The sequence below is a fragment of the Bufo bufo genome, chromosome 4 (genome assembly GCF_905171765.1).
Source record: "Bufo bufo chromosome 4, aBufBuf1.1, whole genome shotgun sequence".
NCBI lineage: Eukaryota > Metazoa > Chordata > Amphibia > Anura > Bufonidae > Bufo > Bufo bufo.
The window spans coordinates 34,146,423-34,207,370 of NC_053392.1; the positions used below are offsets into that span (position 1 = coordinate 34,146,423).

The following is a 60,948-nucleotide window of genomic DNA, read 5'->3' on the forward strand; positions in this document are numbered from 1 at the left end:
GGATAACGGAGAAAAACTAAAATTCTAAAAGACTGGAATCAACATGTTAACAGCATGTATGTGAGTATTTCAGGGTCAAATCTGGGTTCCTGGGGCCCACCAGGGGAAATTATTCTTAAGGCCTAACCCCTCAAATAAAGTTATCTCATCAATTAAATTTAATAGGTTTTGAATCTGAATCAAAGAAATAGACCCTAGTGGCAAGTGACTGGCACCAAAGGCAGCTCCAAATGTGTATTTATTTCTCCTTGATCATTGGAGCCCATTTTTGTATCAAAGCTTTAGCTCACTGGAAGATCCTCTCGTACTCTGGTGGGCCAGAGTCTGAGCCTGCAATATACAGTGTGTGTGTATGTATATATATATATATATATATATATATATATATATACAGTACAGACCAAAAGTTTGGACACACCTTCTCATTCAAAGAGTTTTCTTTATTTTCATGACTATGAAAATTGTAGATTCACACTAAAGGCATCAAAACTATGAAATAACACATGTGGAATTATATACATAACAAACAAGTGTGAAACAACTGAAAATATGTCATATGTCATATTCTAGGTTCTTCAAAGTAGCCACCTTTTGCTTTGATTACTGCTTTGCACACTCTTGGCATTCTCTTGATGAGCTTCAAGAGGTAGTCCCCTGAAATGGTTTTTACTTCACAGGTGTGCCCTGTCAGGTTTAATAAGTGGGATTTATTGCCTTATAAATGGGGTTGGGACCATCAGTTGCGTTGAGGAGAAGTCAGGTGGATACACAGCTGATAGTCCTACTGAATAGACTGTTAGAATTTGTATTATGGCAAGAAAAAAGCAGCTAAGTAAAGAAAAACGAGTGGCCATCATTACTTTAAGAAATGAAGGTCAGTCAGTCAGCCAAAAAATTGGGAAAACTTTGAAAGTAAGGGCTATTTGACCATGAAGGAGAGTGATGGGGTGCTGCGCCAGATGACCTGGCCTCCAAAGTCACCGGACCGGAACCCAATCGAGATGGTTTGGGGTGAGCTAGACCGCAGAGTGAAGGCAAAAGGGCCAACAAGTGCTAAGCATCTCTGGGAACTCCTTCAAGACTGTTGGAAGACCATTTCAGGGGACTACCTCTTGACGCTCATCAAGAGAATGCCAAGAGTGTGCAAATCAGTAATCAAAGCAAAAGGTGGCTACTTTGAAGAACCTAGAATATGACATATTTTCAGTTGTTTCACACTTGTTTGTTATGTATATAATTCCACATGTGTTAATTCATAGTTTTTATGCCTTCATAGTCATGAAAATAAAGAAAACTCTTTGAATGAGAAGGTGTGTCCAAACTTTTGGTCTGTACTGTATATATATATTTTTTTTTTTGAAAAATGGGTGGATGGCTTTCTGAATAACATTTTGGGAATCATTCCATCTATACTTGTTCCTGTCGAGAATCTTTAACTTACTCTTTTTCTGGACTGCACGCCCCTTTCCTTCTAAGTCACTTCTCTTCGGTGGATTTTGCTTTTTGCCTTCATAAATCCAGTATATCCAAAATGAGATGTGCCAAATCACACCAGAATTTCGGGACAACCACAATAATGAATGTGGGCCATTGAGATTTAGAAAAAAATTCCCAGGCTAAGACTGACTCTCAGGGGAACAGGTGAATCCCCCACTGTGCCCCTGAGCAAGGCGGCCCCTAGTCATCCATTATAGACGCACTGGGAGTCTGAGATGACTTCTAGGTACAGAAGCAGGCCAGTATCCTCTTTTCCGAGGGACCCACCTTCTCAAAGTCACCGCAGGGACCTCCATAATCATCTTTTATTGTCTTGCTGCTGTATCAGCAGTTAATATTTGCATATAGCTGTACATTGGGTCCCAAAATTTATTTTACGGGTGCGCCCTAAGCACCCCAGTCCAACACTAAAAATAAAACCTTCCGTATGGGAGCGTCTTATTACTAAAAAAAATAAATAGATAAACCATCAGCAACACCCTAACTTTACACAAAAATTTCTTCCTGAACATCTTCAGGAGCTTCTTTGATGTACTTGTGAGCTATATTGAACAATGCTTGGAAAGTGTTAGCTTTTTCTGTGAAAAAAATTACATTAAAGTATATGAAAACAATGAAAAATATAAAATAATTATAATAATTATCCTTTATCTATACGTTTTCTCTATTATTTCTTTCGTTTCTGGCTCAATTAACCATTGGATTGCAATTGTACCTGTTGTTTTTGTATGTAATTTTATCACGTCACATCCGTGGGAGTGAGATACTTGCTGACGTCGTCGGCCGTCCCCCACCCATTCCGCATAAAGCGCACGTATGCGCAATGACGTAATCAGTGGCCTGAGGAAGCGCGTCCTAGCGCGCGAAACGGCCGTCGCTGCTTGCAACTATGTGTCCGCCCCGGATCCTTTTTGCTACCTGCTAAGGAAGCCACAATAAAAGAACACCCTTGATACACTTCGGTGAGTGCCGCAACTTTGTTTTCATTTCCTCTCCTTAAGTTGCTATTCGTCTACTACATATTACTCTCTGCAGAGCACCACGTGGAGAAGTGTCTTCTACTGCACCTGGCTCGGTCTAAACACGGCGTAATCAGTGTACGCAGTGCCGCCTGACCATTTTCCACGTCTCCCTCTATTTAAAATTATAATAATTTAATAAAGGAACCAGAAGAAGAAGATTTGTTATCCTTTGTTACTAGAGATGAGGTCTGATGCGCACTAACTGGTCGTCAGATTTCATTCGGGTCAGAATAAACTTTGAGTTACTTTGACCCAAATTGAAAGTGCTTTGATTGCCCTGAAAAGTTGTATACAACACTCTGAGATCTCCTAGGACTAAATCAAACCACTCTCTGCAGTACCCCAGTGCAAGAGAGTATCTGCTGTAGGTTTGTACTGTTGTATTGTTTTGTGATGCTAATGTAATGTACTGTGTAACGGACCGTTTCCGCAGACAAGGGGTTAAAATCCGTTTAGGCGATAAGCCCCTTTCTGAGAGACAGGCACAGCTACTGCAGGATACACCAACTCCCGAACTGGATACAAAATAGCACTCCAAACTGGAACCTCACAAATAGCTGCTAGCAGACGAACAGGGATCAGCTTACACTTCTGGCAATCGGTCTTCAAACAGCATACAGTGAATCCCCCCAATAACGAGACAAGGCTCCGTGTTGAGGGTCAAGCAGTGGTCTGACTGTACTTCACGTACAGCCTCTTTTATTCATAAACCACAAACATAGTACTGCCCACAGGGGTTTGAAATGCAACCAATCAGTAATTTACAACACATACAATGTAAGTACAGCCCATCTGGTGTACACGCCCCTAGGGGACCAGAATGAAGACTGTGACATAGGACAGATAAACAGCACTTAGGACACACAGACACAACACATCCCCACAATGCATCATGGTTTCCTCCTCTCTGCCCTCGAGACACCCGAGGCGTAATCCAAATATCTCTGAGGACAAAGGGAGATCGCCAATACACATGTGAGGACAACAGAACAGACATCACCATTTAAACACACAATGGGACAATGGCACAATAGAAACACACCCAGCATTTTCCTCCCAAGCTGACAAGTTACACTTATTATAAATTGTTACAACTTTGTGAGTTTACATTGGCCATACATATAACTAACATCAATTTAAACACTATAACTTGGGGACAAACCTATCCAAAATTCACTTGAATAGGTTCAGGGGTTTAAAAGTTAGTATATGGCCCATAATCCTGGGGCAAGAGGCCAGCAGCCAGTCCTCTCCAAAACCCAGTGGCGAGGTTGGTTTCGTCACACATCTCCCCCCCCCCCCAGGGAAGACTAACCAGATACCTGACCTCACGCCGGTCGGTACCTGAGTTAGTCTGGCAGCCCACCCACAACCAAATACTGGACCTGTTGACTTTAGTAGCCTGTCTCTGTCCAGTGAGTCAACCAAGGTTATGTTGGAAGCTGGTACTCCCGGTCTCTGTGTTGCTTCCTGGCTTGGAGTGGAGGTTGCTTTGTGGGCAGGGATCAGCGGTACTCTGCCCTGGTGCCAGCGCTACCACGGAAGAAGCCTGGTTGGAGCCTGGTTGTTGGAGGGGGAGACCGACTGTGCTGTAAGTGCAGAGACCACGGTCCCATCTGCACTGTTGTGGGGCTTACTGTCTCCCCCTGGTGCGTTAAGCTGCCGCTGGGGAGAGGGGGTAACAAGCTCCTCTCCCATACATACTTCCAGCCGCTGGGGAGGGCGACCGACCGTCTCCGCTCCCAATACAGTGTCCTGCTGCTGGGGAAAGGAGACTGGGCTCTCTATTCCCTGCTGGACACTCTGCCGCTGGGGGACAGGACGACTGTCTCTGCCCCCTGTAACTCCGCCTGCCGCTGGGGAATGGAGACTGGGCTCCCAATTCCCAAAAAATCATGCTGCTGCTGGGGGGCAGGAACAACTACCTCTGCCCCCTGTAACTCAGCCTGCCGCTGGGGAGGGAGGACGCTGCTCTCCTCTCCCTGCATTTCACACTGCCTTCCCGGCATATCACTCTGCTGCTGGGGGGCAGGAACAACTACCTCCGCCCCCTGTACCTCAGCCTGCCGCTGGGGAGGGAGGACGCTGCTCTCCTCTTCTGCATTTCACACTGCCTTCCTGGCATATCACTCTGCTGCTGGGGGGCAGGAACAACTACCTCTGCCCCCTGTAACTCAGCCTGCCGCTGGGGAGGGAGGACGCTGCTCTCCTCTCCCTGCACTTCACACTGCCGCTGGGGAATGGAGACTGGGCTCCCAATTCCCTGCAGGACCGGTGGAGAGACCTCGGTCCCATCTCTACCGGCCACCTGGGGTCCTTCCCAGTAACACTCTACAATATCTGCCCAGCTGAATGGGTCTGGATCTGGGTCTGTCACCTTACTGTCCTGCTGAGCCTTCTCAATGGAGTGGAAGAGATCTCGGTAGTCCTGCTCCAGTTCCCACTCCAGGGTTGCTAGGTGAGCCAGGTCTTGCTCTACCTCATGGGGGTCATCCCACTCATGCCTAGCCTCCCTCTCATAAAAAATGTCCTGAAGTCTGGACTGTGCAGGGCTCCCGAAGTCAGGCTCTGCAAAGGACTCCCATAACAAGCCAGGACCATAAAACTCCTCTCCCTCTGGCTTGTCATGTTCGGCTGTCCAGGGTATATACTGTGCCATATACCACCAAAGCGCCTGGTAGGCATCCTCCAGCCATAGCTCCTGCCATACCCGGTGCTCTAGTTCCTTCACCCATTCCTCCAGGGGCTGCTCTCCCAGGAAGGGCATCCGCAGGGCCACTTGCTTCTGCAACCGCTGCTCTTCACTGGGGAGACTCTCACCCCGCTGGTATTGTAGATTATCCAGGGCCTGGTACCAGATGCCTTTCCTTAATGCATCCCGGCCATCCAGGTCCTCCTCCTCGTATAACACTGCTGGTTCCATCCTGGTGCTTTTAGGGTCGCTGTACTGGGACATGCGTTGCCCTTAAATTGTAGAATCCACAGAAATGGTGTCTCCTGTAGCTGTCCTTCTGGCTGTAGGAACGATCCCGCTGCTTGCCACCAATGTAACAGGCCGTCACAGCAGACAAGGGGTTAAAATCCGTTTAGGCGATAAGCCCCTTTCTGAGAGACAGGCACAGCTACTGCAGGATACACCAACTCCCGAACTGGATACAAAGTAGCACTCCAAACTGGAACCTCACGAATAGCTGCTAGCAGACGAACAGGGATCAGCTTACACTTCTGGCAATCGGTCTTCTAACAGCATACAGTGAATCCCCCCAATAACGAGACAAGGCTCCGTGTTGAGGGTCAAGCAGAGATCTGACTGTACTTCACGTACAGCCTCTTTTATTCATAAACCACAAACATAGTACTGCCCACAGGGGTTTGAAATACAACCAATCAGTAATTTACAACACATACAATGTAAGTACAGCCCATCTGGTGTACACGCCCCTAGGGGACCAGAATGAAGACTGTGACATAGGACAGATAAACAGCACTTAGGACACACAGACACAACACATCCCCACAATGCATCATGGTCTCCTCCTCTCTGCCCTCGAGACACCCGAGGCGTAATCCAATTATCTCTGAGGACAAAGGGAGATCGCCAATACACATGTGAGGACAACAGAACAGACATCACCATTTAAACACACAATGGGACAATGGCACAATAGAAACACACCCAGCATTTTCCTCCCAAGCTGACAAGTTACACTTATTATAAATTGTTACAACTTTGTGAGTTTACATTGGCCATACATATAACTAACATCAATTTAAACACTATAACTTGGGGACAAACCTATCCAAAATTCACTTGAATAGGTTCAGGGGTTTAAAAGTTAGTATATGGCCCATAATCCTGGGGCAAGAGGCCAGCAGCCAGTCCTCTCCAAAACCCAGTGGCGAGGTCGGTTTTGTCACATACTGTACACCAAGTACTTCTAAGCATGAGACAGGCATGGCCAGAGTTAACCATCCTGACCCAGCCCTCTCTGGAGCTTAGAGTGTGGGCTGGCCCCAACCCATGGTTTCAGAAGTCAGTCTATCTTTAGAGAGGGAGGAGGTAGGGAACAATCTCCATGTGCTTCTCTTCTCCAAACTCCAGCTTCAGGCCCTGGAGCCTTCAGCACCTCAACGTGCACTGGTAGATGAAAGATCTGAAGGAGGATTTGCATGGCGACAGTGTGAGAGTCAGCAAGGTAACCCAGAATAAAGTGTTGCAGACCCTGCTGCTGTAGGGGGGTAGCATATTAAGACACCTTGTACACCCCAGACTAGTGGACACTACAGCCACTGTTCACAGATTGTTATTGCTAGCCGGAGATCCCAGAAACAGAGATTTTAGCGAGAGAAGGACTAACCAGAGGGCGATTGCTGCAACAAACTGCCTGGCCATGCTTAGACGTCTGGGAGGAATTTGCATTGTGTACCGATAACAGCCTAATGTGCTCACAGTAAAGAGAGACTATAACACCACATGCCGGCCATTGCATTTCCATCAAGTGTCCTGCCTAGCACCCACATGGACATTAACACCATGGCCACCCCCGAACTACTATCTGGCAAGGAGCCCACAGCGACAGGTAGTACCCTGAAGGGACACAGGGTTCCCCTACTTCACTGCAATGACCCCAGGGAGGGCATTTCAAGCTCTTTAAAGTCAAGACCGAATTAGTACTCTCAGAGTGACAGTGACATAATGACTATGGGTAAATGGATGGTGGCTGGTAGTGACAAACAGCCAGTTTAACCCACATACGTCTAAGTGCCATACATATACAGAGGGGGATGAAAGCTCCTGCAATCTAGCAGGAGCAGGTCAGGTTCCCGGGGAAGCCAGAAGAGAAGACAGAAGTGGTTTATTACTGCTTTCACCTTTCCTTCTTGTATAGCTCTTTATGATGCTTTGAAAATAGGTACGAGACCAGGTGGCCATATGATCCCCAGGTGTCTCAGGCTTTGGGAGAACTGCAGGGTCTTAGTAGACCCTGATCAGCGAGCTCTTCCTTTGTACACTGTCTCCAGGTGGCTGTTTTCCCCTGTAACTGGGGCTCCTTTAAATACCTGTCACGGCCTATGGTGTAAGCTGTGACACTGTTGCTACACTTGCGGTTGCCCGCGGCAACGTGTTGCTGTGAAAGAATGTGGTGGCAGTCTCTCGGCCTTCTGGGTGATTGCCGTGACATGGTTGCCACGCATGCTGTTGGTTTACGTGTTTGGTACGCTTGTGTGTTCACTTCCCCTTTAAGTTGTAGCCCCCCTCTGTTTGGTGCTGTAAGGGTTAACTCCCTGACTGGGTGTGGTCACTCAAAAGATATAAGCCAAGTGACCACACCCAGTCAGGGAGTTAACCCTTACAGCACCAGACAGAGGGAGGCTACAACTTAAAGGGGAAGTGAACACACAAGCGTACCAAACACGTAACCACCGGCAACAGCATGCGTGGCAACCATGTCACGACAATCACCCAGAAGGCCGAGAGACTGCCACCGCATGCTCTCACAGCAACACGTTGCCGCGGGCAACCGCAAGTGTGGCAACAGTGTCACAGCGTACATCATAGGCCGTGACAATACCTCAGTAACAGTGGAAAAGTGAAATGGGTCCCACAGAGGTCTTTTAATGACTTCTTGGTGAACGTATTATGTGCCAAGAATATGTTAAAAATATATATTAAAATACATATAAAATAAAAAAGCCCATGTAAAACTATACATATTATATATCGAAATGACCAACCCAAAATAGGGAACCCACTTTAATAATTTATTTTGGAGTCAGTTCGCATATTTAAAGAAAAAAGAGGTATAGTTTGAAAAAATGACTTTTTTTTTTTTGTTTCACCCGAATACAATAAAAAAAAAAAGTAAAAAAAAAAATAATAGATAAATAAAAAACCCAATGTGTCATGTAAAAAAACTTTTTGTTAGTCATATAAATAACAAAGTTACAACCGCCGTTAAGTCACCACATGCGCTAAATCACAAAAAAGTGTCTGGTCATTAAGGTCTTTAAGGGGTTAATAACATACCACACTGTGAGATTTGTTATCCTTTTTAAAATTAAAATTGCCTAAAAAGTGTCCCTTATTGATTACTGTAGTCTGAAATCTACCCACTCTCTCATGTGTCCTTTCCCCCATGCTTTACTCTGCAGTTCTTCCCCAGTAGCAGTGGTGTCCCTCCAATGGAGACAGCTGTGGGGCCCATGGTAAGAGGGGGTCACAATGGACCAAGGCCCCCCCCCTCCTAATTACATTCAATACAGGCTCCGCCCAGAGTCCCTGTCTTTAGTAAAGAAAGCTAAACGGCACCATCTAGTAAAGAAACTGCACAGAGAACGGTGTATTTCACAGATTAGAAAGGTGCATCTGCCAGGACCTGTGATTACATCATCACAGGTCCCTCAACCCTTCCCCCAACATCATGGAGAAGAACTGCAAGATAAGCTCGCCATTGAGACTAGAAGGTAGTGGTAAAAGGAGGTCCTCCCCTTTTCTCTCCATGTGCCTCCTTTCCCTGTTTTTACTAAGTAGTACCGTATCTCATTGATTCTCATACCTCAAAAGTGCCACTTTATATATTATGCACTGGCCTATGGAACCTCCATTGCTGGGCTGTGGGTCCTCTATCACTGGCCTATGGAATCTCCGGTGATAGGCTGTGGGTCCTCTGCCACTGCCCTATGGAACCTCCACTGATGGGTTGTGGGTCCTCTACCACTGGCCTATGGAACCTCCACTGATGGACTGTGGGTCCTCTACTAATGGCCTATAGAACCTCCACTGATGGGCTGTGGGTCCTCTACCACTGGCCTATGGAACCTCCACTGATGGGCTGTGGATCCTCTACCACTGGCCTATGGAACCTCCAGTGATGGGCTGTGGATCCTCTACCACTGGCCTATGGAACCTCCACTGATGGGCTGTGGATCCTCTACCACTGGCCTATGGATCCTCTACCACTGGCCTATGGAACCTTGACTGATGGGCTGTGGATCCTCTCCCACTGGCCTATGAAACCTCCACTGATGGGCTGTGGATCCTCTACCACTGGCCTATGGAACCTCCACTGATGGGCTGTGGATCCTCTACCACTGGCCTATGGAACCTCCACTGATGGGCTGTGGATCCTCTACCACTGGCCTATGGAACCTCCACTGATGGGCTGTGGATCCTCTACCACTGGCCTATGGAACCTCCACTGATGGGCTGTGGATCCTCTACCACTGACCTATGGAACCTCAACTGATCGGCTGTGATCCTCTCCCACTGGCCTATGGAACATTTGCTGCTGACTTATACGTCCTCTGTCACTGGCACATGGGTCACTTGTTTAGACTCTCATGCAATGATGTCAGTCATAATGATGTCACTTCGCTAGATTCTGACGACTAGCTGAGGTGATGTTTTATCCATAATAAATCCATGTTCCACAGCAGTGGTTGACCTCCAAGGTCATGTGATGTCACTAAAGATGACATGTCTTTGTGCTACAGTCTAAAAGATAGGGACACACTAAGGCTACTTTCGCACTTGCGTTGTGAGGATCCGGCAGGCAGCTCCATCGCCGGAACTGCCTGCTGGATCCGGAAATCCATATGCAAACGGATTTCATTTGTAGACGGATCCGGATGTGGATCTGTCTGACAAATGCATTGAAATTCCGGATCCGTCTCTCCGGTGTGATCCCGAAAAACGGATCCGGTATTTATTTTTTTCGCATATTTAAAGGTCTGCGCATGCGCAGACTGGGAAACCGGAAACCGGATCCGGTTTTCCAGAACACTTAGTACAGGATCTGGCATTAATGCATTTCCATGGGAATTAATACTGGATCCGGCGTTCTGGCAAGTGTTCCGGAATTTTGGCCGGAGAATGCTGCATGCATTTCCGGTATTGAGCCCCTGTGACGTAACTCAGTACGGGAAAAGAATAACACTAGTGTGAAAGTACCCTAAGGCGAGTAGGGGCCAAAGCAAAATTTCCAAATTAAATAACAATTTGAAATGAGGAACTTTGGATTTGAAAACAACTGTTCAGTCACATTTCCCATGCAGTGTGAACAGCCCTATAAGGAAAAATTACAATATGTATACAAGACCTACGCTGATGAAACCTATGCAGATGGTTTCTCTACTACAGGGGTCAGCAACCTCCGGCACTCCAGCGGTGGTGAAACTACGACTCCCAGGATGCAAGCTTGCTTGGCTGTTCTTAGAACTCCCATAGAAGTGAATAGAGCATGCTGGGAGTCATAGTTTCACCACAGCTGAAGTGCCGGAGGTTGCTGACCGCTGTTCTATTATATACTTACAGGGTGTAAAACCTTATCACAGGGTGTGAACAATTATTTATTTATTTAAGATATATTATATCTTCTGTTGTCCAGTATAAAAAATGCCTCATGTACGTCTCAAACCAAGGAAATCCATTTTGATAGAAGGAAAACATACAAAATCCATGTAGACAGGGCCGATTCTAGGTGAAATGGGGCGAAAAACAATAAGGCCCCCCCCCCCGCATGAAACATCCTGTATTGACTCTGGAGATTTAATTTGTGGACGTTCATACAGAAGAAACTGTATATTGTGTGGCACGGTGTAGAGGTATACTGTATATTGTGGGGCACAGTGTAGAGGTATACTGTATATTGTGGGGCACAGTGTAGAGGTATATTGTATATTGTGGGGCACAGTGTAGAGGTATACTGTATATTGTGGGGCACAGTGTAGCGGTATACTGTATATTGTGTGGCACAGTGTAGCGGTATACTGTATATTGTGGGGCACAGTGTAGCGGTATACTGTATATTGTGGGGCACAGTGTAGAGGTATACTGTATATTGTGGGGCACAGTGTAGAGGTATACTGTATATTGTGTGGCACAGTGTAGAGGTATACTGTATATTGTGTGGCACAGTGTAGAGGTATACTGTATATTGTGTGGCACAGTGTAGAGGTATACTGTATATTGTGTGGCACAGTGTAGAGGTATACTGTATATTGTGTGGCACAGCGTAGAGGTATACTGTATATTGTGTGGCACAGTGTAGCGGTATACTGTATATTGTGTGGCACAGTGTAGCGGTATACTGTATATTGTGTGGCACAGTGTAGCGGTAAACTGTATATTGTGTGACACAGTGTAGAGGTATACTGTACATTGTGTGGCACAGTGTAGAGGTATACTGTATATTGTGTGGCACAGTGTAGCGGTATACTGTATATTGTGTGGCACAGTGTAGAGGTATACTGTATATTGTGTGGCACAGTGTAGCGGTATACTGTATATTGTGTGGCACAGTGTAGAGGTATACTGTATATTGTGTGGCACAGTGTAGAGGTATACTGTATATTGTGTGGCACAGTGTAGAGGTATACTGTATATTGTGGGGCACAGTGTAGCGGTATACTGTATATTGTGTGGCACAGTGTAGAGGTATACTGTATATTGTGTGGCACAGTGTAGAGGTATACTGTATATTGTGTGGCACAGTGTAGAGGTATACTGTATATTGTGTGGCACAGTGTAGAGGTATACTGTATATTGTGTGGCACAGTGTAGGCTATATGTGTATAACATAAACATATTTCACATGAAAACTTACAATTACTTGACTTGGCCCTTGGGGATCTCGGACCCCACTTCCACACTTTGGCCGGGGGCTCGGTGGAGCTGATGTTGTGTTTTATCCTAATGAGAAAGATTTCATAATAAGGATTTGGAGAAGGGGCAGAGGGATAGCAGAGCAGGGAGAGGCTGGTGCTGCTACTAGGGGGTCATACCATGGGGGAGTAATAAAGCCCACCATAATGCCCCCCAGTAGAAATAATTCTCCTTATAATGTGACAGTGCAAAAAGTACCCCCTTGTAATGCCCCCAGTTGAGCTAATGTCCCCATAGTGCCCCCATAATGTACCAGTATAAAATGCCCCATATATAGTGCCCCAGTAGATGCCCTCAGTGTCCCCCATAATTTGTAAGTATAAAATACCCCTTCTCAGTGCCCCCGTAGATGACTCCATAGTACTCCTCTCCCCCTTCCCCATAGTACCCACCATATTGTGTCACAGTATAAAATGCTACTGTACAGAGCCCCCATATAAAATAACCGTTATTTGTGGCCTCAGTAGATGGCCCTATAGTGCCCACCAATAATGTGCCAGTAATAAGAGCCCCCCCATCATCTTGTGCCAGTAACAAGAGCCCCCCATATCATGTGCTAGTAGCCAGAGGCCCTCCATATTATGTGCCAGAGCCCCCCCATATCATGTGCCAGTAGCCAGAGCCCCATGTGCCAGTAGCCAGAGGCCCCTCCCATCATGTGCCAGTAGCCAGAGGCCCCCCATCATGTGCCAGTAGCCAGAACCCTCCCATATCATGTGCCAGTAGCCAGAGCCCCCCCATATCATGTGCCAGTAGCCAGAGACCCCCCTATCATGTTCCAGTAGCCAGAGCCCCCCTCATATCATGTGCCAGTAGCCAGAGCCCCCCTATCATGTGCCAGTAGCAAGAGCCCCCATATCATGTGCCAGTAGCCAGAGGCCCCCCCATCATGTGCCAGTAGCCAGAGCCCCCCATAGCATGTGCCAGTAGCCAGAGCCCCCCTATCATGTGCCAGTAGCCAGAGGGCCCCCCATCATGTGCCAGTAGCCAGAGCCCCCCATATAATGTGCCAGTAGCCAGAGGCCCCCCATCATGTGCCAATAGCCAGTGCCCCCCTATATCATGTGCCAGTAGCCAGACCCCCCCTATAATGTTCCAGTAGCCAGAGGGCCCCCCATCATGTGCCAGTAGCCAGAGGGCCCCCCATCATGTGCCAGTAGCCAGAGCCCCCCCATATCATGTGCCAATAGCCAGAGGCCCCCCATCATGTGCCAATAGCCAGGGCCCCCCCATATCATGTGCCAGTAGCCAGACCCCCCCTATCATGTTCCAGTAGTCAGAGGGCCCTCCCATCATGTGCCAGTAGCCAGAGCCCCCCTCATATCAGTAGCCACCAGTATTGTACACATATAAAAAATATAAAAAAACATACCTCCATGCCTCTTCTGGCCTGTGTCCCACGCAGTACGGCTCAGGCGGCGCGATGACATCTAGTGCCGGCAGCCTATCAGAGGAACAGGGAAGGGACACGCCTCTCCCCTGCTCTTCCGCACAGCCATCTGTATCGCTGTCCTGAGGACGGCGATACAGATGACTATGGAGATGAATGCTTCCACAATGGAAGCGCTCATCTCCCTGTGTGACTGTCCGCCGCTGCCCCCACTTGCCGCCACGGGGCCCACGAAAATATATTTAGTTGCGGGCCGGCGGGGGCCCTAAGGACTTGGGGGCCCGGTGCAATTGCCCCCCTTGCCTTAATGGAAGCGCCGGCCCTGCATATAGATGTAGTCATAGTCAGAATGTCCCCAGTTCACATGTTGGACAACAGTGAAGATTTGCAGCTTATGCTTAACATAAGAGTCAGTCTATGAACAGGAGAATTTATTGTGCGCCTACCCTTATTTGAAACATAGGCTTAGCCTGAGCTCCTTCATAACCATTCTCATGAGTCCTATAAGGGCTGCATGGTCTTCTTCTGAGAAAGACATTTGACCAATTTTGCACCAAGATATGAAATACAAGGTTGTTGTGGTGTAGAAGATTATGCCATCATTGATTACCTTTTCTATATTACTTCTAAAGCAGTATTTCATAATGGAGTGGACAAGATAATTGTGAGTTATTCTGTTGCAGTCTCCTTATAATTTGCAGACCACCTCCAAGGAACCTATGGAAAGTTAAGCAAAGAATAGCAATCTACTGTACATCTCTCTGAGGCTTGGATGGATATTGGGAACCATGACATGTTCCAACATTTAGTTGTTCTTGGCTTGTCAACCAATCAAAGTATATAAGCCCTACTGTTCTCTTTGTTCCAGATGTTTTTTTACATGACTACTTTGATCAGAAATGTCCTGCTTATACAAAGTAACATTAGTTAAGGGTGGACAAATGTCTACACAACTCTATGTAGTTCTTTCTTGCCATTGTGTCTTTCCTGGCCATCCTGAACTCATCGGTCATTGCTCCAAGCATGCTAAAGAACATTGTTACCTCCAGGAGAACCATTTCATATGTTAGATGTCTTCTTCAAGTATATTTTTCTTTGATTGGCAAATCTGCCCAACAGATTCCTGGTGGGCTGCTCCAGAGTGGACCGCCTTGGCTGCTCCTGTTAAATGCTTTGCAGGGTCTCCGTCAGCACTTGAAGCTGTGTCAGGACGTTGTGTGCCAGGACTGATGATCAGCAACTATGCCTCCCTCGCACTGTCAGTGTCCTCTTCATCCTTCTCCATGTCAGCAGTCGGTTCCTGAGCTCTGTTGACTGGTAAGCAACTTGTCTTCTGCTGCACCTCGCAGCGATGGCTTCTCTCCCTGGTTTTCTTTATACCGACCGTACACATTACTGTGCTTAGTAATTTTATGTGAGCTCGGTGGGGGAAAGAATGTGTCACTTCAACAGCCAGAGCCAGTCCTCTGATGGTTTTGTGAGGAGTAAGAGCTGCCATATTTACTCTATTATGCTACCTTCCAGGACCATTCCTTGCTTCATGGATTGTACTGCCTCCTCTCCTCCCCACTGGATAGATAAGTAAACACTGGTGGTCCTCTGGATGACAGGACAGTCATGTCAGAGGGAGGAAGAGAGCTCACACTGCTTCAGGGACTGGAGGGCTGAGGTGACAGATCCACATATCAGTCCCAACCTCTTCATCCTGGAGCAGAGATTCAAGAGACACACTGGTGCAGAGTACCCAGGGATCAAGGAACACTGAAGTAAGGGACAGTCCAAGGTCAGGACAGGTAGAACACATGCAATCCAATTAATAGTTCCAGGTCAGGGCGTGTAGCTCAGGGTCAGTATGGAGATCAGACAGAGGTAAGGTTAGGCAGTGAATGGTCAAATCCAGGAAACAGGCAGAAGTCAGTACACAGTCAGACAAACATAAAACAGCAATCCTTTGCAGGACACTAGAAAACTATCAAACCTATTGCTCAGGCACCTTTCCCATGAGGGAAGGTGCCTTGAGTACCCCAGGTGGCCAGCCATTAGCTGGTGAAGATTAGGATGCATGTGCACTGGTCTTCTAAGATCCATAGGAAGCATGCAGACGTGCCCTATGTGCAGAGCGAGAAAGGCCTAGCCGACAGATAGACAAAAGCTTTCGTGAAGAGACAGCGTTACCCTGGTGGTAGGAGAAGAGAGTGGGTAGTGGGTCAGCGCCACTGGGACTTGGAGTTGGTGAGCAAAGGAGCAGCGACCAAGGGCTGCTGTAACAAGTTATGACTTAGGACAGGAATTCTCAGCTATTCTTTCATAAGGGAACAAATGGTCTCCTCCAAGAGGAACCTCAAAAACGACCTCAACCTCATCAGGTGATGAATCTATTTTAAGGAAATCTAGGCATTCAACCCAAATATGGTCCAACAAATTCCCCTAACCCCTCATGTCAGCAATAATAACCACTCACTGTTTTATTACTTTATGTTACGTCACTAAACATTATACATTATATACAATTATAGCGGAAGAGGCTGCAGAATGAACTAAGAGTTAATATTACTACTTACATTCTCTGGGGTAGCCGCACAATTTTTTATCTTATGTTGGGACTTAGCACAACAACAAGCGTGGTCCCGAGGTCTACAGTACAACAGGTGATGAGACTGAGCATGGATTAAAGCTTCAAAATGTATAAGCTGCCTCTTATTACAATCTCGAACTAAACCAAGTAAAGAAATACCACAACTAGACCGCACCTCCAAAAATAAAACATAATTTATTGAAACATACTCATTAAAAACATCAATTCATGGAACAATCCCCACCAGTGGGTAAAATCATATCTTATTACAATCTCAATAGAACCTGAAGATCTAATGCCGGTCCTGATGATTAAAAAGTATAAATATGCTCTGAATGCCAAATTCTCATCTGTTTCTTTTCTTCTGCTCTTCCCCTCACATCCTTCTCTGCTCGTTTTCTCTCCATTCTCTATTTCTCCTACTTTTTAACCCTTGTCATCTAACAAGATATTGTGACTTTGCTTCACTTGTTTTGTTTCCGTTTTTTATAATCTAGTGTCTTCCTCTCCCTTACCTTGTTCTCCCATCCATTTCTATGTTTTCACTCATTCACCTCTTTCCTCTTCTTTTCTCTTTCTCTTTACATTCATCTCTTCTCCCCTTTCTGCTCTTTTTCCCACATCCTTCTCCTCTCCTCACCTCTATATCCCCTTCTCCCCTCTCTACTTCACTTGCCTCCTCAACTCACTCTTTCTACTTCTTCATTTCCTCACATCCCTTTACTCCGTCTTGTCTCCCTTCATTTCTCCTTGCTGCACCTCAGCAATTTTGCTTCTCCTCTCCTTACCTTTCTTTTCTCCCCTCTCTTCTAGTCTCTTCTCCTCCTCACATCCTTTCCTTTTCTCCCCTCTCTTCCTCTAACTTCCATGTTTTCCACTCTCTTTTCTCTCCTCTTTTCTTCTCACCTTTCTTTTCTCCTCTCTCTTCTTCTCCTCTAACTTCCGTGTTTTCCACTCTTTTTTCTCTCCTCTCTTCTTCTCATCTTTCCTTTCTCTCCTCCCCTGTTGTCACCTCTCCCCTTTTCACCCCTTTCTCTCACTCTCCCCTTTCTTCTCCTTACTTGCTCCAGTTCTCCTTTGATTTTTCATCTTCTTCATAATTATCTTCCAAGATAACATTCCAGATTTAGTGTGTTTGTCATTTAACCCTTTCTCTCTTTCTCCCTTTCTTTCTCTTCCACCTCTCATCTTTTCTCTTCCTTCTTCGTATCATTATTTTTCTCATTCTTCTTCAACTCTTTCCTCTTCCAGGACTTTATTTCATTTTCAGCATTGTTTTTCTGTCCATTTCTTTTCCTTCTTCATCCAAAAACATTAGAATTTTCATTAGTCATTTACTAATTGCTGTTATAATGTATTATCTTCTATAAAACCTTGTATTTCTCTGATTCTTTCTCTTTCTCCATTCCTTCATAGCACAAGCCTACTGTATTTAGGATCTTCTGACTTTTTCTTCTTACTCAGAGAGGTCATTCCTATGTTAGGCTGGTACCAGACAATGACTTTCTAATGCATCCATAGAAATGAACATTGGGTTCTACATCATTTTGGTTTGTCTGCTAAAGCGATGTGTGAGACCGCCATCCTGGCAGGAAATAGAACCAGTCCACACCTACCTAGAGGGGAGGAATGTAATGGTAAGTCCCAATCCTAATGCCAACCAATTCCAGCCCCTTCATCTGCTGGTGTACAGTGTATAGAAGAACATGGTAAAAGCGTAACACAAAAAACAAACAATTTGCAGAAACCCCCAGGCCTGGGGCACTGTACAAGGTGTTCAGTTTAAAAGTCCCAAACATTTCTATTCTCTTTAACTTCTCAAAATGATCAGTGCAATCAGGTGGGATTTGTTGGTAGTTTGGCAGACATATTGGAGGTCACAAGGGCACTTCAAGAGATATATAACATAGAAGGATAAACACTTTAAATTGGAGGTAATACAAAATTCTTCTGCTATTATTATTATTACTATTTTACTCATTTATATTGGTTGTGCTTAGGGATGAGTGAAGCAATCTTCGGATCCAAGATCTCAAGTTGCTTCGCTCCATAATTCATTTAATGCGGTACAGAGATCCATCTCCATACAGCATTAAAATGTACTCGCTCTGGCGAGGTGAAGTGAGTTATCACCAAAGTCTTGCAGGACTTCTATGTATAACTTCGGGATTTCATTTTTTGAACTTGAAACCATTTAGAACTTGGTTCTGAAGTCAGCTTTGGGTACCAAGGTACCAATGGTTTTAAAATGGTTTTCAAGTTTAATAGTCAAATATCGAAGTTATTCACCAAAGTCCCGCAAGACATCCGTGATAACTCACTTCGCCTCGCCGAGCTCATACATTTTAATGCTGTATGGAAACGGAACTCCGTACAGCATTAAAACGAATTTTAGAGCGAAGCGACTTCGGATCTTCGGATCTATAGGAAAAAGCAGCAGCCTTTCTGGTGGCCGGGACCGTGGGAGAACACATAGGGTAGTGCTTATTCCTATAGTGTGAAAGCACGACCACCACTGATGGATTTGAGGGTGGTCAGTAAGTGCCTTGTATTAACTTTCTCTACGTGATGAATGCCACTTACTGAAGTGAGACAACCCCTTTAAGCTGCTGATGTTTCTGTATTCTGAAACCCCTTCTGAACGGCCATGGTTTAATCTTTAAGACCCAGCTTCTTCATCAACCTGGAGCTCCAATACTCAGCAGCTTTGCATTGTTCTACTATGTCATCTCTGTTGTATTTAACTTTGAAAGTCCCTTACACAGTGATGGTCAGTTCGCAGTGTTTGCCAGCGAACACATGCGGGCTGCCATCTTGTCTCACCCGTCCAGCAATGCACAGGTAAGCCCTTACCTGTGCCGGTCTGAAATCAAATGCGGTCACTGGGAGCAGGCAGTTCCGAGAACAGCCCGATGAAGGCCCCCGGCGGCTGTTCTCGGAACTGCCTGCTCCAGGTGACCGCATTTGATTTCAGACCGGCTCCCGGCACAGGCACAGGTAAGGACCTACCTGTGCATCGCTGGACGGGTAAGTCTACCTTACTAAAGATGGCAGCCCGCATGTGTTCACTGGCGAACACTGCGAACTGACCATCACTGCCCTTACAGCTTGTGGCTTTTCTTCCCGGTGGCAGTTCTGTCAATGTCCATGTTTTCGTGTCGCGCATGGATCTAATTTCTTCTAATGCTGCCTTTATCCACTTGTTTTCTTCCCCTTCTGGAAGTTGGGATATGTCTTCCCAAAGATGGAGGTTGATATGTGCTCCTTGTATGAGAGACGCAGGGTGGTTAGGTTTTCTCTGGTTGAACATGGTGGCTCTGGATCTGGTTGTCTCTGCTCTCTGGCAGCAGGGCTTGGCAGACATCCCAACCTGCAAAAACCAATTTCAGGGAGATTTTCTTTTTTTTTTCTTTTACAAACTTTTTATTACATTTACCAGACATATGCAGTATCTGCACACTTTGCTCTATGGTGTGGAGGACTGGGCTCATCACCCTGCCCCAAATTATCATATTTATGTATATGATTAAAGGGATTCTGTCACCACCTATGAGCCCTGTGAGCTAAACATCTGCTCATGTCCAGGGTAGCATTCTGATTTCTAAGGTGGCCTTATAAAAGCTATTTGTGGCTTTATTCTGCGGAAAAACAGGTTTTACTAACCTGTCAATCATTGAATTAAGGTGCCCAAGCAGGGGAGGTCTGTGGATGCATGGTGCCCGGCCGCACGCATCGCCGTTCGAGCCAAGCGCCGCCTTCTACTCCTCAGTGCCACCTCTCCCTCTCCCTCCCTCCCCCTCCCTCCCGCTTTGAGATCCCGCGCGTGCGCACAGGCTCAGCCTGATGCGCCGTTGCGGACTGCTGGCATCGGCTTCTTCTTGCACTCTGCGCACGCGCCGAGAAGTGGACACTGCTACAGGTTGCCGGCAGGGGCGTAACTAGAAGTGACTGGGCCCCACAGCAAATATTTGTAAGGGCCCCCCAGCGCGCTTCGCACCTCCCTCCTCCTGTGTAAACCCCACTCCTTTGGCACAGTGTAGCGGTATACTGTATATTGTGGGGCACAGTGTAGCGGTATACTGTACATTGTGTGGCACAGTGGATGCTATATGTGTATAACATAAACATATTTCATATGAAAACTTACAGTTACTTGGCCCTTGGGGGTCTCGGACACCACTTCAACACTTTGGCCGGGGGCTCGGCGGAGCTGATGTTTGCGTTATCCTAATGAGAAAGATTTCATAATAAGGATTTGGAGAAGGGGCAGAGGGATAGCAGAGCAGGGAGAGGCTGGTGCTGCTACTAGGGGGGTCATACCATGGGGGGAGTAATAAAGCCCACTATAATGCCCCCCAGTAGTAATAATTCTCCTTATAATGTGACAGTGCAAAAATACCCCCCTTGTAATGCCCCCAGTTGAGCTAATGTCCCCATAGTGCCCCCCATAATGTCCCAGTATAAAATACCCCTATATAGTGCCCCCAGTAAATTCCCCCATAGTGCTCTCTCCCCCCCTTCCTGCTAGTGCCCCCCATAATGTACCAGTATAAAATGCCCCAGTAGATGCCCCTCAGTGTCCGTCCTCTGATAGGCTGCCGGCCTAGTGTCCCCCATAATGCCCCCCAATAATGTGCCAGTAAGTTTCCCATAGATGCCCCCCCATCATGTGCCAGTATCAAGTGCCTCTCTCCTCCCCCCCCACATGTCCCAGTATCATAGTGCCATCTCCCCCCCCAATGTGCTAGTATCAAGTGCCTCTCTCCTTACCACCCCCATGTGCCAGTATCATAGTGCCAAACCCCCCATGTGCCAGTATCAAGTGCCTCTCTCTTCCCCCCATGTCCCAGTATCATAGTGCCATCCTCCCCCCCCCCCCCAAAAAAAAAGTACCAGTATCAAGTGCCTCTCTCTCCCCATGTGCCAGTATCATAGTGCCAAACCCACACATGTGCCAGTATCAAGTGCCAACCCCCCCCACATGCCAGTATCAAGTGCCTCCCCCCCCATGTCTTAGTATCATAGTGCCATCTCTCCCCCCCCCACAAAAAAAGTGCCAGTATCAAGTGCCTCTCTCCCTCCCCCATGTGCCAGTATCAGGTGCCAACCCCTCTCCCCCCCCCCTGTGCCAGTATCAGGTGCCTCTCTCCCCCACCCAGGTGCCAGTATCAGGTGCCAACCCCCCTCCCCCCCCAGGTGCCAGTATCAGGTGCCTCCCCCCCCCCCCATGTGCCAGTATCAGGTGCCAACCCCCCTTCCCCCAGGTGTCAGTATCAAGTGCCTCTCTCCTCCCCCCATGTCCCAGTATCATAGTGCCATCTCCCCCCCCCCACAAAAAAAGTGCCAGTATCAAATGCCTCTCTCCCCCCATGTGCCAGTATCAGGTGCCTCTCTCCCCCCCATGTGCCAGTATCAGGTGACAACCCCCCCTCCCCCCCCCAGGTGCCAGTATCAGGTGCCAACCCCTCTCCCCCCCATGTGCCAGTATCAGGTGCCTCTCTCCCCCCCATGTGCCAGTATCAGGTGCCAACCCCCCCCCCCCAGGTGCCAGTATCAGGTTCCAACCCCCCTCCCCCCATGTGCCAGTATCAAGTGCCCCCCCCCCCGCTCCCCCCATGCCAGTAACAGTCGGGTATTAAAAAAATAATAATAAACACTTCTACTTACCTCCATGTCAGCGATGCGATGCAGCCTCTTCCTGTGTCCCGCCCTGTATTGTGTCCCGCCCTGTATGTCCATATATGGAGTCAGTGCTTGTATTTCAGAAAAGTTTCGGCTGGTATTCAAACCCACGACCCTCTGTATCAGAGGCAAAGCACCTAACCACAAGACCATAAGAGCTGCCTTGCTGCTGACTGAAAAAATATGAGACTTCTACTGTTATAGCTGGCTAAGTGTACATCTATACACATGACAGCTGCTCATATATAGAGATATAGCAGAGCTGAGTGTGCTGGTGACAGCTGTAATAAAGAGATAAGCAGTGCTGGGTGTGTTTGGGGCAGCTGTCATGTGTATAAATGAACACTAGCCAGCTATAACAGTAGAAGTCTCATATTTTTTTCAATCAGTTGCAATGCCTCCTTTATGGCTGTGAGGGTAAATGCTTTGCCTCTGATACACTGATACATTGGAGGTTGTGACACATCAGGAGACTTTAGGAGACAGTAAGATTAGATCACATTAGCGAGGGGGCCTGGTCAGCCGCTGCTGCTGTGAAGGGGCCCTGAACATTAAGACAAGAATCGATATTTAACTAACTTGAAAATAAACTGTCACACACGCTGCCGGGCGCCGGGCCCCGAAGCAGCTGCTTCCCCTGCTTCCCCGGTAGTTACACCACTGGTTGCCGGAAAGGTTTACTGCGAGTAAACTAGAGATGGGAAGTTCGGATCTTTCACATGAATCGGTTCATTTGAATCAGTTAATTCAAATGAACCGATTCATGAATCGTATCTTCAGTTCATTCGCTGAGCTGACAAGAAGCAAGTGAACCGAAGCTAAGGTTGCGCAATGCGCATGCGCGGATGCTTCGATTCACTTGCTGACTCGCTGAGTCGGCTCTTGGTCTGAGTCAGGAAGTTTATTTTTTAAAACCCTGTGTGTAATTATCTACCCCACTGTAGGAAAAAAACAAGCATCCAGGGGGGGTGAATTTAACACTGGGGTAAATAATATAATTAAAATAGAGGGTTAAATGTGTAAATATATTTTAAAAAAATACATCTCTCTCAATAGTTCTATAGCTACTGAATGAGACAGAAGAAGGGATGCCTTTAACATATATATCTCCTTGAGAAGCCAATTTGACCCTAGAGGGTTAATTCAACCTGTAATCTAAACTCTGTGTCATCTGTCACTTTCTCTTCTCTCTGCTCTGCTATCAGTAAACCTTTCCGGGATATATTTGTTTCACATGCCGGTGTCGGGAGCCGCTATCTAATAGCGGGAGACTCCCTGAACGCCCGGGAGACTTGAGATCCCTGGCTTGGGCTTGTATTAACTTCAGCTATTTGTTCAGGAGACTCCCAGATGGTCTGTTTGGTGTCACGTTCAGTAATTTGTTCTGCTCTTGATTCCAGTGATGTCATCACACCATCTTCAGATCCTCAGTGAAAGTCAGAGGCTGCGTGCCAGTGGCGTACCTCCAATAGAGGCAGACCCGCAGCTGCTATGGGGCCCCTGGGGGAAGGGGGCCACAGTGGAGGATAGGCCACGCCCATTGATTACACTTATATAGCTAGCTACCTGTGAGAGTTGAATATAGGATGTGGAGAAGGATTTTTGGTGATGTCATCACCATGTAACCTTGCAGGAAGCCAAGCATAGCAAGCAGCCAAGTCTGGAGACCTTTGTGATTGTCATTATCAAGTGACCAGTGCAGGAAATCAAGCATAGCAGAGCAGGCCAAGTCTGAAGGACCTTTGGTGATGTCCATCAACATGTGACTCAGTGCAGAAACCTAGTGAAAGACCTGTCGGATTTGGCTGTGAGGGGGGCGGAGCTTCTGTGCTGTGCCTGGAGGAGAGGTTATTGGTGTCCTAGGATAATCCATATAACAACTTAGAATTCTGGGGAGTTGTAGTTCTGTCCTATTATATCCCATTCCATGTCATTTCAACTTATGCCCTAGTACAGTCTGGCAATGCTGGGAGTTGTAGTTCTGTCCTATTATATCCCATTCCATGTCATTTCAACTTATGCCCTAGTACAGTCTGGCAATGCTGGGAGTTGTAGTTCTGTCCTATTATATCCCATTCCATGTCATTTTAACTTATGCCCTAGTACAGTCTGGTAATACCTGGAGTTGTAGTTCTCTCCTCTTGTACCCCCTCTCTGTAAGGTATACTGATGCTCCATAATAAGTCTGGCCATACTGGGGGTTGTAGTTATTTCCTGTTAAAGCTATCACCTAGTACAACTGGATGATGCCCTATAATAATCTGGACATGCTGGGAGTTGTAGTTCTCTCTTGTTAGCCTGGGTTCCAATCACCGTTTAGTTTTCTGTTTTGCGTGCAGGACTTTTTTCCGTCTAAAATAACAGAAATGGAAATGGCTGAAACGGATGCCAAATGTGCAGAACTGATGCTTGAAATCAATTTTTTTCTTTATTTTTCTGTTCTTCTGTTGGTTCAAAACTGCAGAAATTTGAAAACGAAACAGTGATGTGAACCAGCCCTATACTCTCTCTGTGTAAGGCTACTTTCACACTCGCATTTGGGCAGATCCGGTCATGAATCTGCAAAACGGATCCGTTACAATAATACAACCGCATGCATCCGTCATGAACAAATCCGTTTGTATTATCAGTAACATAGCACAGGACGGATCTGTCATGAGCTCCATTGAAAGTCATTGGGAGACGGATACGTTTCTATTGTGACAGTATTGTGTCAGAGAAAACGTATCGTCCTGACACACATATGTAAGTCAAGGGGACGGATCTGTTTTCTCTGACACAATCTGGCAAAATAGAAAACGGATCCGTCTCCCAATGACTTTCAATGGAGTTGATGACGAATTCGTCTTGGCCATGTTACAGATAATACAAACGGATCCGTACATGACGTTTGCCTCTGCATCGTCAGGCGGACACCAAAACGCTGCAGGCAGCCTCCAGAGCGGAACGGAGACTGAACTGATGCATTCTGAGCGGATCCTTATCCATTCAGAATCCATTAAGGGCAAAACTGATCCGTTTTGGACCGCTGAGCCCTGAACGGATCTCACAAACTGAAACCAAAAGTGTGAAAGTAGCCTTATATCCACTTGTATCCTATAATAACAGTCTGGACATGCTGGGAGTTATAGTTCTCTCCACTTTTACCTCTTTCTGTGTTGCCCCCCCTATTTTCAATAATAACAATCTGGTGATTATGAAACTTGTAGTCCCTTGTCACTATTATGATGTTCTGCAGCAGCTGATGTGTGTATTAGGAGGTTCTGCAGCAGCTGAGGTGTGTATTGATGCTCTGCAGTAGCTGAGGTGTGTATTATGAAGTGCTGCAGTAGCTGAGGTGTGTATTATGATGTTCTGCAGTAGCTGAGGTGTGTATTATGAGGTTCTGCAGCAGCTGAGGTGTGTATTATGAGGTTCTGCAGCAGCTGAGGTGTGTAGTATGAGGTTCTGCAGCAGCTGAGGTGTGTATTATGAGGTTCTGCAGCAGCTGATGTGTGTATTAGGAGGTTCTGCAGCAGCTGAGGTGTGTGTTATGAAGTTCTGCAGCAGCTGAGGTGTGTATTATGAGGTTCTGCAGCAGCTGAGGTGTGTATTATGAGTTTCTGCAGCAGCTGAGGTGTGTATTAGGATGTTCTGCAGCAGCTGAGGTGTGTATTATGAGGATCTGCAGCAGCTGAGGTGTGTATTAGGAGGTTCTGCAGCAGCTGAGGTGTGTATTATGAGGTTCTGCACCAGCTAAGGTGTGTATTAGGAGGTTCTGCAGAAGCTGAGGTGTGTATTAGGAGGTTCTGCAGCAGCTGAGGCGTGTATTAGGAGGTTCTGCAGCAGCTGAGGTGTGTATTAGAAGGTTATGCAGCAGCTGAGGTGTGTATTAGGAGGTTCTGCAGAAGCTGAGGTGTGTATTAGGAGGTTCTGCAGCAGCTGAGGTGTGTATTAGAAGGTTATGCAGCAGCTGAGGCGTGTATTAGGAGGTTCTGCAGCAGCTTAGGTGTATTATGGAGTTCTGCAGCAGCTGATGTATGTATTAGGAGGTTCTGCAGCAGCCGAGGTGTGTGTGTGTATTAGGAGGTTCTGCAGCAGCCGAGGTGTGTACTATGAAGTTCTGCAGCAGCTGATGTATGTATTAGGAGGTTCTGCAGCAGCTGAGGTATGTATTATAAAGTGCTGCAGCAGCTAAGGTGTGTATTAGGAGTTTCTGCAGCAGCTGATGTGTGTATTAGGAGGTTCTGCAGCAGCTGAGGTGTGTATTATGAAGTGCTGCAGCAGCTAAGGTGTGTATTAGGAGTTTCTGCAGCAGCTGATGTGTGTATTAGGAGGTTCCGCAGCAGCTGAGGTGTGTATTATAAAGTGCTGCAGCAGCTAAGGTGTGTATTAGGAGTTTCTGCAGCAGCTGATGTGTGTATTAGGAGGTTCTGCAGCAGCTGAGGTGTGTATTATGAAGTGCTGCAGCAGCTAAGGTGTGTATTAGGAGTTTCTGCAGCAGCTGATGTGTGTATTAGGAGGTTCCGCAGCAGCTGAGGTGTGTATTATGAAGTGCTGCAGCAGCTAAGGTGTGTATTAGGAGTTTCTGCAGCAGCTGATGTATGTATTAGGAGGTTCCGCAGCAGCTGAGGTGTGTATTATGAGGTTCTGCAGCAGCTGAGGTGTGTATTATGAGGTTCTGCAGCAGCTGAGGTGTGTATTATGAGGTTCTGCAGCAGCTGAGGTGGGTGTTATTATGAAGTTCTGCAGCAGCTGAGGTGTGTGTTATTAGAAGGTTCTGCAGCAGCTGAGGTGTGTATTATGAAGTTCTGCAGCAGCTGAGGTGTGTATTATGAGGTTCTGCAGCAGCTGAGGTGTGTATTATGAGGTTCTGCAGCAGCTGAGGTGTGTGTTATTATGAGGTTCTGCAGCAGCTGAGGTGTGTGTTATTATGAGGTTCTGCAGCAGCTGAGGTGTGTACTAGTAGCTGGACTGGTTGGTGGAGGCCCTCTAGGTCGAAGATGGTGGAGACCAGAGGTACATACCCCTTTTTCCAGCCCTGATTGCTGTTAGCGGCACAGTCACGTATGGAGAAGGCTGTGCAATAACACCGGCTGCTATCACTATTATGGGGGCACCCGGAGAAAGGGGCATGTGACAAATTTCAGCAGCATCGTCCCCATCTGGTGCTTCTTCCTGTGAGCACAATTAGTAGACTTGCAATTAAGACTCCAGTCTGTCACTTTCTAATATCCTTTGTATTTCACCCCCCCCCCCCCCCCCCATTCAAGATCTCTGCTTGCTGTCTGCAAATTAGGACATTCGCGTTTACCTCCAGAGGCCACAGCTAAATTCTCACATAGTAGATTTCTGCACTTTTCTCCTTCTGCAGAAACAACCCCATTCAGGTGAATAGAACTGATCTTCAGTCTCAAAAATGTATGCAAGACATCTGCAGAATGTGTGCTTCTCACAGCTGAGGGTTTGTTACATTCGCAGCCTGGGCTTCAGAAGGATACATTGCACTGCGACATTGTAGCCAATGAAGAAGATGATTGTAACTCACTGACACATTGTAACAAACCCAGCACTAAGGACGATTTGAGCCTCTGCGTGTCAATAAGGATTCGATTCAACCACAGCAAGCAAAGATCTTGAAAATGGTAATGAATTGAAACAAAGTTTCGCTAGGCACGGATTATGCATCATTTACGTTGATTTCTGCTGACAGTTCCTTAAAATTTAGGGCTAAGGTGTAACTTTCCCCTCTTATTAGTAAGGGAGGAGATTTTGGGGGGGGGGGGGGGGGTCCGTCCGCAGCACCCACTGCTGTGACCTGATGCTGCACACATCCATGATCCCTGAGCCTGGTGACATGAAACTACAACTCCCACAATGCCGCAGTCAGGGAGAGCATTGTTTGGCATCTGGTTCCTGGGTTGGGTGGTCCTTCCTTTCCCGACACATGCACCATTCAGTATTCTGCCTGCAGACTCGGGGGACCGCATATACCCTGGAGCACTGCATACACTGTAAGTGAGGGAGGGGGTGGGGTGGGCGCAGAGATAGAAGGAGCCTGCACAGAGGGGGGAGGGGGGATTAACCAGTGCAGGTCCAGAGGGGAAGAGCAAGGTGCACAGTTCCTGGCTGCGGTGGGCACTGCAGATGCTGCTCCCCCGACTCTCCCACATCTGCTTAGAATTCCTCCCGTCCGGCTGCAGCTCCTTTATTATGCAAAGTTAATGAGAAGTTCTGCCTTTGTGCAGTTTGGGCTTTGCACTGGAAAACGTAGATCCTAAAACCGTAGGCTGTTGGGGCATGCTGGGAGTTGTAGTTTTGCAAGTGTCAAAGGCCACTTACCAAAGCTAGATGGGCTTTCAGCAATAGGGCCGTGGAACCGCACACAGTTCCGTAATGGCCCAAGGTTGTAGATTGCAGGTGACTACTGCCCCTCCTGCACACCGCATATCAGGGAAAAATGCTGTGGTTTTTTTTTTGTTTTGTTTTTTTGCTGCATTTCATAAAAAAAAATTTTTTTTTCATCAGGACGTGAACATTTCCTATCCCTGACTGTAGAGGAGCTGGATCCTTCCATCGTATTAATAGGACAAGAATCTATAGTGAGCATTTTTCTTTTCGGGGTAAAGGGATTAAAGGGGTATTCTGGGTAGACAAAGGTTATTCTCTACATTAGATGGGTGGGGGTCCTACCGCCATCACGAGAATGGGCGCAGTGTACCCCTCCTGCATGGACGGAGAGACTGGTCATTTTTATGGGGGCTCCAGAGAACATCCTGGGTGGTCTGTAGCAGTGAAGGGGTTAGTGATAACATCCCTGGAGCTCTGGAGCAATGAAGGGGTTAGTGATAACATATCTGATAGTACGAAAATAATTCACTCAAAAATCAGCCTCCTTGAGCAATGAAGAACTTGCCCCACTGCTTCCCCCTCCCCCTTGAATGACAGAGCCAAAAATCTCACCCGGCCTGTCTGTCTCGCACCTGCCCCATTGCTCCAAGTAGCAGCGCAGGTGCTGACTGTGCATGAGCCGATACACCTCCGGGGGTGCTCATACATAATCAGCGCAAGCACAGCCGGCATCAGCGCTGCCTCCGTGCCTGCCCCGCTACTCTCATCAACAGCGCAGGTGTGAGATTGACAGGGACAGATGAGATGTCTGGTCCTGGTAATCGGTGGCGAGTCTCTTGAGCGGTCAGGCCAGGCTGATTTCTGAGCAAACTCGATTTGCATTAATTGATTCTCTCTTCATTAATCCGTGGTGGTCTATAGCAGCGAAGGAGCTTGTGATGACATTCCTGATAGCCTACAAGGGTTAGTGATAACATCCCAGGTGATCTATAGCAGTGAAGGGGTTAGTGGTAACATCCATGATGGCTAAGGCATGGAAAAGGTTAGTGATAACATCCCTGGTGGCCTATACCCCTGGATGGCAGTGAAGGGGCTAATGATAACATCCCTGGTGGTCTGTGGAAGTGAAGGGATTAGTGATAACATCCCTGGTGGTCTAGGGGATGGAAGGGGTAAGTGATAATATCTCTAGTGGTCTGAGGAAGTGAAGGGATTAGTGATAACATCCCTAGTGGTCTAGGGGATTGAAGGGGTAAGTGATAACATCCCAGGTGATCTATAGCAGTGAAGGGGTTAGGGGTAACATCAATGATGGTCTAGGGCATGGAAAAGGTTAGTGATAACATCCCTGGTGGTCTGTGGAAGTAAAGGGATTAGTGATAACATCCCTGGTGGTCTGTGGAAGTGAAGGGATTAGTGATAACATCCCTGGTGGTCCAGGGGATGGAAGGGGTAAGTGATAATATATCTGGTGGCCTAAATGCCAGTGAAGGGGCTAATGATACCATCCCTGGTGGTCTGAGGAAGTGAAGGGATTAGTGATAACATCCCTGGTGGTTTAGGGGATTGAAGGGGTAAGTGATAATATCTCTGGTGGCCTATATGGCAGTAAAGGGGCTTATGATAGCATCCCTGATGGTCTGAGGAAGTGAAGGGATTAGTGATAACATCCCTGGTGGTTTGGGGGATTGAAGGGGTAAGTGATAATATCTCTGGTGGCCTATATGGCAGGAAAGGGGCTTATGATAGCATCCCTGATAGTCTGATGAAGTGAAGGGATTAGTGATAACATCCCTGATAGTCTGATGAAGTGAAGGGATGAGTGATAACATCCCTGGTGGTTTAGGGGATAGAAGGGGTAAGTGATAATATCCCTGTGGGGCTATAGTAATGGAGAGGTTAATGCCTAGCAGCACCATATTGTAAGATGTACTCCGTCTCTCTGACTTCTGCATCCCAGAATGTAGCCAGATGTATCGGACTTGTGATTCGCTGATCTGATTGATCCATGCACTTTCACCAATTTCCTGCCATAAATACTTAAAAATATGGCACATGTTGATTTGTCACTTGCATTGGGGACTGTACACGAACCAACCCTAGGCCTCATGCACACGGCTTTATTGTGGCTTGTCATATGGCGCCTTTAGTGTGTGGATTTTATATAGGGATACCTTGTCTGATCCTGCTGATGGCGGATTCATGGAATTTTCCTACCACTGATATACAGTACAGACCAAAAGTTTGGACACACCTTCTCATTCAAAGAGTTTTCTTTATTTTCATGACTATGAAGGCATCAAAACTATGAATTAACACATGTGGAATTATATACATAACAAACAAGTGTGAAACAACTGAAAATATGTCATATTCTAGGTTCTTCAAAGTAGCCACCTTTTGCTCTGATTACTGCTTTGCACACTCTTGGCATTCTCTTGATGAGCTTCAAGAGGTAGTCCCCTGAAATGGTCTTCCAACAGTCTTGAAGGAGTTCCCAGAGATGCTTAGCACTTGTTGGCCCTTTTGCCTTCACTCTGCGGTCCAGCTCACCCCAAACCATCTCGATTGGGTTCAGGTCCGGTGACTGTGGAGGCCAGGTCATCTGGCGCAGCACCCCATCACTCTCCTTCATCGTCAAATAGCCCTTACTTTCAAAGTTTTCCCAATTTTTCGGCTGACTGACTGACCTTCATTTCTTAAAGTAATGATGGCCACTCGTTTTTCTTTACTTAGCTGCTTTTTTCTTGCCATAATTCAAATTCTAACAGTCTATTCAGTAGGACTATCAGCTGTGTATCCACCTGACTTCTCCTCAACGCCACTGATGGTCCCAACCCCATTTATAAGGCAAGAAATCCCACTTATTAAACCTGACAGGGCACACCTGTGAAGTGAAAACCATTTCAGGGGACTACCTCTTGAAGCTCATCAAGAGAATGCCAAGAGTGTGCAAAGCAGTAATCAAAGCAAAAGGTGGCTACTTTGAAGAACCTAGAATATGACATATTTTCTGTTGTTTCACACTTGTTTGTTATGTATATAATTCCACATGTGTTAATTCATAGTTTTGATGCCTTCAGTGTGAATCTACAATTTTCATAGTCATGAAAATAAAGAAAACTCTTTGAATGAGAAGGTGTGTCCAAACTTTTGGTCTGTACTGTATGTGGATCACTTCTTGGAGAGTTTGGCTATTTTATACTTTCTCCTCTTTAGGAATCCTATGCGTGACTGTGAATCGGAGAGACTGCAGCGAGGATGGCTGGAGCATCACACTACATAATCCATGACGAGAATTCGTCTGACTCTGATGTCTGCTGGTAAATCCATTCTTCTATACATACAGTATATGCGGAACAGTAGTATCTCCCATGGCCCATAACTGTCAACCAGTTACCCTATGACAGTAGCAGCCTAATTGCCTCCATAGGGATTTCAGCCACCATACCCTTTCTGCAACAGTGACCCCCACTTGAGCGTGTCAGCAGCTGTGCTCCCATGCAACTACACCCTCATAACAGTAGCCACATGCCATCATAATAATGAAAGTAATAGTGTCCACATAGCAATGACCAGGTTAGTAATGTAAAGACCCATCCGTCCACTGCGCACCTGTTTTGCAGCTAGTTACCTCCAGCAGAAACAAAGGCTTGAGCAGGTTGAGATCCAACAAGGTCGATCCTTCTATCTATGCGATATCTGTTGTTGGGGGACAGTTGGTGCACATTAGATAGCCAGCTGGTCTCACTGAATTTTGCCAGTTTTCATCTAATGTATATCACCAGCTTAATAGTGACCACCACATTTCTTTTATAAATAAGAAAGGTCATCAAAATGGAGTCTAAATAGATGTTGTAAAGTTCTGAGCATCTTCTCAGACTTTTGGCTATAAATGCATGAGTTACTGTCTTTGGAGCAGTCAATTATTCCTTCTTTAATGCACATGCTGGTCCTTTTGATGAAAGGCTGGCATCAAGAAACCCAGTGAGATGACCCAGAGGTTCCTGCGTGGCTAGTGTAGATCTTCGGGATTCCACCTCTAACCTTTTATGATCTCATGCTAAAGATCCTATGATCTCTTTCCTCTTTGGGCTTTATGCCATTCTGGATATAAACTTTTGTTTACTCTATGTTCATCTTTTTCAGAATCTCTGATTTACTCTGTCTTGTCTTTCTTTTGATAAGGTTGGGTCCTGAAGACTTGGGTCATCTGTCTGATTATAAAAGAGAAGATGTGTGGGATGTCTATTCTCATGAGAGGTCTTTCAAAAGAACATTCAGTTCAGGTGAGTCTTCCTCATCAAGTTCTAGTGATTAGTTACTGAATTTTATACTACTCAAGTGGTGAAGAGATAGCAATCACACTCAGGCCTCGATTTCTGAGAGTTCCCAAAGACCCCTCTGCCTCAGAAGAAGACACCAGTACTTTAAATGCCACATGGTTTTCAGGGTATCCTCTTAAAGGTTTTGAATTGGGGCCAGGAAGGTCTAGTTACCCCTCTGATACTACATAATATAAAATCCAGTTTGGAGTAGTCCACCAAAAGACCAGAGAGTTCTCTAGTGGGCCTAGCAAAGGAGAATACCATCTTCAATGAAAACATAATCAGTAATTTATGTAAATTCATGTTTTTAAGATGTATATACTGTATGTAAAAAACATTTTTTATTTCTTCCAAGCAGATGAAGATGTAAGCTGCATAGATCTGTACGAAGACGTTACATCCATCAACCACCAATCAAATTTACAAACCAAATCCAACCTCAGACATATGGTTAGCAAACGTGGGAGAAGAGCTTACAAGCCTCGTGAACGAATACAAAGTTCTGATAGGTCTTCCCCTGAAAAGTCAATTGCGAGAGAAAGAAGCACCATTGATTCTGCTGGGAACATTACATTAATGACAGAGACCATCTACAAATGCAATAACTGTGATAAAACGTTCTTCACCCGATCAGGGTATCGGAAACATCAGAGGAACCACTCAGAGGACAGTAGTCTTACCTGTAGTGAGTGTGGGGAGATTTTCAAAGACTTGACAACATACAGTCTCCATAAAGAAGCTCATGAGGAAAGAAAACCATGGTCTTGTACAGTATGTCACAAATGTTTTCGGCTTCAGTCCCACCTGAACAAACATGAAAGAACCCACACGGAAGAAAGACCCTACACGTGTAACATATGTGGAAATTGCTTTGGTCAAAGTTCCAACCTTACTACTCATATGAAGACCCACGTGGGAGAAAAGTCATATGCATGCAGTGAGTGTGGGAAGTCTTTCGCTCGTAACTTTGAGCTGGAGGCCCACATGATAGTGCACTCTCAAGAGGTCTTAGCTTTCTCAGAATATAAGAAAGGTTTCCAAAGAAGCTTCCACCAGAGGGAGGTAGAGAGATATACCTGTTCCGAGTGCAACAAGTGTTTCAGCAGCAATTCTGATCTGATTTTGCACCAGAGAGATCATACTGGAGATAAACCTTACTCCTGTGTTATATGTGGGGAAAAGTTCTGCAGTGCGCCAAGTTGTTTGAGACGCAAGAAGACGCAGTCTGGGGGCAAGACTTTTCTATGCGGTGGCTGTGGGAGAAACTTTAGCAACAGGGACAGTTACACAAGTCACTCATGTGTTCTCATAAATTAATGTCTTCTGTTGGTGACCAATTTCATTCAAAATGTCTCCACTTATTGACCTTGTTGGGGGTAACGTAATTTTGCACTGATATACAGTAGAATTACAAATTGATCATAAAAAACTCTCAACGCGGTGCAAATCTCAACCCTAACGTGTCCATACACATAAAACTAAAGTCGAAAATGCAGAATAACAACCCTAACAAATGTATGTCAGGTGTATGTCTCTAGTAGTAGACTCTCTTTGGGTCACCAATGAACGATCACGCCATGAAAGATTACTTGTCCTTCAAAAACAAGCATCTGGTAATACATCAGATAACTCATCTGGTGTAATTGAACAAATGTAACGCTGTGTCTCCTGACCAACTGTTCACAAGACGTATGTTCATTCAATGGTTGTTCAACTAACTTCTATCCAATGTGTATGGCCACCTTTAATCGTCAAGGCTCTTTCCAAAGAGAGGTACATCGCAGTATGGAGAGAGGAGGATGAATTTTACACAACTTGAAACTTCATACAAATCCAAGCTCCTCCAATTTTTATAAGTTTTTGAAATAATGAGATGGTTTTAGCATGCATAATGTTTACCATTTGTTATTTTTAGGTTCTGTGACACATGATAACACAATCAAGGCTTCTTGGCAGATGGAGTTATCCAACAGGCTGGTCAGTTAGCCTTATAATAGACAATATTATAATAGGGACAACTTATATGACATTGAGTTCAGTGTTGTATCGTCAACATTGATAAACTTCTTGTGGTATTGTAGGACTAAAGTTCACAGCCAGATAGGGTTCTAGAACATAGTAGTTTAGAACTTAGTACTAGACAACAGCCCAACCATCCTAACCAAATAAGGTCAACCTCCACCACTCAAGAACCAAAATAAGACTTTTTATGGGGTAAACCATTTTTTTCTACCCTTTACTGCACATGAGCACTGATAGCACATATGGCTAATGCTTTGTTACACAAGATCCAAGTCAATCCTCAGCTCTGGACCAAGGTACCTTCTGTGGTTTCTATGTTCAGTAGAGAATGTACTTGTTGTATGTTCACAATCAACAATAAAGAGCTGTGTATGCAATGTGAATGGACTGTCGAACTTTCATGTTCACAAAACTTGATGGTTGTGGTCAATATCTACATGTAGGGCACATAGTCCATGCATTGCCCAGAAAATTATGGAACATAGGGTTGGATTAACCAAACGGAGCTAGAGGATTCTCCGGTGGGCCGAGACTCTGACTCAGTGATGCTTAAGTAGAAGTTGAGCCCTGGTGCTTGATGGAGCCTGAAGGCTCCATTGTTACATAAGAAATTATGAATGACATGTGGTAGGTGGGCTCCCTCGTAGAGATGCATTGGTGCCAGGTTCAAGTTATACCTCTGTAAAATGTCAAAAAGTTATAATTTTTTTTACTACCATTATTTGGATGTTAGGTTGTCAGCCACTGGCTTGATCTTTGTGGCTCTATCATATAATTAAACTTCCAGGATAGTCAGTCCATGACATTCTCACACCATCACACTGAACATGGTGTATGACTGCCAGCAGACAACTATTCTCAGCAGGTTCCTCCCATTAGTCTCTTGTACAATGATTGGGAAGCGCAAGAACCAACCACACAAGTCCCTTCCCTTAATGGAGTGAACCACTACAGGAGGCGAAGGTGTAGCACACTCTCCTTTTATGTAGACACACTTACCACCAAAATCATCTTCAAAATCTCCAGTTGGGACCAGGTTACATTCATGTAGAACCCACGCTTAACAAGGTTCTAAATTGGTTGCTGCTGTTTTTCAGTTTTCTTCATGGCTTAGAACAGTATTTTGTCTATCCATGGGTGGGACATTTTTTATCATCAGGAGAGACAACACCTTTTACCCAAATATTACACTTGGCAGTAGGTGTTACTGATAGTCCAATGAATTGAGGGAGGGAACCTCCTTTCTAGGTCCTTTACGGTTGTTATACAGAAATAGGAAAAAGGGAATAGTTTACACGAAGGCATGAGGATAATCCTATCAATGGTTCTGTAAGGGTGCACCTTCTGAGTTCATGGGGACACAGCATGCAGCATATTTCTCTATGGAGTACTGTAAGTGGCATACTTGCACATTTTGAATACAACCCATTAATTTTATTGTAAGGTCTGCCATGTCTCATCTATAACTTTGTTATTTTTAATTGGGTGCCACCTAGAGATGAACGAACCGCTCAGAATCCGATTTGGGTTTGATTCAAGTCAGAATTGATTCAACCCAAAATATAAGTTCTCCAACTGGCCTGAAAGTTTGTGTATGGCACTTTGAGGTCTCCTAGGACTATAGGTATAGGTATTTTTTCAATCTAGTATTTTTTTTTCATTCTAGTCTCACTTTAAAAAAAAACTTTATTATATACAGTACAGACCAAAAGTTTGGACACACCTTCTCATTCAAAGAGTTTTCTTTATTTTCATGACTATGAAAATTGTAGATTCACACTGAAGGCATCAAAACTATGAATTAACACATGTGGAATTATATATATAACAAACAAGTGTGAAACAACTGAAAATATGTCATATTCTAGGTTCTTCAAAGTAGCCACCTTTTGCTTTGATTACTGCTTTGCACACTCTTTGCAGTCTCTTGATGAGCTTTAAGAGGTAGTCACCTGAAATGGTTTTCACTTCACAGGTGTGCCCTGTCAGGTTTAATAAGTGGGATTTCTTGCCTTATAAATGGGGTTGGGACCATCAGTTGCGTTGAGGAGAGGTCAGGTGGATACACAGCTGATAGTCCTACTGAATAGACTGTTAGAATTTGCATTATGGCAAGAAAAAAGCATCTAAGTAAAGAAAAACTAGTGGCCATCATTACTTTAAGAAATGAAGGTCAGTCAGTCAGCCGAAAAATTGGGAAAACTTTGAAAGTAAGGGCTATTTGACCATAAAGGAGAGTGATGGGGTGCTGCGCCAGATGACCTGGCCTCCACAGTCACCGGACCTGAACCCAATCGAGATGGTTTGGGGTGAGCTGGACCGCAGAGTGAAGGCAAAAGGGCCAACAAGTGATAAGCATCTCTGGGAACTCCTTCAAGACTGTTGGAAGACCATTTCAGGGGACTACCTCTTGAAGCTCATCAAGAGTGTGCAAAGCAGTAATCAAAGCAAAAGGTGGCTACTTTGAAGAACCTAGAATATGACATATTTTCAGTTGTTTCACACTTGTTTGTTATGTATATAATTCCACATGTGTTGATTCATAGTTTTGATGCCTTCATAGTCATGAAAATAAAGAAAACTCTTTGAATGAGAAGGTGTGTCCAAACTTTTGTTCTGTACTGTATATATATTTTTTTCTCTCTCTCTCTCTCTCTCTAAAATGACTTTTATACACTGTTGGGGGACTGCATTTTCTCTTTTATACACAATGATCATTGAGAATCTGAAAAGAAAAGAGAAGAGTGTTTCCACAGTTTTGTCTTCTCATCAGCAGGACCCAATATTCAGATTGTGCTGTTCCATTCAGAGACATTTGGTGAAAAATGTATACTGTTTGGTCTATACGGTAATTTTTTTTACATGGACACCTGTGAGGAACAGATGCGACCAGCATTCTTTTTATGTGTCTGTCTATGGATGAGCTGGGAGCTTTTCTGGCACGTATGATGTTGTCTGAAAAGACCCTTAGAGGGATTTCCCTTAGACATTCAATGTGCTTGTATGTAACTTAAAGGGGTTTTCCAGGTTATAGACAATGATGACTATCCATACGATTGGTCATCAAAATGATATCGATTGGGGTCAGACACGTTCCACTTCCTGCGATCAGCAGCTGGACACAGGGCCAGGAAGTAAACAGTGCACAGAGCCAGAACAACACAGCACCGTACATTGTATAGTGGCCATTCTCAGGCACTGCAGCTGGTGCTCCTATTCAATGGAACTAGGGCTGAGCTGTAGTACCCAAGAATGACCACTACACAGCGTATAGAGCTGTGTTGTTTTGGTTCTGTTCTCTTCCTGGGGCTAGCTGATCCATGGGAGTGCCGGGTGTCTGACCCCCACTGATTTCATATTGATGACCTATTGTATGGATAGGACATTAATGTCTATAACAACCCAGAAAACCCCTTTAATATAATTACTAAACCATCAAAATTTAGCAAAAATATGCAAAAAATAATTATGGGTAAGAGCAATGGTGTACTTAGAATAGAAGGGGGCACATGGTAAAGATCAGCCTGTTATGGTGCAGGGTTTTGCCATCCCTGGTGTTTTTCGCCCGGCACACAATGTTCACCCTTGGACCCATCTCCTCCTGGTTTGATGAGCATGCAGCTTGTTTGGAGAGGGTCCTACACAAGTTCTTACCATCCAACAGTAGAGAAGTTTAGTCCATCCAGGACTGGCCATTTCTCTCCAATGGCCCCATAGCCTCCACATGGTGTACCTCTATGTCCCGGTATATATTGTAGGCACTCACTCAGATCATAACTAGGAGAGGGATGACATTGGCTTCTTTTTTTGTAGATCATTTATGGTTTGAAGGCAAAAAAACCTCAATCAAATAATTATAAGGGAGTTTAATGTAGTAACAATATTTGCCTGGCTTATCATCACTTATGGGAGTGAGGCCCGTTATCAGCGGGAAGAGATTATATTCAGATTATCATCCAACCTTCTATTTAATCTGCTTCAGTCACGGAAAAAGTGTAGAGAAGAACCGAGAGCCTCATAACAACAGCACAAGCCCTCACTGACCTGAAGCATCCAGGTAAGTGCCCCATGGATTCTACTGTATCTCAGCCTGATATTGTCTGTAGGTACATGCAAGCTTCAATAAATGATAGCGCTCAATGCCAGTCTGCTGCATCAAAAGCTAACAAGATAATAATGTCTAATATAAAGTACAGGCATGGCTTCTAGCAGGGGTGCACCTAGCCTTTCTGTTGCCTGAGGCGAAAACTGAAACGGCGCCCCCCCCACCACCCTCATGCCAATTTTTTAACCTAATTCCTTTGCCACAATGATAGCGCTCATTGCCCATTGCCCTTCTGCTGCCCCCTCTTGCCTCTACCTGCCTAAAGAAATCGCCTCACCTGGCCTCATTGGTGGTGCGCCCCTGGCTTCTAGAGAAGAAATGATCATAATTACTCACACTTGTGTTAAAGGGATTGTTTGACTTACCAAAGGGCATTCTAAGTTTATTAAAGGGGTTGTTCATCTTGTGAGTTTTTTGGGCAGCTCCCCCCGTCCCCATGGCGGGACCTGTGAAGGGAAGCAAACCTAACTTTTCCCCAGCTCCTTCGCTCCCTGCAGCGGCTGCAGTGCTCAGGTTCCGCTTTCAAAATCCAGTTTGATAGTGCTGCAGCCAGTGATTGGCCAGAGTGGTGGTCTGTCCCCCTTCCATAACATGACCAACTGACATGACGAGAGGGGGACAGGTCAACGCTGCGGCCAGTTATTGGCTTCAGCAGACAGGCGGGGAGCGAAGGAGCGGGGAACAGGAAAGTATGCTTTTACTCCACATGTCCAGCCTTGAGTAAAGCGGGACTGCCAAAAGGCCCCCCAGAAGATGGACAACCCCTTTAAGGAGGGGTCTGGCATTCTTGACCCTCATCTCTAGATGGTGACTATCAAGATCACCTCCATCTCTGGAGGGCCCCGCACCCTAATGCATTACGTGGATAGCCTGTTGATTTGAACAAGAACCATGTAATGCCTTGTGTCTCCAGTGGTGGCGCTGCAGGGAAAGGCTGCCAGTTTTCCCACAGATTGCCGCTGATCACTGGAGATCCCTGCACTGAATCCTGTGATCAGCCAAGTGGAGCACCCCTCTAATACGTACGGCTGTATTATCTGCATTGTGTGATTTTACTATATCGTGTAGTAAACCTCAGCATTGTGTTCAGGTTCCTCGTGTTCCAGCAGACGGTGGAGGCTCAATATGACATCCCTGCTTGCTATCGCCCTCTTCTGGCTGATGACTGGAATTTCGGCTCAGACCTGTGAGTTGATTGCTCCTCTTACTGTTTGGCTGCTGTTTGTAAAACATGGGGGTGGATTGAGGGAATTCTCCAGTATTAACCCTTTGGTGTCGAGGCCTATTTTCATTTTTGCATTTTGGATTTTTCCTCCCCAAGTTCCAATAACCATAACGTTTTTATTTTTTCCATTCACATAGCTATATGAAGCCTTATTTTTTTTGTGGGACATGATGCATTTTTTTAATGTCACCGTTTAATTTACCATATCTGGTATTGAAAAACGAGAAAAAATTCTTTGTATGGCAAAATTGAAAAAATATAATACAGAATTCCACCAAGGTTTTTGGGGTTTTGACATCACAGCTTTCGCTATGTGCTAAAAACGGGACGTCCTTAATCTGCGGCGCAATACAAATGCGGCGATGCCAAACTTGTATAGTTTTTTTTTTGTTTTCCGATTTTTAAATAAATTAAAAACCTTTGGGAAAAAAAAATTGCCATATTGTGACAGCCACAACTTTTTTATATTTCAGAGCTGTATGAGGGCTTGTTTTATTGCGTAACAAACTGTATTTTTTATTGGTACCATTTTTGTAGTATGTACGTCTTTTTGATCACTGTTATTTAATTTTTTATTTTGGAGGGGACGGACAAAAAATACTGAATCATGCGTTTTTCACTTTTTTCTGTTACGGTGTTCACTGTACAGGAAACTTTTTAAAATATTTTAATAGTTCAGACATATTCGGATGCGGTGATACCTAATCTTTATTTTTTTATTGTTTATATATTTTTATATGTGAATGTGGGAAAGGGGGGTGATCTAAACTTTAAATATATTGGTGTTTTATTTTTTTATTCACTATTAGACCCCTTAGAGAGCTAGAATCTGGGATCTTTTGATCCCCTCTCCTCTTCATCCTAATAGATCTCTATTAGGGTGAATAGGATTTCTACACTGTCCCTGCTGAGCTGTGCCTCGTGCGTAGCTCAGTATGGAGAAGGCCATGGCAAACGATTCGAGCCCTGCAATTTCACTACCGGGGCTCCGATCAGAAGGCAGAGGGAGCCGCATCCCTCTGCCTTCATTCACAGGTGCCGCGATCAGTGTTGATCGCGGCACCTGAGGGGTTAAGTGACAGGGGCGGCACGATCGACGCTTCCTCTCAGTGCGGGCAGGTGCCGGCTGTATGATACATCCGGCACCTGCCCCGCTCCATTAGGTTGTAACTGTACGTCAGCATGCATGGCCCTGCCCACATCCCACCCTCGCTCCGCCCCTTGTCATGACTTGGCGAGGGTGGTGTAAAATGCAGATTTCGACTTGAAAAGTCACAAATCCTGTGGATGTGCGACTTTTCTAGGCCAAAAAGAGACGTAAGGGAAATGATAAATTGCCCACAAAGAGTATGACCTCATGAAACAGCGCCCCTCCTGTCCATGGGTTGTTTCTGGTACTACAACTGAGTTCCATTCATTTTATATAATACCAACCATAGCTCGTGGGCAAGAGTGGGGCAGATAGTGGGGAGAAGTAGACCCTTTTTGCTAACTCAGGATAAGCCCTTTTGTTTGGCCAACACTTTTTGATATATTATGGCCAGCAGGTGGCAGTATTATGCTGACTGTTACTACAGGCAGCATGTTTTGTATTCACTGCACCAATACTTGTCTTTTGCTCCCTCGTCTGGGGCCACCAGAGGATCATGGGCTCTCCTTCTCGTTTTTCTGTAACCAGGGTCCCTTCTTTTTGTACAAAACATGAAGAACTGATAGTCAAGGTTCTTAAAGTGTGCTGAGGATTTGTTACAATGTATCTGTCACTGGTTCACAATGGTGCGGCGTACCTGTGCACATGTTTACCCCAATGTCCCCAAATGGATGCCCAGTGGAGAAGACCTTGTGTACAACCAAATTGCAACAAAATGGCGCCCCATGGAATGCAACTCCCAATATCCGGAGGCCAATTTAACCTAATTGCCTCTGCACAGTGGCTAAGTATTAATGCCACACAATGCTGCATAATACTACCATATAGTGCTTGTAACGGCATACAAGGGAATGCTCCAAACTCCCGAACGGAACCTCACGAATAGCTGCTAGCAGACGAATAGGAAACGCACCCAAGCGGCTTACACTCCTAGCAATCAGTCTCTAACAGCATACAGTGAATCCCCCCAAGAACGAGACCAAGCTCCGTGTTGAGGATAAAGCAGTGGGTAGCCAGAGCTGTGTGTTTATTGTTCTTATATAACATTGTTACACATTAGTACCAGCCACAAGGTTTTGTATAAAACAACCAATAAACACGTACAATACAGTAAAACACTCCCACACAAAATCCTCCCCTCTGCCTGTGATACAATTACCTTACACACTGGGTTGATGTAATTATCACAGGCAGGAGAATACACAATGTCTTCTGTCCTGGAGACAACCGAGGAGTAAGTCAATTATCTCTCAGGACAAAGGGAAATCGCCAATACACACGTGGGGACAATAGGACAGACATCACTACTCAAATATACAATGTCACAACCATTACAGTAATCACAGACATTTACCATATCCCAAAATGGCACGAATTAGACCAGGGGTTCAAAAGTTTGTAAAAGTCCTTTGTGAACAAAGGAAGCATGGCTTTTCTGCCCAAAACCAGTTTTTACAGAGTTAGGCTGTGTGAGATAATTGGCTTAACTGGGTGTGGTAAGCCAACTAGGTACAGAAAATACCTCTATTCACAACAGCAAAACTACACAAAAATACTTAACTCCTATCAAACTGAACAGAACCCCCACATTCAACTTATCCCCAGATGTCTTGGATCTGAGCGCTCAATATATCCGAACAGCGCTCAGATGCCACAAACACAGTCAAATCGCCATGGGTTTTAACTTTAGCAAGGGCTGATGAGAGGGCCCATAATCCTGGGGCAAGAGGCTGGCAACCAGGCTTCTCCAGCACCCAGTGGCGAGGTTGGTTTCGCCACAGTGCTCAAATAATACCAACATATAGTGGCGAAATTACAGCGCATCGGTCACAAGCCGCGGGTGACGTCATTGTAGAGGTGGATGACTCTACAGGACACACAGTCCAAAGACTGACACCGATCACAGATACGCTAAAGAGGACCGGAGAGCAAAAGCCGTAAGAATATAAGGGCTGCCGCCCGACCAGCACTTGGCGGACTTGGATGACAAGAGGCTTCCTTCTCTTCGTAACCCTGATACCCCATCTCCATGCCCTGCAAACTATAGGAAAGCTCTCACCCTTCACTTCCATATGAAGAGCAATAAGTGGCCACCGGATACCTCCAACTTTTCACTGCCTGTCAATCAAAGTGCAGAGGGTGCGGCAGTTGTGTAGTACCGCAGAGCAGGCACTACCATTCCGACACCCCGCGACTGTCTCTAATGGCTAACCAATAATGTAATCTGTGATTCCAGGTCCTTTGATATTGTGCCTTAGTAACATGGCTATGTAACTTATGGATTGTTATTACATGTTCTGTGCCTGGTTCACCAGTAGGTGGCAGTGTATCTGGCAGAGACAGATCTTTAGATAGAATGCAACCAGTGGCGTACCGCCCATAGAGGCAGACCACGCTATTGCTATGGGGCCCGCGGCACTGGGGGACCCGGAGCGCAGAGAAGGCCCCGCCCACACTATTTGGCCCCGCCCACTCATGACATGCTGGCCGGCTATGCGGCTGCTTTTCTTCAGGAATCTTCAGCCCCAACTTCTTTGCCGCCAAGCACCCCCCCCCTCCTGACCTCCTGACCTGATCCTGACAGTCTGCTGACGCGGAATCAGGATCAAACCAGCCTGCATGTAGCGCTCGAGTCGCTGGCCAATCAGCACAAGGCAACTCTGTTGAGGCAGCTGCTGATTGGCCAGTGGCGCAAGGGAGGCGGGAGAATCGGTTCGAAGACGTCGGCCGTCGCCAGTGTGCCTGAGCTGAGGAGACGAAGAAGGAAGAAGTTAGAACAGAAGCACCTGTGTTTCCCTGGCCTGAAGTAAGTCAGAACCGTTCGTCCTGACTCCTGCCGTGTCACTGCCTGCAGTGCCTGGCCCTGGTTGCCTGAGACAAGTGAGACTGAGAGAGTCAGAGCAGACTCAGTCAGCAGAGACTAGTAGGTACCGTATGTTATGTCACTCAGACACTCACTAATACACCCTGTACAGAATTATTAGGCAAATGAGTATTTTGACCACATCATCCTCTTTATGCATGTTGTCTTACTCCAAGCTGTATAGGCTCGAAAGCCTACTACCAATTAAGCATATTAGGTGATGTGCATCTCTGTAATGAGAAGGGGTGTGGTCTAATGACATCAACACCCTATATTAGGTGTGCATAATTAATTATTAGGCAACTTCCTTTCCTTTGGCAAAATGGGTCAAAAGAAGGACTTGACAGGCTCAGAAAAGTCAAAAATAGTGAGATATCTTGCAGAGGGATGCAGCACTCTTAAAATTGCAAAGCTTCTGAAGCGTGATCATCGAACAATCAAGCGTTTCATTCAAAATAGTCAACAGGGTCGCAAGAAGCGTGTGGAAAAACCAAGGAGCAAAATAACTGCCCATGAACTGAGAAAAGTCAAGCGTGCAGCTGCCAAGATGCCACTTGCCACCAGTTTGGCCATATTTCAGAGCTGCAACATCACTGGAGTGCCCAAAAGCACAAGGTGTGCAATACTCAGAGACATGGCCAAGGTAAGAAAGGCTGAAAGACGACCACCACTGAACAAGACACACAAGCTGAAACGTCAAGACTGGGCCAAGAAATATCTCAAGACTGATTTTTCTAAGGTTTTATGGACTGATTAAATGAGAGTGAGTCTTGATGGGCCAGATGGATGGTCCCGTGGCTGGATTGGTAAAGGGCAGAGAGCTCCAGTCCGACTCAGACGCCAGCAAGGTGGAGGTGGAGTACTGGTTCGGGCTGGTATCATCAAAGATGAGCTTGTGGGGCCTTTTCGGGTTGAGGATGGAGTCAAGCTCAACTCCCAGTCCTACTGCCAGTTTCTGGAAGACACCTTCTTCAAGCAGTGGTACAGGAAGAAGTCTGGATCCTTCAAGAAAAACATGATTTTCATGCAGGACAATGCTCCATCACACGCATCCAAGTACTCCACAGCGTGGCTGGCAAGAAAGGGTATAAAAGAAGAAAATCTAATGACATGGCCTCCTTGTTCACCTGATCTGAACCCCATTGAGAACCTGTGGTCCATCATCAAATGTGAGATTTACAAGGAGGGAAAACAGTACACCTCTCTGAACAGTGTCTGGGAGGCTGTGGTTGCTGCTGCACGCAATGTTGATGGTGAACAGATCAAAACACTGACAGAATCCATGGATGGCAGGCTTTTGAGTGTCCTTGCAAAGAAAGGTGGCTATATTGGTCACTGATTTGTTTTTGTTTTGTTTTTGAATGTCAGAAATGTATATTTGTGAATGTTGAGATGTTATATTGGTTTCACTGGTAAAAAAAAATAATTGAAATGGGTATATATTTGTTTTTTGTTAAGTTGCCTAATAATTATGCACAGTAATAGTCACCTGCACACACAGATATCCCCCTAAAATAGCTAAAACTAAAAACAAACTAAAAACTACTTCCAAAAATTTTCAGCTTTGATATTAATGAGTTTTTTGGGTTCATTGAGAACATGGTTGTTGTTCAATAATAAAATTAATCCTCAAAAATACAACTTGCCTAATAATTCTGCACTCCCTGTATATGTCAGATCCAAGGGGTTTGGGGTAAGAGAAGTGATGACAAAATGGCGCAGGTAGCAAAGGGGTTAAGATGTGGGGGATGGCTTACGTCCAACTTTAGCACAGTGGACAGAGGCAGGAGGAGTGATGTGTATGCGCTCCTGCCCTGCACTCGTTCAGTTGTGTGGCATACATATTGCGCCCATAATTACAAAAAAGTTATAGGGGTCCAAATATGGCGACAAAAAAGTAAAACAGATTTTTTTTTTTTCCAATTTTTTTTTTTTTCACTATGAAAACGCAAGCAAACAGAACAAATCCTTATTGGAAAATACATGTACATTTTATACGTTACTGCAACAAAGTTGGTTAATAATAAAATAAAAATGTTTATCCCTAACAGTTTCAGTAGGTCATGTATAAATTTATTTAATGGGGGTGTGGCATGGGAGGAGCCAGGTCAGGAAGTGGGATGGGCCATGGTGGGTAGTGGGCGGGGTTAAGGGGCCCAATTCAGATTTTTGCTATGGGACCCAGTGATTTCTATGTATGCCCCTGAATGCAACTTACCATAACATTCTCCACCCTATTGGGCAAAAGTGCGCTAGTCCTTCTTCCTACCAATGGAAGAGTTGCAGGAAGCTATATTCATTCTAGAGTTAAGTCTAGAGCTGGAAGCGGACAAGTCAAGTCGTGGGGCAGTGACGAGAATGCCCCCCTTCCTCCTGCATCAGGAGTCTCCAAAAGGAAGCAGCTCATAGAGCACCATGACTCCTTACAGATACAGACATAGTATCACGAGGGGGACAACAGACAATAGCACCCCGCTCAAGGGTACCAGAGCTGTCAGAAAGTCCAGCTACCAGACCAAAGCCAGAGTCTAGCACAGCAGAGAAAGATAAAGCAAAGTATCCAAGTTCATCTGCCAGTTTACCCAACAACCTACTGGAGCCAAGAGAAAGGTCAAATATTGTCTGGAAGCAAGCTAGTACACCAACTATCACTCTCCCCTTTATTGCTGGGGAGTGACAGTATCCAGGTGGGAGCACCGTGACACAAACTTTTAGGGCCACAACATACCACTCGGCATTCCTAAACCCTGGGACCCAATCGCCCCCGGATGGGGGGGTGGGGTGCCTGTTGCAGATGCAGAGAGAGCAGAGCCTCCAGGTGCAATGGCAACGCCCCCGTTGTTCCTAAAGGCTCATTTGCATATATTAAAACTAAATTTTTCCCTCAATGCTGACATATATGAACATGGGATAAGCACAGATGTCTTCAGCTGCCAAGTGCACATGTAACAGGTCAGCCAGTGTAATAGGTACAAAACTGCTGACAGATGCCCTTTAACCCATTCAGCCCCTCAGTTTTTTTTTGTTTTTTTTTTACACCCTGCCTTTACAAGGCCATAACTTTATTTTTTTTGCTGTTCACATAGCCGTATGAGGGCTTGTTATTTGTGGCACAAGTTGCCCTATTTTGGGGTATGTGCAATCACTTTTTATTCAATATTTTGTGGGAGCTGAAGCAACCATAAAATTTTTGACTTTTCTTTCCGTTTGACGCATGGGATAAATATTTTTATATTTTAATAGTACAGGCATTTTTCGCATGCGGCGATGCCCATGATGTTCATGTATTTTTATTTTTATTTTGGGGAATAGTTATATTTTTAAAAACATTTTTATACACTTTTTTTATAGCTTCTATTGGGAACTATAACAAGCAATCATTAGATTGCTTCTCTCATAGACTCCAAAGCATTACCATTGGAGTCTATGAGAATTAGGGCTCATGCACACGACTGTAGCCTGTTTGCAGTCCGCAAATTGCGGATCAGCAAAACACAGATACTGGCCGTGTACGTTCTGCATTTTGTGGAACGGAACATCCTGCCATCTATAGAACAGTCTTATCCTTGTCTCTAAAACGGACAAGAATAGGACATATTCTATTTTTTTGCGAGGCCATGAAACGGACATTGTTTGCGGCCCCATTAAAGTGGTACCATTTTGAGGTACAAATAACTTACTGATTAAGGCCTCGTGCACACAGCCGTAGTTTTGGTCCACATCCGATTCATCATTTTTGTGGATCGGATGCGGACCCATTCTTTTCAATGGGGCCGCAAAACATCCGGACAGCAGACTGTGTGCTGTCCACATCCACATGTCTGTTCCGCGGCCCCGCAAAAAGATAGAACATGTTATATTCTTGCAATTGTGGACCGGATACGGTAATGTGCAGGAGCCCTAACTTTTACTAACTTTTTCTGGAAGGGCGATGGGAAAAAACAGCAATACTGACCTGAGTTTTTATGTTATAAATTTTGCAGCGTAAATAACATGATAACTTTATTTTCTGGGTCAGTATGATTACAGTGATACCAAATATATATATATTTTTTTCCTTTTTACTACTTTTGCACATCATTTTTGTATCACCGCTTCCCAAGACCCATAACTTTTTTTTTTTTCTTTCTAAAATGCTGTTTCAGGGCTTGATATTTGCGGGACGACTTGTAGTTTTCATTGGTACTATTTAGGGGTACATAGGACTTTTTTATATAGTTTTTTATTCTTTTTTTGGTGGCAAATATGCAAAAAGCAGCAATTGTGGCTTTTTATTTTTTGTTCCATTTAAGTCTGCTCCTAGGATGTATCCAGGCACTGTAAGACTTTTATCTCCACAGCACGTGGCTATGGAGACTCAGTGGTCTTTTTCAGACAGCAATACTCCAAAGAACTTCTTTCTACACCTCCTCTCTACATCTGGCATGCATTTTGAGAATTTGTCATCTTTCTCTTGCCTTGATCTGGCTAGAACCTAATCCAGGGCTGGCTTTTTCTCTCACTTAGAGGCCTTATTTACACGTCAGTGTTTTGATCAGTGATTTCCATCAGTGATTGTGTGACAAAACCAGGAGTGGAAGATACATGGACATAAGGTATATAGGAAAGATCTGCACTTGTTCTGTGTTTAGACCCACACCTGATTTTGGCTCGCAATCACTGACTAAACACTGACTGTGTCAGTTAGGCCTAAACATGGGCTCTGCACATTAGACTGGTTTAAACTGGACTCTGGACATTAGACTGGTTTAAACTGGACTCTGGACATTAAACTGGTCTAAACTGGACTAACTAGTGGTGGATGTGAATATGGCAAATTAACACTTTGCATGCAATTGATATAATAAATGCATATATCACACAAAAATACATAACCCCTTTGTAGTGAAGCACTGCTCTGCAGTGGGATGCTGCAAGTCGTGCACAGTTGAAGTCGGTATTTTGATGATCAATATAAGTCAATTTTCATGAACAGGAGTAGCCATTCCAGTCAAAAAATAGTGAACAGTGATCAGGGCTGAAATTTTCTCAGATTTTCCCCGATTTTCTATGTGATCCACAGATAAAAATGTTGCACTTCGAGGCCGGGCCACACAGTCCTCTATATTCTACAACTTTGACATGGGCTACCTCTCCAATGCTATCAACGCCATTGATGGAAACTTAAACTCAAAATTCGGATTTGGATCATGTTCCAGCACTAACAACGATTACTCGGCCTGGTGGAGAGTGGACTTACTGGAGCCTCATAAGATCTCTCACATAATTATCACTAACAGAGGAGACTGCTGTGGAGACTGGCTGAATGGTGGACTAATTCTTGTTGGAAATTCAGATGAGAACAATGGAAATAATAACCCAAGGTGAATATTTTTAGGTTTGGAGAACTCTATGTGTAAATGTGTTTATCGTCTGCAAGAAATTGAGCAATTCTTGTCTGTGGGTGGGTTTTCCATCTAGACTACAATGGTTGGGAGAATGAGGTGAAGACCAACACAAAAAGATATTAAAGAGAGACTGCCCTTATTAAGCTGACCATAAAGTTGAGACAATAATCGGATAGACTGCATCCAATCCCAGTCTCCTATGGAACGTTCATACGAACAATCCCACCACCAATGCGCCAGATTAAACTAGACAACCAAGGAGGTAGTTTTCTAAAAAAGTAACACCCAGGTCCTTGAGCGCAATGGAAAATGATCTCTGAATTTGGCCAATTATGTGATAAACATGCAAAAATATTCCAGCATAGCAGATTACATATTCGGCAGACAAGAGTCTGCTGACATCCATTGTGGAATGATTGTTTGTGCTAGTTTTTTTCTTAGTTACCTTTTATCCTTAACTAGGATGGGTTTACAACTCCAAAAGCTCCCCCTGTATGAATCTCAGGGTTTGTGACTGATTAGGTCCAATGGTGGAAAGGTTGGTAAGAACATTTGGGTCATCTCTTCCATGATAGACACTCACACTATAGGACATGGTTCCTGGACAAATCTCTCAAGTATGCCCACCACTAATATCCACTATCAAAACGGGGAGCAAATGCCAAATCTACATCATCTACATACTTCAGATGAATGTTACCACCAGGATAATTGGGTGTAATCTGGAAGGGAAGTCTACTATGGTTTTAACCTATATTTGAAAACTCAGCTGGCTGCCCTAATCACCTATTATGACACAAAGGCTGGTAGGGTTAGAAGTGAAAGTTTTTGGAGTATTTTATCACTGTTTTTGATATTTTCAGTTGTGGGGAGATTAGCGTCATTTCAACCGGCTCCACTCAAACCTTCCAGTGTAACGGGATGATCGGCCAGTTTGTGAACATCATCTTACCCGGGAAACAGCAGTATCTTCAGCTCTGTGAAGTCCAGGTCTTTGGAGTTCCTGTGGCCATCTTACCAATACCCAACCTAGAATAATCTTAAAGACGGGAAGGGAATGATAAGTAAAATAAAATTATCATAAGAACAATGGTCAACTTTATATAGTCACTGTTTCCATGCTGGTGTCAAATGGACAGCCATTAAATTAACAACTTGAAGGGAATTTCTCCTGGAGCTCAGAAATATGCCTCCTCATCAGAGAAAGCAAACTTCCATGTCAGTGCAACACAAATGACGTCTATGATGTGCTAATAGATCACCATCGAGTCACCCATGTCCTACAGAAACATAGTCTGAAGAGTTAGCGAGCAGCAAGAAAACTTTCCCAAAATCTGAGAGAAATCTGTTCACTGCCCACGAAAAAGCTTAAAATAAAACAAAAAACAATATTATTAAATCTGAAATTACGAAAAACTTGGGCTATAATGCCATGGCTTGTTGATATACGGGGCAAAAAAGAGAAAGGAAGAAAAGATGGCGCCCAACTAGGAGAAGTCAAGAAGGGAGACTTTGTGGCTTTGTGATTTTACACCATCGTGACGTGTTATAGGTGTAAACATTAGTGCAAAAACAATCACGTCACTGATTGTCTACCTAATAGATTAGTAAACCCAATTGGTTAACCAGTATACAGCCATTGAGTTTACTGAACACCCATAACTCATTGTTATACCTAGGAGACCACATTTAGTCCGTCAGTAGGAAAAACCAAGGCGCCACTGAATCAAACTGTCTGACCCTCGACTGCCCTAACTAGGGGGTGTAATCCCAAAAAGATATGAGTAATGCTTCACTAACATCTAGGAAGCCAAATTCGCCTGGATACGCCGTTACCAACATTTGGTGTGCCCTAAGCTATCATGGCACTAAACTTGCAATGTATCCAAAATACATACCATCCCCTTTTTCTATTTTCAAAAGTGATAGTCAAGTTTGCTCATCGAACCCTGAAATAAATAAAAAAATAAATGAAGGATAAAGAAATACATGTAAAATCGAAGAACATAAGAAACTTAAAAAACATAAATGGAACTACATTTAATTAACCCTTAAGGTTTCTTATTCTAAGAAAATGAAACTTTAGAACTGCATACTAAGATAGAGAAACACACAAATATGGCACATATTTCCACATCCCCTATAGTACCCATAGTCATATTCATTTTCTCCTTAGTCCTCCAGTAGTAATAATGTCCCCTATGGTGGCCCCAGTATAATATGCTGCCCCAGAGGAGGTCCTTTAGTAATAAAGCCCCCAGTAGTAAGTATGCCTCCTAAGTTCTTCCATAGTGCCCACAGCAGTAATAAAGCCCTCATAGTGCACCCCATTCGTGAAAATGTCCCCCTATAGTGTCCCCAGTAGTATGCTCCCACAAAGTGGTGAAAGAAAAAACTAATTCAAATACTTGACTCCCATGCCATGCCACCATCCGCAATGCAGTGCAGACCACAGGCCTCTTCCAGCCTGAGGACTGAGCTTTCTGCATCCAGGCTTAGTCAGTCGAGGTGATGTCATCATGCCTTCTGTGTCGGTGATCCATCCTCTCAGAGGCTTTAGGCCTAGTAGCCTGTGGCCTATGAGTGTGAACAGCATGATAAGTGCAGGGGGAAAAAAAACAAACATCAGACTCTTCTATCCTGGTTGACACACCCTGGAACCATAATGCAAGCCCAGATTGATGGCCCTCTAAGTACATCACTGCTTGAGGCCATCAGTCCACTGCGGTACGCCAGACCTGCAGGGTAATGCGATTGTGAGGTCACGGTCAATGGCAAGCGAGGGTCACTCACAGTTATATATGGAAACCCCTGGGCAGGCATACAGCAGTGAAGGAGAGGCTGGCACAAAAGTCCTCTGGGGCACACTCTGTATTTAGGGACCAAGCCTGATGTTGGTTGAGGTGCCCTGGATGTTGCAGGTGTTTTATGTGCCTGGGGCAAGGTCCCTTTAAGGTTCGTGACGCCAGTGCCGGTAACGGTGGCACACCGGTGGAAGGTCTTAATAAGCAAGGAACACAGACGGCAGGGTGAACCAAACTTTACTTTACTGTAGTAAATTCCACTTTGTACAGTTAGCTGGCAACTCAGTTCCACATGTCAAGTACACTTCACAAGTAGGTCACACAATTATGGCAGGTATATGGTGGTTAGGCAAGATACACAGAGGGGAAACATCCACATGCGCAGAATCAGGCTGTACAGACTCCTCGGAGATTAGTGTACACTGTCCCTTTCGGACTCCTGTCTGGCTTTAATCCCAAGGCCCAGATACCTTATTGTAGGCTTTTATCCTTGGTAAATAATCCTCCTTAGGTGCTCATTCTTGCTCCATACCTCTAGTCTCTCTGCCCTTCAGCTTACTTGTATTAGCCGGACATGTTGGCTCTGCTGGACTTTGTGGGAACTACAGGGTTGCTTCCAGGAGGTACCCTCTTCCCCTGGGATAGATCTTCTGAGCTAACATGGCTCTGTGGATCAGGAGGTAGACTAGGATCCCTCTACTAGTCTCCTGGTGGCAACTAGAAGCCTGGGCTGTCTAGTTGCATGTCAGGAGAAGGCCCTGACTGGTGCCTTCCAGCTTGTCTGTGCAGACTCCTGACCTTCAACTCCCTTCCCTGTCTGGGGCCTGACTACTTATACTAGGGGTACTCTAGCTTCCTCTAGCGTCTGGGATGACTAACTACAGGGCCTAGGCCTGATGCTACATAAAACAGGGAAAAACATTACATATAACAACAGTATTTTATAATTTACATAAAATATGCACAATAGAAAATGACACTCCTGTGCCAAGGGAAAGGAAGTAACGCACACCCCCATTGACACTCGTGTAGTGCCCACGCTTAGTCCGTGAGGCCACTACACCACAGTGCTCAGCTTTCTCTTAAAATATGACCTTACACAAAAGCTTTATATGTTGAAAGGCATTTTAAAGGCACTGTCTGGGGAGACAAGGTAACCCACGGTCATTTAAAGGGCATATGCATCCAAGAAAGAACATTACTTGCCGGCTCTCCTGAAACATTCTGGAGGCTCACAGAAAAAGGAAAGACCTTGTGATACGAGGACGATCCTCCTGAGAGCCTGGAACCAAGTTGTGGGAAAGGATTACCATTTATAATCTGGCATATAATACAGTTTATTGTTGAGGTGTACACACCTTTACCTTACTAAATACATCAGTCATTTCACATGTTCCCACTACAATTCTGCTTTGACCAAGATCTAGGCTTCTCGTGGAAAAGATCAACAATTCTGCAAACCAAATGTAACACCCCAGAGTTGTGTTACTTCACGCCTCTACACCGCTACTATCTCCTAAGAGCCTTTATACCGTCATCAGATATGATTTTGCTCAAAGTCTTCCACAAATGTGCATATAAATCTATGTTAGAAACATAGAATGTGTCGGCAGATAAGAACCATTTGGCCCATCTAGTCTGCCCAATATACTGAATACTATGGATAGCCCCTGGCCCTATCTTATATGAAGGATGGCCTTATGCCTATCCCATGCATGCTTAAACTCCTTCACTGTATTTGCAGCTACCACTTCTGCAGGAAGGCTATTCCACGCATCCACTACTCTCTCAGTAAAGTAATACTTCCTGATATTACTTTTAAACCTTTGCCCCTCTAATTTAAAACTATGTCCTCTTGTAGCAGTTTTTCTTCTTTTAAATATTCTCTCCTCTTTTACCTTGTTGATTCCCTTTATGTATTTAAAAGTTTCTATCATATCCCCTCTGTCTCGTCTTTCTTCCAAGCTATAAATGTTAAGGTCCTTTTAATCTTTCCTGGTAAGTTTTATCCTGCAATCCATGTACCAGTTTAGTAGCTCTTCTCTGAACTCTCTCCAAAGTATCAATATCCTTCTGGAGATATGGTCTCCAGTACTGCGCACAATACTCCAAATGATGTCTCACTCGTGCTCTGTAGAGCGGCATGAGCACCTCCCTCTTTCTACTGGTAATGCCTCTCCCTATACACCCAAGCATTCTGCTAGCATTTCCTGCTGCTCTATGACACAGGTCTTCCTACCTTTAAGTCTTCTGAAATAATGACCCCTAAATCCCTTTCCTCAGATACTGAGGTTAAGACTGTATCACTGATTTTATATTCTGCTCTTGGGTTTTAACGCCCCAGGTGCATTATCTTGCACTTATCAACATTAAATTTTAGTTGTCAGATTTTTGACCATTCCTCTAGTTTTCCTAAATCCTTTTCCATTTGGTGTATCCCTCCAGGAACATCAACCCTGTTACAAATCTTTGTGTCATCAGCAAAAAGACACACCTTACCATCGAGGCCTTCTGCAATTTCGCTGATAAAGATATTAAGCAATATGGGTCCCAGAACAGATCCCTGAGGTACCCCACTGGTAACAAGACCTTGGTCTGAATATACTCCACTGACTACAAGCCTCTGTTGTCTGTCCCTCAGCCACTGCCTAATCCATTCAACAATATGGGAGTCCAAGCTCAAAGACTGCAATTTATTGATAAGCCTTTTATGTGGGACAGTATCAAGAGCCTTACTAAAGTCTAGATAAGCGATGTCTACTGCACCTCCTCCATCTATTATTTTAGTCGCCCAATCAAAAAAATCAATAAGATTAGTTTGACATGATCTCCCTGAAGTAAACCCATGCTGTTCTTCATCTTTCAATCCATGGGATTTTAGATGTTCCACAATCCACTCCTTAAGTATGGTTTCCATTAATTTCCCCACTATTGATGTCAGGCTTACTGGCCTATAGTTGCCTGTATAGTTACCTTTCTTGTGAATGGGCACAACATTTGCTAATTTCCAATCTTCTGGGACGACTCCTGTTACCAGTGATTGGTTAAATAAATCTGTTAATGGTTTTGCTTAAATGCAATTGTTCATGTAATTAGCCTGGTTGCAACTCATTGGCAGGTACAAGTTACAGTTTAGTGTATCTGAGCTGGAATGGTTTAATCCAGCTTAGCTCCCCCTCTGTGGAGAGGTGGGCTGGAACCACATCCTGCAGTATGGGTGGAGAAGGAAGTTAGAGGGAGTGTGTCAGCCACCCCTGCTAGGGGAAGGCTGTGTGATAGTGTCCAGGAGAACCCCTTCTTAGGGACTACAGCAAGGACATAGTCTCGGCTGAGACATGTCCATATATATCCCAGCTAGAGCACCTTCAGCTCTGCTGGATGAAGAAAGCAGAAACTACAGACAAACTCCTGAGTTCCAGGAAGAAAGCATCCCCTGAGAATCCATCTGTGAGATAAGTCCAGTGCCTAGGAGAAGCCTATTCCTCCTCAGCTAGTCTGTCCCCACACAGCAGAAGTTACAGAAAAGTGCAGAAGCTAATCCTGCCACAGTTACAGAGCTACCACGCGGACGTTTATCCTGAAAGCTCCACATTTAAAGCAGAAGTACTCATTCCTGCCAATGATCGCCAAAACCTGCTGGGACCAATAGACCAAAGCAGTATACTGCTTGGATGAAAGCTATTTCAAGTAAAGCAATGTTTGAACTTCATCTAAAGGTCTGGATATCATTTATTCTCTAAAGTTCCTCTATTACTCCTACTATCATTGCGCTGAAATTTATTGCAAGTGAGCCAGGAGCCAGGAGTCCGGCCGTACCCAGGTAGGAGACACCGTGACACAACTACCACAAAACTATAGAGACATTATAGGCCATTACACCACTCTGGCATTCCTTATCTGGGACGTGCGTTATAACACCTTGGAAGTGCCCTGGGATAGTACCCTGCGCACGCTGCAATTGGCGTCACAACAAATACAGGTTATTATCCACCCGTACCTGGCCACTGCGCAATGATCACTGCTTGATTGACCCAAGGATGAAGGAGCTTTGGTTTTGGGTTAAGCACCTATAAGGTAAGCTCAATGCTGCTGCTCTTGTGTTTCTTTGCCGTGGGAAAATGAATGTCTGTGATTGTCTATAAAGAACTGTCTCTGCCCTGGGAGAATGTAGTCTTCCTAGAAGACTAATTTTTTCTATACTGTGCATAATAAAATGCATAAAATAATTAGGCACCTTTTATATGAGTGAAGAAATTGAGGAAACCTTAGGCTGTATTGCTGTATGCTTATCGAGTGGGTTAAGAAAACAACATCAAGTTCAAAACTCATTGTCCACAAACCCAAGAATATCTAGATGAAAGCCACTGACAAACCTGCAATAGTGTGTAATTCAAATCATCACGAAGCAATTTTTTTTGTAAAACTAGGCGAAGCAGCCAAATCAAATTTTCCAAAACTCCTCTCATCTCTAGTGTCAATAATAATAAGAATATTTTTTTATATAGCGCCACCATATTCCGCAGCGCTTTACAATTCAGATGGTTCATGTACAAAACAAAAGACATCACAACGTAACTGGTTTGAGACAGTGACAGATCTCACACAGGATAGAGGCAAGGAAGCGGTGGATAGTGTGGTCCACAAGCTGGGCGAAGCTGGCCCCCCTTCCATCGGCACAAACAAAAACTCTTTAGTGCTACAGTCAGGTCCATAAATATTGGGACATTGACAAAATTCTAACATTTTTGGCTCTATACACCACCACAATGGATTTGAAATGAAACAAACAAGATGTGCTTTACCTGCAGACTGTCAGCTGTAATTTGAGGGTATTTACATCCAAATCAGGTGAACGGTGCAGGAATTACAACAGTTTGCATATGTGCCTTCCACTTGTAAAGGGATCAAAAGTAATGGGACACAATAATAATCATAAATTAAACTTTCACTTTTTAATACTTGGTTGCAAATCCTTTGCAGTCAATGACAGCCTGAAGTCTGGAACGCATAGACATCACCAGATGCTGGGTTTCATCCCTGGTGATGCTCTGCCAGGCCTCTACTGCAACTGTCTTCAGTTCCTGCTTGTTCTTGGGGCATTTTCCCTTCAGTTTTGTCTTTAGCAAGTGAAATGCATGCTCAATCGGATTCAGGTCAGGTGATTGACTTGACCATTGCATAACATTCCACTTCTTTCCCTTAAAAAACTCTTTGGTTGCTTTTGCAGTATGCTTTGGGTCATTGTCCATCTGCACTGTGAAGCGCCGTCCAATGAGTTCTGAAGCATTTGGCTGAATATGAGCAGATAATATTGCCCGAAACACTTCAGAATTCATCCTGCTGCTTTTGTCAGCAGTCACATCATCAATAAATACAAGAGAACCAGTTCCATTGGCAGCCATACATGCCCACGCCATGACACTACCACCACCAGGCTTCACTGATGAGGTGGTATGCTTAGGATCATGAGCAGTTCCTTTCCTTCTCCATATTCTTCTCTTCCCATCACTCTGGTACAAGTTGATCTTGGTCTCATCTGTCCATAGGATGTTGTTCCAGAACTGTGAAGGCGTTTTTAGATGTCGTTTGACAAACTCTAATCTGGCCTTCCTGTTTTTGAGGCTCACCAATGGTTTACATCTTGTGGTGAACCCTCTGTATTCACTCTGGTGAAGTCTTCTCTTGATTGTTGACTTTGACACACATACACCTACCTCCTGGAGAGTGTTCTTGTTCTGGCCAACTGTTGTGAAGGGTGTTTTCTTCACTAGGGAAAGAATTCTTCGGTCATCCACCACAGTTGTTTTCCGTGGTCTTCCGGGTCTTTTGGTGTTGCTGAGCTCACCGATGCGTTCCTTCTTTTTAAGAATGTTACAAACAGTTTATTGGCCGCGCCTAATGTTTTTGCTATCTCTCTGATGGGTTTGTTTTGTTTTTTAAGCCTAATGGTGGCTTGCTTCACTGATAGTGACAGCTCTTTGGATCTCATCTTGAGAGTTGACAGCAACAGATTCCAAGTGCAAATAGCAGACTGGAAATTAACTCTGGACCTTTTATCTGCTCATTGTAATTGGGATAATGAGGGAATAACACACACCTGGCCATGGAACAGCTGAGAAGCCAATTGTCCCATTACTTTTGGTCCCTTAACAAGTTGGAGGCACATATACAAACTGTTGTAATTCCTACACCGTTCACCTGATTTGGATGTAAATACCCTCAAATTAAAGCTGACAGTCTGCAGATAAAGCACATCTTGTTCGTTTCATTTCAAATCCATTGTGGTGGTGTATAGAGCCAAAATTTTAAGAATTGTGTCCATGTCCCAATATTTATGGACCTGACTGTACGTTTGTGCTGTTTTGTGCCACAAAAATTAACATTTGTGCTGCTTTTACTTTAAAGTTATTAACCATTTATTAAAAGGTCACCAAAAGGTCACCCAGCCCCCCACCACAGCCAAAAGACACAAAACCGGGCTGGTTGGTTAGTGCTGCATTTGTGCTATAAAAATTATCATTTGTGCTGCTTAATTTTATGAACTCCATTAACAGGGCTGAAGCAGAACTATCACTAACTATCAAGAAGTAGAAGAGTAAAATGTGTCTTAGACATTTTTGTTCTACAAATCGTTTTACAAACTGCAGATCATAAAGTTTTCATGAAAATCAATGACAAGTGAAGAACAAATAAACCAAAACATAGAGATCTCCATATTAAGTTCTGACTTTTTCACAGTCTTGATTAAACGGTAACTGCACGTGTCCATGGGAAGTGCATAAAAAAGTAGATTATCTCAAGCTAAACCCTTTGCTACCTACGCTTAACAAATGGTAATTGGGAACTACAAGCCGCTAATAATCCCAAATCACCTGCGCTCCATACAGCGGACAGACCTTGGGTAAGGCTGGGTTCACACTTGAGCGTTTTACAGCGCGTTCAAACGCGCTGTAAAACGCTCAACACATGAAAACCAATGCTTCCCTATGGCCCTGGTTCTCACTTGAGCGTTTTACAGCGCGTTTGAACGCGCTGAAAAACTCCCTACACTCAAACAAGTTCTTGAGCTTCTTTGGGGCGTTTTGACGCGCGTTTGTGGCCATAGGACATTGCAGTCAATCACACAAACGCGCGTCAAAACGCGCGTTTACTATTGCAAAAAACGCGCATAAAAACGCGCGACAAAAACGCGCGTTAAACGCGCATATCAAATACGCTCAGGTCTGAACCCAGCCTAAGAGGTTTGTGCTTGAAGTGACAACATGGATGGCGCCGTGTCAGATACGGTCCACAATAGAAGTCACCAGCACTGGATGATATGTGCAAGAAGTAAAACACTTTTTATTCAATCGTCGCATGTGTCAAACAGACAACGTTTCGGGGCCACAAAGGGTCCCTTCTTCTGGGCGACGGTCACTATGTCGCCCAGAAGAAAGACCCTGAGTCATCATCTTAAAAAAAAAAAACAATTGCTATTATCTTACAAATAAAAGCAGCACAAATGTTAATTTTTACAGCACAAACGTAGCACTAACCAACCAACCAGTGGTGGGGGGCTGGGTGACCTTTTAATAAATGGTTAATAACTTTAAAATAAAAGCAGAACAAATGTTAATTTTTGCGGCACAAAACAGCACAAACGTAGCACTAAAGAAACACACTGGAGATTTTGTTTGTGCCGATGGAAGGGGGGCCCAGCTCGGTCGACACCCCTATTCCACCACAGGTGAGACATGCTGGAGGTACTCAGGGTGGCATAAAGTACCTCCCAGGGTGTCAGTAAGGGGGGAGTGTGTTACCTGTGGACAGAGGCCTGGAGGCTCTGTCTGTGTGGTCTCAGCTGGGCAAGGCTGAGGGACCACAAGGCTGGGAGATAGCCTGGAGTTGGGGGACAAAGGGACGCCTGGGAAGGTCGCAGGGCTATAGTCAGGCAGACTACTGAGCCCCAATTCCCCACAAGAAACACTGAACTGGAGACAGTGGGCGTACTGTGCTCTGTACAGGCAGGAGGCCGTGGGACATTGGCTGAGAAAGCCGCATGAGATCACAGGGTGTGAACGGTGAGTCAGGAATATTGTGTTTAGTTAGAGCCTGGACGGGCTAGTGTTTATTGTTTTGTTTTTGCTGGTGTGGCACAATAAATGCACTGTTTGGACCTGAAACTTGGTGTCCTGAAGCCGTATCTGTGAGGATGATCCCCTGAAGGACAGCTACCCCTCACACTGGCTAATATACAATTGAAACACTGGAAGTGATGGCCCTGCTCGCAAGAGCTTACAATCTATGAGACCATAGCATTTCATTGAAGGAGGACCGACCTGAATGTCATCTGCTCTCCCCGATATGTTCTACATTCTTCCAACCTGTGGATGGATTCTGGCCAGAACGCACAGATATTCCCCCAAAGAAATATCTACACTATGTATTAATGTAATTCATTTGTAATAAAAAGACCTATCTAGAATATATATTACAGCATCTCACCACCCTCATATGCAAAAGAATCTAAAAAAAGCTCTAAGATACATGAAAAACAGCTCTTGATAGTACCCGAAAGCAAAGGGTCAAAAATTGTGATTCAGAATCTCAAGGTCTACAAGTCATAGGTTCTGATACAATGAGCTAATTGTGAAGTATATAAACCAATACCCTTAGATCCCACACCCCACCTTTGGAGGAGCTGCACATAAACAATTGATCCAAAAAAATGTAGCAGAATATATGAGACCAATTGTCTACGTTAGAGATGAGCGAATCGATTCTGAACAAACCAGACTTTTTATAAATTTCACAAAAATTCTGCTTCTAAATGAATGGGTGCTGCTTATGCTATTGTCTCAGCTGCTACTCTTTCCACTAGCATTACCTCTACAGGGCTGCTGCTGCTTCTATTACTGACCCTAA

General features: G+C 44.8%; 2 protein-coding genes across 2 annotated transcripts; both read left to right on the forward strand.

Moving 5' to 3' along the window:
- Window positions 1-28,337: 28,337 nt before the first annotated feature.
- LOC120997129 (oocyte zinc finger protein XlCOF6.1-like) lies at window positions 28,338-34,884 on the forward strand. Its single transcript, XM_040427083.1, has 4 exons — window positions 28,338-28,411; window positions 31,380-31,483; window positions 32,349-32,449; window positions 32,847-34,884. The coding sequence occupies exons 2-4, from the start codon at window positions 31,422-31,424 to the stop codon at window positions 33,803-33,805; spliced, it is 1,122 nt and encodes a 373-aa protein (XP_040283017.1). The 5' UTR covers window positions 28,338-28,411; window positions 31,380-31,421; the 3' UTR covers window positions 33,806-34,884.
- A 4,856-nt stretch (window positions 34,885-39,740) lies between these two features.
- LOC120998940 (fucolectin-1-like) lies at window positions 39,741-50,278 on the forward strand. Its single transcript, XM_040429817.1, has 3 exons — window positions 39,741-39,801; window positions 48,916-49,216; window positions 50,104-50,278. The coding sequence occupies exons 1-3, from the start codon at window positions 39,741-39,743 to the stop codon at window positions 50,276-50,278; spliced, it is 537 nt and encodes a 178-aa protein (XP_040285751.1).
- The last annotated feature ends 10,670 nt before the right edge of the window (window positions 50,279-60,948 follow it).

Bases quoted from the DNA above. Each gene is read 5' to 3' on its own strand.
- LOC120998940 (XM_040429817.1), top strand. From the start codon at position 39,741: ATGACATCCCTGCTTGCTATCGCCCTCTTCTGGCTGATGACTGGAATT. The intron at 39,802-48,915 runs GTGAGTTGATTG...TGTGATCCACAG, and splicing joins TGGAATTTCGGCTCAGACCT to ATAAAAATGTTGCACTTCGA. The intron at 49,217-50,103 runs GTGAATATTTTT...TGATATTTTCAG, and splicing joins AATGGAAATAATAACCCAAG to TTGTGGGGAGATTAGCGTCA.
- LOC120997129 (XM_040427083.1), top strand. From the start codon at position 31,422: ATGGCTGGAGCATCACACTACATAATCCATGACGAGAATTCGTCTGAC. The intron at 31,484-32,348 runs GTAAATCCATTC...TCTTTTGATAAG, and splicing joins TCTGACTCTGATGTCTGCTG to GTTGGGTCCTGAAGACTTGG. The intron at 32,450-32,846 runs GTGAGTCTTCCT...TCTTCCAAGCAG, and splicing joins CAAAAGAACATTCAGTTCAG to ATGAAGATGTAAGCTGCATA.